Genomic DNA, 72,089 nt, shown 5'->3' with positions numbered 1-72,089 from the left:
GGATATACAGAGAGGAGAGACAGAGAGGAAGATCTTCCGTCCGATGATTCACTCCCCAAGTGAGCGCAACAGTCGATGCTATGCCGATCCGAAGCCAGGAGCCTCTTCCGGGTCTCCCACGCGGGTACAGGGTCCCAAAGCTTTGGGCCGTCCTCGACTGCTTTCCCAGGCCACAGGCAGGGAGCTGGAAGGGAAGCGGGGCTGCCGGGATTAGAACCAGGGCCCATATGGGATCCCGGGCGTGCAAGGCGAGGACCTTAACCACTTGCACCACCGCACCAGGCCCCGTGATATAGTTTTAATATTAATGTTATAAACAGTAAAAAGGAAAGCGCATATGGGGAATTAGATAATGTGAAGGGTTAAACAGGGACTTGGTAAGGACTGAAGAGTGGGTGATTGCATTCTCAGCCTACTAGTTCAGTCTGGTGGCCCTCAGCCATCTTGGATCTTAAACAGTGGAGAACCTGGAAGGAAGCAGAGAAGGCTGAGTGAGATGGGGGACCTTGTCGGAAACCATGATTTAAGGGTTGGATGGCAGAAGAGGCATGCCCTATCCAGGGAATCTGAGAACTACCGAATCATTAAACACACTGGAGAATAGAGCAGCTGAACTTAAGGAAAGAAGTAAGTTCTTGACCCTTTGTCCTACAAAATGCGCAAGTGGGACCAGTCACTATTCAATATTGCCCAGATTGTCAGGAGTAGAGAGCTGTACAGGGTGAGGCTGGGGAATACATGTTTGCTTCAAGTTCCTCTGCCTGGATGGGACTACATTGCAGTAGAGAGCATAGGCCTTGTCACACATGGAGCCTGTTCTCAGCTCCATATGAGTGGATGCTGTGTAAGCCTTTCAAATTTGTTTGTCACTCACTAACTCACTTGTGCATTAAAATTCTATTGGAAGGAAATTTTACAATTATTAATGGGAAGATAGGTTTTATAATAGTGTATACTGTATGATATCAGATTGTGTAACTGATTATGTGGATGTATGTGTGCATATGCATCTTAATAAAAAGAACTTCAAAAACTTAAAAAAAAAAAAGATAAAGACAACAAAGACTTAGAACCTTATCCCAAGATGGTTTAGTGAATTGATGCGGGGCAGAACACTGTCAGTTGAAGACTGATACATATGATGAGCTGTTGGGGTTACTTTTCCAGGAAGTTTTTTTTTTTTTTTTAAGAGGAAGAGAGTAGATAATGGAGAACTGGAGACACAGGGAGGTGGTGATTGTTAAAATTGGTTTGCTTCATGGTAATATGAGATAGACACCCAACAATGTAGGGTTGGGAAGTGGTGAGTGCGTGAATGGTTCTCAGTGCAGGATGACTGAGTTGTCGGGCTACCCTTGTCCTTGTAAGATAACTAACTTTGTAAAGAGAAGATGTTTATTTAGCCCATAGTTTTTTGTGCTCAGGTTCATGATTGAACAGCCCTATGGATTTGGCCCCTGATGAGGGTGGTGGATGGCAAAGGCAGAGTACATACAGAGGTAGGTCACTTTGCAAGCCAGAAAGCAAAGCCCAGCTTCAGACTCAGGGTCAGACACTGTCTTGTGAGAAATCCATTCTGACAGCATGCCTGCTCCCCAGTCTCATCAATGGACCTCCCACTAGGTCATCCTCTCAACGCCATAATTAGATTATGTTAGATTATGTTATGGTGTCTTAGTACTTCTTAACTTACGGCTTTGAGGTTTAAAGTTCAGCATGAATTCAGATTCCAAATGAAATAAAGTTTTTACAAAGTCCCCATCGCAGAGATTTTTTTGGGGGGGTGGGGGACAGTGGAGTTTTGATGGTTTAGGGACAGTTTAAAGATGGTTTCAGAAATTAGATCTTTCTTCTGTTTACTATGCTTCGGAGTTACATACTAAAGCAGGAAATGTAGCAAATTATTTTTGTTACCTTTATTTGTTTTATTTATTTGTTTAAAGTTTCTTTCTATTTGAATCTCAAAGAGAGAAAGTAAGAGAGCAAAAACAAGTGCCTCCATCTGCTGGTTCATTCCCCCTATGCCTGTAGCAGTCAGGCAGGACCAGGCTGAAACCAGGAGCCAGAGACTCAGTTTATGTCTTCCACCTGGGTGATAAGAATCCAAGGTCTTGAGGCCTGCCCTACTGCCTCCTGGGGTGTGCATGAGCAGGACACTGGAATTGGGAAAAGACCTAGAACTCAAACTAGGTATTCCCATATGGGATCCAGGCACTTCAGCAAAATGCCCATCCTGCTTCTCTTATTGCTGCTAGGCCTCATGGAAAATCCCTGGTCCCATGTTTCGTTGCTTTCCCCTTTCTCTGCTTCTTTGCCTTCTGGTGTTAAATGTTAGACTTGTAGGTCTACAACTTAAGGGTGTTGCTTGGGATGGTTGTTCTCATTTATTTTGTGACTGTTGGAAGGATTCCAGCCTGTCCAGAATGACCCTTCATCATGGTGTTTGAGGGCGGTGGGTGAGCACTGAGGTGGGAACCTGGTTTCTCCCCCTCCCTTCCGCCTCAAGGTATTTGCTTTGTTTTAAAAGTCAGAATGCATTCTCATATTCTTTCTACCTTGTGTGTTTTCACTGACACATTTCTAGCAACACATTGTCAGGTTGTATTTAATATTACTTCTATTCTCTCACATAATATAAAGTATTTACTTTTACTTTCCATATTGCTTTCCTTTTGAGATCAGTCTGTTTTCCATTGGGTGGGCAGTCATTTGGTAAGATCCCTTGCCTGGTGTCTTTTTACTCTGATTCTACTCAGAACCCCTCCCTGGTAACATTTTGCCTGTCTCCTCTCTCTCTCTTGCCTTACTACCTTTATTTATTTATTTTTAAAAGATTCATTTATTTATGTTGGAGGGCAGATTCACAGAGAAGGAGAGAGAAAGATCTTCCATCCTCTGATTCACTCCCTAACTGGCTGCAACAGCCAGAGCTGAGTCAATCCGAAGCCAGGAGCCTGGAGCCTCTTTCGGGTCTCCCACATGGGTGCAGGGTCCTAAGGCTTTGGGCCATCTTCGACTGTTTTCCCAGACCACATGCAGGGAGCTGGATGGGAAGTGGGGCAGCCAGGATTAGAACCAGTGCCCATATGGGATCCTGGTGCATGCAAGACAAGGACGTCATCCACTAGGTGACTGCACCAGGCCCCTAAGTTTTTTTTAGTATTGTGAGCATCCATTCAGTCAATTGTTTAATGAAGAAATTTTTATCACTTACTGTGCTCCTGCCTATATGCTGGGTGTTGTGATTTCCAGGTGAATTGAAATAAACTAGGTTCTTTTCTTTGGTGTGGACTTTTAAATTATTTTTATTACTATAAAGAGAACAAGTTTCGTGTTTCAAATGTACAGATTTAATAGCATGACAGGTCTCACCTGCCCCCCACCCAACTTTCTTACATTTTTCTTTTAATTTTTACAGAGATGTACTTCCAATTTTGGGGTTACTTGGGAGTGAACCTGTTGTGCACTGACCCTGGTACAGGACTCCTTTTCTTTCTCATGATTGTATTTATACTTTTGATGGATATATTTAAATGAACAGCTGTGTGTTTGTTGAGTCATGCTACAATTATCTGACTCTGCTTTAGCTGCTCGACTTGCAAAAGCATATTTCCAGATAAATTGTTGGAGAATTCCATTAATCATATTCTAGTAGGGAAGGGGAGAGGAGAAATATCACTAAGCAAAGTCTTTCTGAAGATCAGTGCTAATTAATGATCTATTACTTAGAGTAGGTTGACCTGGTTGCCGTGAAATGTGTCACTTGAAGAAACCTTGTGATGGTGTAAATAATTATAAAGGGTTTAATATCAGCCTTGTAGGCAAAATTCCCTGGAATAACTGATGTGAAAATAAAGTTACTTGCTGGTACTTGGTTATTTAAATAGAAAAGGAGTCTTTTAAAGAATGTCTTTCCATGAAGACCAGGGTTTGTGACTCACATTCTTTGAATTCATTAGCTTAAGCCTGTTGGACAGATAGTGCTCAATACAGAAGATGCTACAATTTCCCCCCTCTTTTTTTTTCCCTTGCTTCCCTCCTCCCCATTTAATCATTGCCCAACTATAGCCTCTGATTGATTCCTTGGCTTGGGTTTTCCTCCCCTTCTTTAGAGTTCTTTCTGTAGGATATTAGTAGATGTGGAAGCATGGTTTTCCAAACTGTCAGTAACTGTGGGAAGACCCTGGAGGAGGTAATATGTCCATTTCTGACTTGGAGTAGATGTATTTGCTAGCTGCAGAGCTGTCTCATAGGTCGCTGAGGATGGCTTGGAGCATGTCAGCTGGTGTCTGCAATCAGAGATCCCAGCCGTCCTTTCCAAATTGGATATTGTCCACCAGGGATTTGTCTGATACACCATGTCTGCCAGCCGTCTTTTTGTTTGGCTGCGTCTCTTGGATGACACCCTTGAAAACTGGACTCCAAGTTAGAGATGATTTCTTTTAATTTATGTCAAATACCCGGTTGATCCTATATGAAATTCAGTATAGGAAGCCCCCCTTGGCCAGTCATTTCCTTTCTATGCTGACTCCCCACCCAGACAAAAGCAGTGTGTAGGCTAATAAGTTCATGTGTACAAATTTGTGTTGAATGTCTGGGAGGGGCCAGAGCCATGATAAACCTGGTAGGGTTCTGGCTGTCGTTCTGCTTACATTTGGGAGTGTGGAAAAGAAACACAGGGATTGGAGAGGGTAAAACAGTAGACATAATAGGAATAAATGATGAATTCCAGCCATGTTGCGTGCAAAGAAGATGTATCAGCTTCATACAATCTGTGAGATTGGTGTTGTAAATCTGTGGGAGAAGAGTGAGTTAGAGTTTGGGGTGAGCCGGTAGGCTTGAATATAAAGGGTGGTTTTCTATGCTGTAGCATCTTTCATCAGAAGAAGAAAAAGGGAGGAAGTGGTAAGGAGAGGGAGGAAGAGAAAGAGAATGAGAGAGAATGTGCTTTTCTGTCTTAGGTGTGCCTTTAATGTTATCACCCCATGTCAGACTATTAGTTTGATCACGTTTTCCTTGGAATGGAGGCAGTTTCATCAAATGGTTGATGCCTGAAACACACTTTCCCGTTTTTTTTTTTTTCTCCTTTAACAAGGAGTGACAGAGGAAGAAGACAAAAACACCACACACACACACACACACACACACACACACACACCTTCCGTCAGCTGGTTTATTTCTGAAATAGCTACACAATAGGGCTGGGCAGGCTGAAGTCAGAAGCCAGGAGCATTATCCAGGTCTCACATGTGGCGACAGGGGGCCAAGGAAGCATCATCTACTGCTGCTTTCGCAGGTGCATTACTAGGAAGCTGGATTGGAAGTGGAATAATTAGGACTCAAACCAGGGCTATGGAAGGGGATGCCAGCATCTTAGGAAACTTCACCCTCTGCGCCCCAACACTGGCCCACCCCCACAATTCCTTCTGCGTTGCAATCAAAAAGAGGGAAAGGTTTATACTGTTGGGTTATTAGAGAAATATCAGATCAGGAATGAGACCAAGAGCTGAGCCTGTGTCTAAGATGATTAAGCCTAGGGAGGAAGTGGGATTTCAAATGTGCTCTTAGGGAAGGGACAGCAGAGTTCTTCCGGGCAGCTGCCTGTGTGCAGGCTGGAGGGAGCAGGAGTGGCCTCTGAGCTATTTCAGAGCAAGTAACAAACTACTGATCCTATCAGTTGAAACAGACCAGGAGATGCTTGGGTGTTTGCTACATGGTGAATGAGGTGGAAAATGAGGGACATGCCCTTTGGAGTCAGAAATGAAACCTGCTTTTGAGGTGCTGGGTAGGGCATTTAGTGTATGATCAAAACGCTGATTCTAAGAGGCTCATTGTAATTATTACTTGTAAAGCTAGTAGGGTACTGGCATTACTGAGTCCATTCTTAATGCATTTTAAATACCTTTATTGGGAAATCTGTTTCTTTCGTGATACCCTAAGCTAACTCTTTGACTGGTTTTCATCCACTTGTATTCTATCTTGCTACTGTCTTTTTACAGATTGTATTGCTTCCTTCCTCTCTTCTCCAGACTCTGCCCTGGGTCCATCTGTGACAGCTGGAGTGTATATAGTGTGACTCTTTCTGTCAGAGCCTGTTTTTTTTTTTTTTTTTTTTCCTGAAATGGTCTATAATTATTTCCTCTAACCACAGGATGAGCAGATCCAGGGGCTGGTTTTCGGTACCATAGGACTTGTCCAAGAAGCTATTTGTATTCATCCATCGTGAGAGATCAAATTACATGCTAATATTCTGAAAGTAACATACCAGCCAAAACTCTCCATTAGCGGCAGAGTCTATATAAAACCAAACCCTGGAAACTTGCACGTCACCAGTTCAGACAGAGTGTGGTGTCACAAATATGGAACAGATCACTGTGAACGGCAGTGAAGACCCTGCCTTAGCTTAAGGTGGGAGGTTACTTCATGCTAGCCTTTCTTTGCAGCTACTCCTGACAGCTTGTGTCATTTACGCCATTCCAAAGGTCCAGGTAGTTTGAAAAAAGCTGGCCTTGGGTTAACTCTGCTTGTTAAACATGGAAGAGATTTAGCTGTTCTCATATTATCTAAGCAGCTAAAATGGCTCATTTTCAGCCTACATGAAGGTAACTAACTTCCTTTAAAATTTCGTGTCTAGAATTTGTTTGCCGTACATAACTTTGTCTCTAGAATACCTTAATACCAGTTTTTGTTTTTTAATTTATTTATTTTGAAGAGAACCTAAGAGTGAGAAGGGGGAGGGAGAAGAAACCTTAACTTGGACTAACGAGGTGACTTGCTTTTTCACGGACACCAAGATTTTTCTGGGAGGTACGGAGATGGGAGGAGATTCATTGTGCATGAAATTAATTTTGAAGTTAGGTAAATGAAATGAGGGCATGATTGAAAGGTGGTCCAATCAATCATGAGTAAAAATTGTTCTCTAATGAGTTGAAGCTTGATAAAGTGTTACGGTTGACAAAACCAGGTTGCTGAACTCTACTTGGCTAGATCGATCAAAGTTGTGTAGAGTCACAGTTGAGTGAGGTTTGAACTCTTAAAAAAAAAAAAAAAAAAAAGAAGGGTTTGAACTCTTGTCCGTGGTCTTAGAATTTAGTCGTGTTCTTGGGTAAGTTATTTCTATCAGTTCTTCTCTGTAAAGGAAGACAAACATGAGCATCTTAAATGTGGCGGAGAGATTGAATGAAGTAATGCAGCTTGGTCCCCAGCCCAGTGCTTAGCTCTTTAGTTAAGTGCTGCTTCTCTTTTGGTGACACTGAGTAATGTTGACAGATGACTAAAAGGAAACAGAATTACTCTAAATCTTTCCCTGCTTTGCCTCTACTTAATATATTAAAGGAGATGATTTTTTTTTCCCCCATCATGGAAGGCTAGCACAGGCTGCATAAGGAGCTAGAAGGAAAACCTGTTTTGCAGTATTAGCAAGAACACTTACCAAAAGAGAGCAAGCGTAAGTGAAAGATTGACTTCAGTGTGGAAGTTATTCAGAAGAGGGATATATGGCCAGAGGAATTATCTGTCAGCATTCTTTCTAACTCAGACGTTGTTAGAAATCAAATGGAGAAAAGTAGCTAGAAAGTCCTCATTGAGCAAGAAGGAATGCAGTCAATTATTTTTGAATGAATAGACAAACCAAATGAGGTTGGGCTGCTGGGCCAGACAAAGGAATAGTTTTAGTTTTTCAACTTAAGAGTCTTAGAGTTCATTTTTCAACTTTCCTCTTAATCCCGAGCTTTGTGCTGCTTACATATAATGTGTATTAAACCCTTGATTATTCTGTGACTGATATCAAAAGTATTTTCTTGGTGGTATATTGCAGTGTGTCTGACTTTATCCAGCTGTAAAATTGTGATGAGCAGAAGTGCCAAACTTGGTATCAGGCCCACACATGTTAGAAATTGAGCTAAACGCTAGCTACTCAGCTGGATATCGGTCTGATCTATAAATGGAGTTTGAAAAGTACCATGGGATTTGGAAAGCCGTTCTCTTCTGCCAGGGTAATGTGTCTGTTTTTAGTAGAGTGCCACAGGAATGCTCTGTCTCCCAGGAGGTAAGCCTGAGACCCGAGTAAGAGGCGACAGTGAATTCAAGAAGTTACACTGCTTAAGGCAGGAAGTCTTTGTTTTCAGAATCGGTATTTTCTCTGTGAAGAAAGTATCAAGACCATTTCCTAGGATATAGGATTTTATCTGAAGGATGAGAGTGTATACACCTCTCAAATAACATTTCGTAGTCTGTAGTAGTTGGGGGGGTTTGCAATTGGATTCTAAAAATACCGAACACTTTCTTCCTTTACTGTTATGCCTGTTGACTTCCTTGGGGTAAGAGTGGCTGGTGAGATTTCTAAAACTGTAAACGTTACTAAAAAGTAGTATCTTTGGCAGGTGTAAGTTTTGGGTAAGTGTTCACTATAGAGGTACCATCTTGTCATGTGTTATGTTCAGGGAGTAAAGCAGTAGTTCTTTAAGCGTGGTCCCGAGAACCTCTGGATTTCTAACTTTCTTGTGGATTCTGTATGTTCTTCCGTCCTCCCCTTTAATGTTTGTGTGCAGCGTAACTTCTGCATGTGCAAGTTGAGTATCTCTTTTCTGAAATATTTGGGAGCTAAAGTATTTCAGATTTCAGGTTTTGTTCCCAGGCCTTGGGATATTTGCATATGCATAATTAGGTATCTTAGAGGTGGATCCTAAACTTAACCACAATTTTTGGTTTCATTTATGCATTATACACATAAACTGAAGAATATTTTGTGTAGGATTTTCAGTAATTTTATGTGTGAAACAGTGGTACATGGTGTGAGATTTTTCACTTGTTGGCATCATGTTGGAACTCAAAACGTTTCAGATTTTAGAACACTTCGCATTTTTAAATTTTCAGATTAGGGATGCTCAATTTCAACTTCATTCAATATAATGACGTCGAATATAGAGTCATATGAAAATCTGGCTGTTTTTCACTAAATCAAACATGATAGATTGCAAAGATGCAAAAAAATGATGCCTTTCTTACTCTGTTTTACCAAAAACTACCAAGTTTCAAGAAACTTTTTGACTATATTTTTAAAATGCTGTTTTAATTTCTAATATGGCAAGTAATAGTTGATACAGCCACATAGACAAACTCTTCGAGTACTTCTGAAGAATAAAATGAGATCCTGAGACCAAAAAGTTTGAAAAATCCGTGCATAGGGAGCCTCTGAACGATTGAAATAGTTCCACTCCAGCTTTCCATTGTTGGTCTCTTCTTGCCAGGTCTCGTCTGAAACTTCACTAGCTGAAATACTTGAGAGGCAGGAAGTTTTGAAAGCTTACTTTTCAAAACAACATTTACTTTTTATTGTGTTTTAAAAATAGATCTGTGGGAGTTCAGGTTGAGACCTTAGGGTATGGGTATGTTTCTTATGATTAAAACATGATCAGAAAATTCTGTAGCGTTCCCCTTTTGTTTCCCCCCTTCTCTTTTGGGAGTTCTGCCTTTGTAGCTGTGTTAACTGGTCAGCAGAAGCACTGCAAACCCCAAAGTGATAGCCAGTAAGTGATGTTGACTTTTTTCCCAGTAGTATTTTGAGCTGTCTTGAAAGACTGGATTAGCTTAAGAACTGAATTTGTAATTCTTTTTTCTATCTTCTTTTTATGAGCCTAAATTAGTGCTTTAGTTTTGCTTACACAGTGATAAATTGTTCCTAGGTATTTCAGGAGCATGAGGTTTTGTTGTTTTGTTTTTGAAAATAAAAATATGCCAATGGTGATTTTTCTTACATATGTTTTTTTTAAAACAGCGAAAATATTCTTAATTTTGAAACTTGATGAGTTTTATTATTACCTGAGCTCTTAAAATTATAGAAGTGATATATATATTTTTTAAATTATTCTTTTGTAAGGGTGTGTGGTGGGGGAAAGCAGTTTTCTAGTTCTTTATGATTTAAAATAAAATAGAGCTGATTAATTCAGGGGAAGTTTTCATTAAACAGATACTAAATGTTATCTGCTTGATTCTGCTGCTGCTGACCGGGAGGTACTATACATTTTACAAACATGGCACTTGCAGACTAGTAAGAGTCAGACAAAATTACATACTTGTAGGAATGAGTAATTATTATGCTCTGTATGAGTGAGCTTAATAACAAAGAGGGTGTTTGAGTGTTCAGGTGAGCTTCTACAGAGGAGTGACGTTTACCTGGACTTGAAGGCTCTGTGGGGATCAACCAGGTTCAACTACGATAGATGATCCAAACCTCAGGGGGCATCATGAACACAGTGACCAGACATGGGCAGGAAGTAGCTAGTTGGAGTGCGTGCAAGAGGTGAGTGGTGGGAGTTTAGAAAACTAAGAGCATGGATGTTGGCATTGAGGATAGAGAGAAGAGTAGAGGGCTTAGAGAGCTTCTTTTTAAAAAATATTTATTTTGATTGGAAAGTCAGATATTCAGAGAAGAGGAGAGACAGAGAGGAAGATCTTCCATCTGATGATTCACTCCCCAAGTGACTGCAACGGCTGGTGCTGTGCCGATCCAAAGCTAGGAGCCAGGAACCTCCTCCAGGTCTCCCACTTGAGTACAGGGTCTCAAGGTTTTGGGCCTTCCTCCGCTGCTTTCCCAGGCCACAAACAGGGAGCTGGATTGGAAGTGGAGCTACTGGGATTAGAACCAGTGCCCGTGTGGGATCCCAGCACATTCAAAGCGAGGACTTCAGCTGCTAGGCCATCACACTGGGCCCTAGAGAGCTTCTTTATCTTGCTTCTGTCCCTTGCCTTCACGGTCAGCCTTCTTGCTTTTCACCTGCTTCTTAGAACTCTTCCAGACTCTCTCTGTGTTATGACCATTTTGGTATTCCTTTTTGTGCTGAAGCATGCCTTAATCTGTCAGGATACAGTGTGCTTGCCTGGGCCATGGAGCCTGTAGACATTGCCTTTCAAAAAAAATATTTCCCTGTCCTTGTCTTTGTCCATGTTTTTGCCCAAACCCTCAGCACTCACTCTTCCTTTCTCTCAGTGCTATTGACTTATCTCTGGTTCCTCACCCCTCTTCAGATGTAGCCTCCAACTGGAAACTCTTCCACCTTCCAAAAAAATTAAAAATCTCAGGGTGTTTTGTTGGTTATGTTATTTTATATTTCCCTAATACTTAATACAGTGTTTAATTGGACATTCTCTTGGATGATAATTAGATTACTGTGACAGACTCAGATCTTATAAGATCCATAGTCACACAGACCGATTTGCACATCTTTATTGAGATTTCTAATGTGCATAGACACTCTCAAAATTTTTGAAAGGCTAAATGACTATATAAAGTACTAAGAATGCAAAGAAGAGAAATAGCTTAGTAGTTTCCAGTAGTATCAATATGTGCTACGTATTTTTAAAAATAAAATGTGTGTGTTTTTGAGCACATAAAATGGAACATTAAAAATGTTAGATGAATGACTTAATGTTTTGTTAATGATGATAGCATCATATGATTAATGAAAATCTTAAGACAGAGTAAAGCTTATTATATGACAGTAGATGCAAGCCTAGTCTTGAAGTAGTTTTGTGTTTGAGTTTGGGAGACTGTTCTCTCAGAACTGAATATTATTAGTTTTCTGTAGTCGGATTAGGAAGTATCTCTAGGAATATGGGATGGTAGGCTACCATGTTCTTAGTTTCTCTGGTGCTTTCATTCCTAATATATTCAATTTTTAGTTTCTTTCTAAATCTTCACTGATTTTTTTAACTTAAAATTTAAGTTTATTTTTATTTTATTTGAAAAACATAATTTACGGAGATGGAGAGACAGATGACCACAAAAGATGAATCTGAGCTGATCTGAAACTAGGATCTAGGAGCCTCCTCCTTGTCCTGCACATACGTGTAGGGACCTAAAATGCTGAGCCAAGCAGGAAACTGGACCTTAGAGTGGTGAAGCTGGGACTTAAACCAGTGTCCATATGGGGTACCAGAGCCTCAGGCTGAGGATCAGCCTGTTACTCCATTGCGCTGGTCCCAACGTATTTTATATTTGTTTGAAAAGAGAAAGTACATAAACCTATCTACTGATTCATCCCCCAAGTGCTCACAGTGGCTGGGAATGGGCACCATCACAGTTGGCAGCCCTTCATTATCCAAGTCTCTCTTGTGGGTGGCAGACTCAGTTACTTGAGCTGTCATTGCTGCTTCCCATGGAATGCTGAACTTGGAACCTGGGGTCATGAGCTGGACCTGGGAACAGATTCAAGTATCCCTGAATGCTATTGCAAGCCTCTTAATTGAGGAGCTTACTCAGACAAATGCCTACCCAAATCTATAGTTTATAATGGTTTCAGAACACTCACTGTTTGTGGAGGTTGCATTTTATTATAAGATCCAGTATAATCTATAATTCCAATTAAATGGGCCTTCAGACTATTTTTAAGAAAATGATGTCCTCCTCTTCAGTTACATAATTCCTACTCTTTCTGAAGGATATCTGTTCTACTAGATGTAGTCTTGGAAAATTAACATGGAGGACAAATAAATCTTTGGATATTTACTATTTTATTAAAGCTTTTTTTTTTTCTTTTTTTTTGGTGAAAAATGGAGTTCACTGCTTTCATTCACAGCTTAAGGAGTTCTCTTGTGTGACCCTTGGCTGCATGTACCTGGTTTTGAGGATACGTGGGCTAGTGCTAAAGACTGCTGCAAACAGAATAATATTAGCAGTGCTAAGAGCTGAAGTCAGTGCTGGTGGAGAAGGCTCTCAGCAAGGGATTGCCTTTGTGCTAGACCGTGAGTGACAGGAATGGGGGAGGAGTTCATGCAGTGGGAAGCAAGTATGAAGTTGAAGTGCAGAGGCACAGAGAGGAGGTGGTAGAGAAGTCAGATTTTGACTTTGAGGGGACAGGATGACGGATTTTTGTGATACAAACATCCCTGTGACATAGAAACAGCAACAGCAGCAGTAGTAAAATGTCATTTTCATATGCTCAAGTTTTATTTGATTTTAAAGATGTAAACATACATTAGAAACCATTTATCTGTTGCTTTCCTTGCTCTTAGAGAAGGTGTAGTCTGAAATATAATCATGGTAAGGAAGAGAAAGAAGTTCAGCTCAGTGAGGTGGGGTAAGACAGGATGGGAATGTGGGGAATGAATAAGCAGACTACCACCAGAAATTGTCATTGTCAGAGTGTGGGTCATGGCTGTCCACTGCCAGCAGGTTGGATAGCAGTGAGTGCTAGCTCCTTGATGTGAGGCTGTCAGATTGGAATCACACACTGACCTGTGCAGAGAAGCACTTTACCAGTTTCTTCTTTATTTTACCACTGGGAACTGCAGGTAACCAAACTCCTACTATGTTCCTGATAGTTTACATGAATTATTCAAATGGAAAAGTCTTTGTTAAGAGTCCTTAAACTCATAAAATTGAGCTTCTGCTAAATAGTTTAGACCAACATCAAATTTGAAATGTATATCATGTATCTTCTCTCTCTCAGTTAATTCTTTTTTCTATTACTGATTTACATGATTTCTTATTTTAAAGGTGTGCCCCTTTTGGGTTATAGATATTCTTTGTAAAATTTAAGGTCATGTAGAAATGCTTTGCTTTGTCATAGACAGTTTGTAAGTTTTATTTAATTTGTTTTTCCAGTTTTGGGATGTATGGTATTGCAGATGACACCTGTAGATCATTAAGGAAAAAGTGATGTTCCATTGTAGTAATTTGGCTTAGATTATATCATTGCTTAATCTTTAGTTTTAGATTAGAATGGTGCATTCACATGTCTCAGAGTGTTATTTAATTCCAACTTTATATTAAATGGGATAAGGTAATTCAAATGTAAAAGCCTTGGGAACTAGTTTACCTTGTAGGTAAACATTTTTATTCCTTACTGAGTCCATGTTAGAAGAGTAGGCTCAGTGAGAGCAGCCTTGAAGTGATCCGTTTGATGACTTCTTTAGGATGATGGGTTTACATTCATGTAAAGAAGTATAGCTAACGTCCTCACTTTGCATGCCCCGGGATCCCATATGGGTGCTGGTTCATATTGCAGTTGCTCCACTTCCCATCCAGCTCCCTGCCAGTGGCTTGGGAAAGCAGTAGGGTACGGCTCCAAAAGTTGGGACACAACACCCAAGTGGGAGAACGGGAAGAAGCTCCTGGCTGCTGGCTTCAGATTGGCCTCAGCTCTGGCTATTGGGGCCACCGAGGAGTGCATCAGTGGATGGAAGAGCTTTCTGTCTCTCCTTCTCTTTGTAAATCTGACTTTCTTTCTTTTTTCTTTTTTTTTTCTTTTTCCTGTGTAGCTTTGCTATTGTCTAGTGCCGATTTGAGTCTGTTGTCTATGGGTTATCAGATTTGATCCTGATAGGCTATGTTTCACATCTTCCACTCACTTGTTAGGGAGATGGAGGAGTTCTCTGCATTCCCTCCCCATTATGGAGTAACATAAGGTATTAAGAGTGTTTTAGGTTTTACAGATCTTTGATGTAGATCTTAAGCATTCTGACTCACATTAATTGTTGTATTATAGGTTACAATGCATTGTCTTATTGCATTGGATACATGTTGTCAGAGGTTGCAATAATGTTACAATGTATTGATATTATTTTCCAGATTAACAACTTTTCGTCTCAGATTAAGGCAAACATGTGGTATTTAATCTTTTGGGATTGGTTCATTTCTCTTAGCATAATGGATTCCAGTTGGGCCCATTTGGCCACAAAGAACTGTATTTCTTTTTTTTTTTTTTTTGATAGCTGAGTAGTATTCCATGGAGTATATGAACCATAACTTTCCTATCCAGTCCTCTGCTGATGGGCATTTCGGTTGCTTCCAGGTTTTTGCAATTACGTATTGTGCTGCTATAAATATAGGGGTGCATGTTGGTTTCTCATAAAACAGGTGTTTTGGATAAATTCCTAAGAGTGCTATTGCTGGATTGTATGGTATGCTGATTTTCAATTGATTTAGTATCCTCCATGCTGATTTCCATAGAGGCTGTACAAGTTTGCAGTCCCACCAACCGTGGAGTAGGTTTCCCTTTTCCCTACATCTGACTTTCTAATTTAAAGAGTCTTTTAAATAAAGAAGTTATGTTTAAATATACCAAGAAATAAAGCGGTTTATATGAGGAGGTCTTGAAGGCAGGGCCTGAATGCATTGTGAAGACAGTACACTTAGTTTGATTTGTCATTCCATACTGAGAAGTTTGGTTTTACTTACCATTTCATCTTTTCCCTCCCTAGTTGGACAATGGTAGATGGAGTGATGATTCTGCCTGTGCTAATGATGATTGCATTCCCTTTGCCAAGCATGGAAGGTAAGTGACTCACAGTTAAGATAAGTATAGTATGTATTATTTTGCTTGCTGCAAGATCTACCCATTTAAAAATACCTATTTGAGAGTCAGAGAAAGAGAGTGGAGTGTGGGGAAAAAGGGAGCGAGGGAGTGAGAGAGTAATGTTTTCTTCCATTTGCTGGTTTAACTTCTCAAACCCAAGCAACAGCTGGGGTTGGACCAAGCTGAAACCAGAAGTGAAGAAATCAGCCCAGGTCTCTCAAGGATGCAGCTTCCCAAGCCAACATCTGATGCTTCCTAAGATGTGTACCAGCAGGAAGCCAGAACTGGAAGTGAAGCTACAACATGGTCCTAGGCATTCCAGTATTGGATGCTGGTGACCTGAGTAGTGACTTAACTCTCCATGTAGTGCTAGGTCCAGGCCACCCTTCTCATAATACATGTTTAGTAATTGCTCTTGACTATGTTGAAATGAGATTTTTATCTTGTTTGAAATTAAATTTTGTCTTAATTTTTATATATATCTGAGTTTTAAAAATTCAAGATAATGGCCTAAAATAAATGTAAAGGAGAAATAGAGAATTTATCATTAAGAGTAAAATAATATGTTTTAACATAAAATTGTTGGATAATTGTATATTAACACACTAAAAGACATAAGGAAGAAGTGCATGCTTGTGCTTAACATATAATAGTTTTTGACATCGTTGAAAATAGGTGTTGGCGTATATTATTGTGATTTAGATAGTCTTAATTTAAAGGATTGAATTTTATGAATGAGTAGAAAAAAAATTCTTTTAAATTTGTTTTAAAGGCGGAGCTGAACCAGGCTCCAGCTGGGAGCTTCATCCTACTTCATCCTAGGTCTCACGTACGGGTAGCAGGGGCCTAGCGCTTGTGCTGTCTTCCACCACTCTCTCATGTGCATTAAGAGGGAGCTGGGTTGGAGGGGGAGCTAGGACTTGAACTGGTACCTTTATGGAGTACTGGTGCTGCAGACATCAGATTAACTTCTTCTACCGCAATGCCTGTTTCATATAGAACAAATTTTAGTAGATCCTCAACAAAATAGAAAACTGTTGATTCTTGGCTTATGCAGTAATTTTATTTTTAGAAAAATTATTATACCTTTACAAGATATGAGACATATTTGTGTTTCTGTGTATCACAGGTTTAGATATTAGGTTCAATTAATAAAGATTACTCATTTTTAAATGAATGCTCAATGGTATAGTCAAAACTTGTGAGGGTACATGCTATGTGTATTTGAATTCTTATAACAAAAATACGGATAAACTTGGCGGATTATAACAAACATTAATTTCTCATACTTCTGGTGGCTAAAAAGCCAAGTTCAAAGTGTTTTGGATTCAGTGCCCTCATATGAGTATGTCAAAGTGGAAGGATTAACTGGTTCTCTGAGTTTCTTTCATAAGGGTCCTGTTCCCAGTCGTGAGGGGACCTGTCATTCAGAGCCAATCATCCAAAAGCTTTACTTCTTACTTTCATTACTTTGGGAGTGAGGATATCAAGGTGAGCATTCACTTCGATCAATGAATATTCCGACCAAAGCAGGCCATTTCTTCGTGTGTTATATACCCTCTTAGCGTCCAAGGATTTTGGCCTTCATGGGCCTTGTTATTTTCGCATCTCACCCCTACTCTCTTGTTTCTAGAAGGTGCCTGAGGGATGTTGAAAATGACACATTAGATAAGAAAGATAATGAAAGTTATTCATAAGTCCCTGCACTTAACATGCAGTTGCTTTTAGCATGTTGCATCTCTCTGGAACTAGGACACATAACTAACACAGTCTGATGTGTTGTGCATTCCTACATGAAGAGTAGTACTTACTCTTCATGTGTGAGCGTCAGTACTCAGCAGTGTGATCACACGGCACGGGAGGACTGGTGCTTTGTTACAGGATTTTTGGAGTATGGGTATATCAGTTCACTTTATATAATTAATGAGTCTCCAAGGGGGCATTTAATTTGGCAAGTTTTTGTAGCCAATGAAAGAAAAAAAAATAATGGGTAAAATAGTAGAAATCTGATTGATTATATACAAGTATCAGGCTTAGCAGGATTCGGGCTGATCTTATCTCCTGCATGTATCCATTGACATATTAATATAATCTCCCATGCTCTGTGATTACATGCTGCTAATCACATACCGTTTGAAATGGGAATAATGGAAGTTGAAATATGCTATAAACATCAATACAAACTGGATTTTGAAGATGATAAGAATAATTGTCACATGTTTCTTTTCATTATTTTGAAATGCTTTAGAATTACAAATGGTGGTCCACATTCTGTTTCTGTTTGATAGCACTATGATAGACCAATTCAGAAATTCGTAGTCTAGAGTCTACATAACTTAGTTAAAGATATTCCAGTAATCTGGCAGTTGTGCCAATTAGTGTTGAGAATATATGGATAAAGGATCCTGTGAAACCAAGTTGAAGGAATTAATAAGAAGAAATGGGGTTCTGTTAAGGCTGGAAAGATTTGATGTAGTAACAGTGGTTTCCAATGGCGGGTGATTTTACACTTCAGGGAACACTTGACAGTTTCTGGGGACATTTTCAATGGGCAAATTTTTAGGATTCTTATCCTCTTCTCAACTACTAAACAATGTTATTGTTATGAAAATATGTAAGAAATGTTAGGGACTAAAATCTCTCTAAATTCTACACCTTTGCATAAGCGACATCTCAGCTCTGTATGGTATTTAAGCAGTTCCTTTGGGTTTCAGTTGATATCACAGATGGACCAGTGGTACAGGCCTGATAGGAGAAAAGCAAGCAGAAGAGAAAATGAGGTTTAAATATAGTTTGCAGGCAGAAAAGGTGGAGTAAGAATGGTGACCGGGGGAGAGAAAAGCCATTTATGAAACAGTGTTAGCAATGGTGCTGTTGGTTGTTTTGTCCTGCTTTCCAGCTCTTAAGCTGTCTGGAGAATTCAGCACATGACCTCTTAATGCTACAATGAAGATAAGTAATGAAACCAATTAGTCTGGACTGAAATGGAAATGGATTGTCACTAAGGTTTTGCTGTTTAATATACCACCACCTCTAGGATGGGTGCCAAATATGGTAAAGAGTATGAGAAAGAACATTTCTTCCCTTTGCTAGAGTTGCTATTTTTTAAATATGCAGGGAATGCTACCTCCAAATAGTGATAATGGTTGCCTTAGTGGTGGCTTTTTCTGTGACAGCCCTCTCTGCTAACTCTCAATAATATATTCTGTGAAAGGAATCTTTGTTTATACCTGTTTACTGGGAATGAAAACACTAAAAACTGTATTTGTAATATCAGGATGCTTCACAAAATTTGTGGGAAAATGGAATTGTAAGAATATAAATTTTCCATGAACTTTTTGAAGCCCTACTGTACTCTGATGTATTTACTGTGATTTATAAAGCATGTTTAGTGCAGAATACCTAATCAAGAGAGGTAAATAACAAGACAGATAAGGAAAATCTTTGTAGTGGCAGTGTGGCTTGTGTGTCACCAACCTTTATCAACTACCCAATTTGCAAGGAAGTAGACACATATTTAGGGTTTATAAAGCAGTTAAGTAAAGTTATTAGTTGTACATTAGTAGAGCACAGGATATTTTTGACATGTATAAGAGATGTAGAGACTTTCTTACAATATATTTTGTTGAGTAGTTTTATTTTTTAAAAAGAAGTTTGTTAGTAGGTGCTGACAAATTAGAGAAGTCATTTTGTTAGCATATTATATAATATATATTTATAGTATAACTATGAATGTTGATAATTCATTATGCATTTCAGAAAGGGTCAAAGAATGGATTTTAAATGTTTTCACCATAAAAAAGTGGTAATGTTTGAGGAGGCAGATATACCTACCCCAATGTATTTTGTCTTGAGTATTTATGTATGAAGCATCACATGTGCAATTTATCATTGTAAGTTTGCCCAGTTTTTATGCCAGACTTTTATTCCTTTGCAGTGTTTCTTGAATATTGATGAGGAATAGTGATAGCACTTCACATAATAGGTTGAGAACAGTTTTTCTGGTTGAGTTTCTACCACAGAAAATGTCTCAAGTTTCTGTGGAACCTTAAATGCCTACTGTACTACCTCTTTGATTATTAAAGCTAGAGTTTGTTTAATGTGTAGTATGTTCCAACTGTTGGGCTACTTGCTTTTGATGGGTCATTTTCCATAATCATCAGAATTACTGTAACAAGACAGTGCACTTTTCAGTGATAAAAGCTCCTGCTTAACATTACCAGCAACAGGGATGGTGTGCAACAGTTTTGGTCCTTACTCATCCTCTTCAAAGTTTTGCATTTTGCGGGGTGTCCTCAGTGGCCTGTGTCTGTCTAGTTCATGCTAAAATCCATCTGAGTCCAACCTGCATAGGAGGGTAAGAAATGATGAGGCCCCCTCATTTGTGATTTTTGCTTCTCATCTCCCCTATCAGGATGATGTTTCATGCAAGAAGAGCTATATTTGACCTTACAGAGGAGAGCACTTGAGTCCTAATTACCTATATGTTCTTTCCTTTCCTTCCCATTGATAAGACTAATTATGTTTTAAGTCTATCATGCAATCAGACAGAAGGCAGAGTTTCTGTACTTCCTTTTCTTTTGTCTTATGTGGTGAAGACCCTGGCACAAATACTTCAAATGGAGTACTGCTTCATCCAAAATTTAAGACAACACTTATTTTACAGAATTTGCATGCCACAGTTGGCTTTATTGTAGCAAGGGAGGTTGGACTTCTGTAGAATTCTGCTTCAAGAGATTTTGGCTGATCCTACAGAAGATTGTTAGATCCTTAGCTGTTTTCTGCATTGACTTGGTTTTAGTATTTCCAAAGCTATCACAACTCAGACTTTCCAGCCCAATGAGGAAAAAAAAAAGGGAGAAAATTTCAATGGACTTTTTGTTAGGGTCTACAAAGGTGCTCCTTTTTGCCACTGGGGAAAAATAGAATAAGCCTTTCTTTGAATTTCTCATTATTGAGAATTCAGGAAGTTCTTGGAGGGGTGAACGGATATAGGAGAAATGTCATTATTAAATTTCTTGTCCTCTTTTATCATCAGAATTTATCTCCTTTGTCAAATTAAAATCTTTTTTTTTTTGACACATTATCACAGGAGTGACACAGAGTGTGGAGTGGGTGATATTTACTAAGCTATTCAATCTGTAAGGATGTAAAATGTACATATCCAATGACATGTCTTAATATTTAGTTTAAATAAGAGCTTTACATTTATTTGAAAGGCTGAGTGAATGAGGAAGAAGGAAAAGAGAGAGAGAGAAGCTAGGATTTAAATTAGCATTTCTGATATGCCAGCTTTTTAAGTGGTCACTGAAACCATTGCATTGCAACAGAAGTCCCAAAACTTCACAGTTTTAAGATACTGCATCTGTATTGTTATATTTTCTTAAGTAGCAAGGTAATTTTTTATTAGTTGGTACAAGATGCACTGTGAGACAACTTCCTTTTATCCATTTATTTTTAGGAAACATTTATTTTAGCCGTGCATAGAGTCCCATCCAGTTTTGTTTGTTTGCTTTCTTTTATTTAAGTACACTGTAAGTGGTGGTGGATGGGTTGCAGTAGAGTGTAGGAGGACTTTAAAATTCCAATCAAAGTGTTGAACGGATGGAAAAACAAAGTCCAATAACCAAGTTCATGGAGTTGTTTCCTTGTGGTCAGCAATGAGTGCATAGTGCAATAACTTTAAGTAGTAGGTCTCAAGAATGAGAGGGTGGGTGCCACCTCTTGATTCAGAACTTTGTAAAACAGGAAATTTGCAGAAGTGTCATAGATGCAAAGAAAAAGGAAAATAAAACACATGGAAAAAATAATTTGTATCTCTGCAAATATGGCTAACTTTTCCAGAACATCCCTGTCTAGGCCAGGATGACCTCAGGCAAGTTTCCATAGATAATGATTATTTGTAGCCGTCATAATTACTCAGGACTCATGTCATTCCACGGTGGCGTAAGACACTGGGCAGAGTGACTTTCCAGCTTCTAACTGTGACTCATAGCAAGAGCCTTTTTGGAGTAGGACCCAGTGCAGATATAGGACACACACATCTGGAGTGACAACTTCATGAAATAGTAGTTACTCCTGCTCTGCTTAATATGTCCCTATTTCCCCCCCTCTCTTTTAGTTTGTTCAGTTTAATTTCACTTAAAAAGGCAGAAAGAAATGTGCCTGGAACCTCTAAACCGATCTTACTTGCCATAACTGGGGCATACATGTATTTGAAAAAAAGACATTGTTAGCCTGTTCCAAAGAGTTCACTACCTAGAATTTCCTGTGGCCTGCAGGTGGAAGCTCCATCAGATGCCTGGAGGTCTGCTGAAACACTCTCCATCCAGGCTTCCCTAGAACCATTTAGCTTTCTACGAGTTTGTGTAGCCCTAGCCCGACCGTCCTCACCCTGCACACCAGTGATTTGACAGGAAGAGGGAAGTTTACATTCGCGCCTTCTCAGCCTTGGTCATAACACTGGAACAGCTGCTGTCTGATTGTAATCAGCTGAGTCAGAGCTCTGAGAGCAGGGTGTTTCCCTGAGCCAGAGTTAATGCTGCATCTAATTCTTGGTTATGGGTTATAGCATCTAATTCTTTGTTATGGACTTTCTGAGGATATTTATATTTTGGAGATGTGGGAAGAGGAGGAATAAGAAGAATGAGAAATTCCCTTTGGGAGAAGTAGTGGTGAAAATCAACTTAAAGCGCAATTTTGCCTTTTTTTTTAAAAGATTTATTTTATTTTTATTGGAAAGGCGGATATACAGAGAGGAGAGACAGAGAGGAAGATCTTCCGTCCAATGATTCACTCCCCAGGTGGCTGCAATGGCTGGAGCTGAGCCAATTCGAAGCCAGGAGCCTCTTCCGGGTCTCCCGCGTGGGTGCAGGGTCCCAAAGCTTTGGGCCATCCTGGACTGCTTTCCTGGGTTACAGGCAGGGAGCTGGATGGGAAGCAGGGCTGCCGGGATTAGAACCAGGGCCCATATGGGATCCCGGGCGTGCAAGGCAAGGAGGACCTTAACCACTGCGCTATCGTGCTGGGCCCAATTTTGCCTTTTTTTAAAAAAAATTGAATGATGATTTTTGGAGGAGGTTGGATGAGATAGCCTTTTTGTTTTATTCCATTTTTTTCTGTTAATATTGTCTCCTGAATTTTGGCACCTATGATAAAGCAATTGTTCATAAGTAAATAAACAGCCAAACCAAACAAACAAAATCAGAGAACCCAGAGATTATTTCAGAAAAGTTGTAAAGAATACATGGAAAAAACCTTCCCACAGTCCAGTGTAAACGTTGGCACCTGTGGTTTGCATGCTGCTGTAGATTGCTACAGGGAGCTCACAGTTGTGATTTCTTTGATTACCCAGCCTTGTTCATAGGCTTCACAATTTTGATTTTACAAAGGATTAGCATAATTTTTTTGTTTTACAAAAATCTAACTTACATATCTATTTATGGTGTTGAATGTGTAATTTTGATTTGTGTGTATATCATGTAATGATCAGAACTGGGTGATTAGGCCTTCTGTCACCTTGTGCATTTAGCCTTTTTCTTGGGAATACTTAAGTCACCGCCTTCCAGCTATTTTGAAATATCTAATGTATGCGATAAGCATATATATATATATATATAGTGGATACAGTGCATCTTCAGATGCTTATATCCCCAGTGGGAACCTGGTTTCCCTGTCTCTGCTTCTGAGTCGGATTCTTGCTGTTGAGCAAGCTGGGAGTAGAAGATCCAGGTGGAGTTCTGCAGTGTTGTCTCAGCTTCGGCTATTGGGGGCCACGTGTGGAGTGAACCAGCAAATGAGAAATACCCGTTTCTGTCTCGCTCTCCTTAGTTCTCTGTCAAGTTATTAGTTAAGTAAATAGATTTGAATTTTAAAAAATAGGCAAAAGGGGCTGGTGCTGTGATGTTAAGCATCTACCTATGGTGCCGACATCCCACATGGGTGCTGATTCAAGTCATGTTGTCCACTTCTGACCCAATTTGTTGTTAACCTGCCTGAGAAAACAGTGGAAGATGATTCAGTTCCTTAGGCCTCTGCACCCATGTGTGCGTCTCAGAGGAAGTCCCTGGCTCCTGGCATTGTACCAGCCCAGCTCTCGCCATTTGGGGAGTGAACTAATGGATGAAAGATCTCTCTCTCTGTGAAACTGTACCTTTCAAGTAAAAAACAGAATCCTCAAACAAATGCAACAAAATAAATGCAGCAAATAATTGGCAATTGTATGTATTGTGCTATGCAGCACAAACTTGATCAACCTACCTAACTGTATATTTTGAATGTTACCTAACTCTTCTTCCACTTTTTCCAGTTTGGAATGTTAAAAAAAAATATTTACTGCCTTGAGAAAGAGCAAGACCAAGTGTGTTCCTATCTGTTGCTGTACTCCTCGAATTCCTGCAGTGGAGCCAGGCAGGGGTTGGGGGTGGGCAAAGCTGTGCGATAAGGATTGAATCCAGGTTTCCAGGAGAGGTGGCAGGAACCTAATCCCTTTAGCCATCACTGTTGCCTCCCAGATTCCACCTTAGCAGGAATGTGGATATCTTCGCTGGTATCTTATCCAGTGGGCTCAACACTTGCCCCAGGCTAGGATAGGTTTTGATAGTTAGACATTGCTATTCAGAGTAAAAAATTGTCTGCGGAAGACAAGGCTGTAGGCTATCCATTGGAATCACCTCTCTCAGGAAAGATACAGAGCCAGACACCAATGTCAGCTATCTTCTTTTGCAGTGTGTCTGTGTGTTACTTTGCCTTTCTGAGCTTCGACTGCACCATGTGATGGAGACAATACCGGCTCTCCGTTTGTGGGGCCCTGAGGAACACAGGTGGCATGTTGGTAGGAGCAGAGACTTAGAATGTGAGGGACCAGGAATTGATAATGCTATTTGTGTTATTCTGAGCAACCAAGGAAGCACATAGTGTGTGGTCAGCACTCAGTAGATACTTGACAAATAATGTTGTTGGTTACACAAACAATAGTGCATGAGACAGTGGGACTGATCTGGGCTGAGAAAAAAAAAATAGATACACCTTTCAAACAGTTTGTTCCGAGTTTGAGAAAAGAGGATCATTTTAAAGAATATCTCACATTCCTTCCCATTCTTACAAGCATCCATTTCTGTGAGTACCACGTGCTCACATTGGTAGGTATTGGCCATGCAATGAAGATTGGGCATTGAGAGTGTGTTCTGCTACCTTAATGAGATACCTGAGGTTCGGTGACTTGATAAGAGAAAGAGGTTTATTTTTACATGTTTTGGAGGCTGAAAGTTCATAATGAAGCGGTCTTGTGTGTTCCGCCCCTGATAAGGGACTAGTGATCCACAGCAGGTGTGAAAGGGGAGAGCTCATCTTGAAACAGGAAGCCAGAGTTCAGCTCAAGGATCAGATTTGCTCTTAGAGAAACTTGTGCTTTGAAGAGACCGTGGGTCCCACAAGAATGACCTTAATCTCTCCGATGGGCAGTTCCCCACTGTTAGAGTTCTGACCATTGCAACAGAGTTACAGTGAGGACTGACTGAAGGATGCATAGCCTCCTTTCGGGAAAGGTCTTTGTCTCACAGGCCTGCGACTAGTGATGGAAATCCAGAGAGCCAAGTTCTGGAGGATGAAAAGGCGTTAGGGCAGCAAAGAAAGGACTGAGATGTTTTATGCAGGAGAAGGGTGGAGCTCAAAGACATGAGACGATGGGGACATCAACTTAGGAGAAGGGAGTAGTTTTAAAAGATCTATAATTATGGCTAAGCCTGTGCCTGGGGTGTTTTCCTTGTACCCTAAAAGCCTTGGAGAGCTGTGAGTGATGACTTAGAGATGCTTCCTATATTTTGAAAGAGTGGTAGAGTGGAAGCGGATCCTATGTTATGCTAAGATTTGAATGAAAAGGGCTGAGAATACTAGTCTTTCTGTGTATCCACAGGCGGCTTGACTGTAGCAGCTAACCAGTGACGTGTAAAGCCAAAACAAAACCTTAGTTCCAGAAGTAAAATTTTATTACAGGTAGTTCCACAGATAACGATAGCTAATAGAGTGGCAATAATCTAGTAGGAGTGTTCCACCGCTAATTTTTTTTTTTAAATGGAAACAGAAATCTGAGCTACTGATTTTTTTTTCTAGCAACTTTTGCAAGATATTTAAATCCTTCTAGCTGGCCCTTTGTTCCTGTGTTGCCATGGAGTGTCAATAAGCCCAGCTCAGAATAACCCAGGCAATGAAATGAGAGGTACAGCTTGCTCACTGGCGTGTTGGCTGGCCAGGTTACACTGCTTTCATTACTCCCGTCTTGGGAGGAGCACAAGGCAGCTGGTTGTTCTGGCAGCTGTGCAAGGTGTATGTCTCTTGGCTGCCTAGAATTTGAAATGTAACCAAAACTTGTCTGCCTGTTGAGCATGTGTAGCTCCCGATGGCGCTGATAGCCACTGAAAATAGCCCTCTGAGCACCTGTCTCCTGTGCACCAGCCCCTGGCCAACTGGCCTTCGGGACAGCATGGACTCAGTGGGCAAGAAAACCGTTGAGCAGATTTTAATGGCTCTTAGGAAGATACTGGGAATTATAGCCCTTTTTCTTAAAAAGGAGGGAGTGAACAAAACCAACTGGTTCTGAGCTATTATTTATGGAATGCTGTGGCAAGTAAGCGGCAACAGTGCCTTGGTATCCACAACATGTGGCTAAGGACCCCATAGCACACTTTTTTCAACCTGAAGAGGTGTGAATTTTCTCTAAGATGGAAAGGCTTTCCCTTAAAAAAAAATTCTGCTGGATATAGCCAGTCATGGTTTATGCTGCCACAGCTTTTGGACGGGGAGGTGATGAGTTACATGGCTCTCAGCTCCTCAGTGCTTTTCAGTCATTCCTTCCTATAGGGTACCTCTTTGATACATCATTATTTCCCAGTGATCCAGCTGTGGGTACTTGAAGAGTCACAGGGTAGAATCCCAGCATGGTGGCAGGTATTTGTTCTCCACTGGGACTCCCTCCATTTTCCTGTGGGCTTTCATCTCTTTAGTGGGCTTGCCGTTGCTGGCTTGGATTGGCATGTTAGTGTCGATGGAAGCAGCTTCTGGAAGGAAATGCTTCTGAAATGACTGGTGGCATTAAAGCTACTATTTAAAAGTGACCCTTCGTAGATCCTTGGGTTATCTTTAGGCCGTCAGTGATCTGCAGCTACAGGAGCCAAGGGGATTCTGTGGAAACTTTGGCCTCTTGCTCCTGCCCGGGTTTGTGTTTAGATTTTCTTGTTCTCCAGCCAGTGGCCTTGTGACACATCCCTGCTTTAGCTAGCTTCTCCTGCCAAGGTCCAAGATTATGGTAGATGTTGGGAGTGGTAGAGATTGAGAGGAATGGTTGTGTGTTTGTTTCTGCCTGAGGTGTAGGTACTTGCAGCTTTTTTTTTTTTGCTTTGGCCCAGGCTTACCAATGTCATGGAGCCTGTAGCCCACCATCGTAAATGTGCCAAGTTTGGCAGTGAATGAACTGTTTTCGGCCATAGTATTTAGACAGATAGGAGAAAGAGTATGTGAAACCAATATTTGAATTGTACAGGCTGGCATGCAGATATGCAAGATGCATGTCCATGGGATTGAAGACATAGAGCTCTTATTCACATTGAGTGTCTCATGGAGATCTGGATTTGATAGAGTCTTGGGGGAATCAAGACATTGAGAGGTTGGGATGTATTAATATCGGAGGCTTGCATTCTACCCCAAATTCCTACCCATTTAATTTTTTAACAAACTTTTTGACTTCTTTGAGGATGAAAGAAATATACAAGATCCTTCTAGATTACTTCTATAAAGGAAGTAGCTTCCTTTTATACAAGAATTTCACTGGACTAGGGTAGGATTGGGAGTTAGAGAAGGGGGATTTAACAATTTGAGGTTGCTTTTCACCTCAGGCTTTGAGTGCCTTAACACCCAGAGGCCACTTTCCAAGACCATTGTTAAACAAACTGAGTCCTGCCCAACTTTTGAAAGGTTTATCTCTGTGGTTTGAAACTTCTGAAGATGCCCCAGGGCTAAGATGGAGAAAGGTTTTTTTTTTCCCCCTTCACTGTTTTATTTAACACAGAGCTGATTGCTTACAATTTCCTATAAAACTGAACATTTTTAGTTTGGAGTTCAGTTAGGAAATTCTCAATGGAATTGCCCGTACTTCTTTGTTATCCCAAGGGAATGGGAGACGAGCAGAAGTGAGTCATCAGAGTTAACACACTTCTGCCTGTACCATGGGGAGAGCTTCCAGCCTGAGACTATCAGTACCTGGACCTGCATCCCTGCTGTTCGCCTAGCAATGGCTCACCTCTGACGTGTTTGTAATTCATTCCAACTGGCTGCTTCCCCTCTCCGTCTATCAGTAGGACTTGCTGTTTCTCACACTGTACCTGGACATTCATTTAAATATGGACCTTACATATATGGAGAGGAGAGTATATTTTTTAGTCTATAAAAGCATTCCTCTGTAGGTAATTCCTATTGGGCTTTGTAATAATTTGTTTCTTTGAAGCACAAATCCAAAAAGTTTGGAGGCAGAATGAAGAAAGAGGTCATTATTTTCTCCTCATATTAAGGAGTTGCTTCACAGACACTGTGTGTTAAAGCCAAGTTTTTGCTGCCTTCAGGGAGTCATAAGAAGTGTGGAAAAGACAGTCCAATATTGTCTTAGGTCATTACCTCACAATATTCTCTAATTTGTTAGTCACTTGAACAGAGTTTTTGGCTTAGGAATAGAAGGAGTGGCTGCTGCAATAGGCTTAATTTACAGGGATTATTTCAGAGACAAGGAGTCAGCCCAGACACAAAATAAACAGATGGCACTTTTTTCCTCCTTCTCAGCTTCAGCAATTCAACGCAGGCTGACTTAGGAATCCTTATCACCTTCAGCAAAGCAAGAGGGGAAAATGATGTAATTTCACTGTTCCCCTGCTCCCTGCCGAAAGCACCATTATTTCACTGATTAGGGGAAAGAAGACGGCTACGACCCAGGCATCTTATTCTCTACTTGACAGCTAACATCAGTGACTGATGTTGGAGGTCCTTGGTACACTTTGATGGTTTTGGTCACCAGGTTTTGTAGTTTCCCAAATCCTCAACACAGTGATCCGAGGAATGCCCACCCATAGAAGTCCAGACATTCCTTAGTGCCTTGCACACTTCCTAATTTTAGGAGCTCTTCTAGTTTCCCTGTTTTCCAACACTCAAAACAAAAACAATCCCCCATCCCCCCCAAAACACAAAAACCAAAAAACCAAAACCCTACTGTAGCACCCAAAGCAATACGTTTCTACACTTGTGAGCTGAGTGGGTGAGTAGCTGTGAAGGTATGGCGAGCTCATCTCGGAAGAAGTGGTTTGCACAGACATGCCGCCTGGTGACTAAGCCTTGCCTTAAGATCTCTGCTGACATTTAAAGACTTTATGGGCTCAGTCTGCTCTGAAAGCTAGCATCAGGTCTCTTCCCACCTCTAAATCCTTTTTTTGTGAAGAGAAAATTCATGGCACAGCAAATATTCATCAGGATTGTACCCCGGCCAGGTTTTGCGGCCATTGTGGGACGGTAACCATGAACATAGTGCCTGCTATTGGAAGACAGTACTTCAGATTAGACAGCCTTACAGACACAGGTGTATGAGCATTTAAAAGGGGACTTTGTACTTTAAATATTGAGTGTTAACAGTGTTTCTTGTGAGGAAAGAACACAGAAAGTAAAATATGTATGGCAGATAGCACCTACTTAGCGGGGTGTTGGTTAGTGGGGAGGTTAAATGTTCATTGTGAAGGCAAGTCTCCTCCGGGAGAAGCCTTCTGAGAGCTTCCACAGCTTTGGGAAGAGCCCAAGGACCCCATCAACCAGGACACATAGGCCAGATGACCTAATGGAAACCAGAGAGAAATAGATTTGTGCCTGTGAAAGAGTGAGGAGGCCATTGGTTAAGAGATCCTTGAGAAAGAACACATTTGGAGGATAGAAAGTCACAAATGGAATGTCTTGTGGATTTTCATTGTTGTTCTGGTTTAGTGGGATCTCTTGAATGCCTCTGGTTTTTCTCATAACTTCTATGATACATTTTCTTCTTGGCTTTACGACTGTACTAAGTATCAATCTCTCTGATCCCCCCACCCCCCAAAAATGTGATTTGTGTTTGCTCAGTGACGATGTGTGTTTGTATAGTGAGAGTGTATTCAGGCACTTGGTGTGTTTCATCCCTCAGCCTGTAGGTTGCCTTCTTGCCAGGGGATCAGATGCCCTTCGCTGGGTATTCCGGATGGACCTTTGTGCTTCTGTCTTAGGCTTGCTGGCAGTGAAGCCCGGCATTGCAAAATCCTTTGTTAAGCCTTTGTTTAATGCCAGAGATCTCAAATGCTTGTAGATTCTGGAGAGATGCCAAACTGTGCCTCCCGGATTAGAGCCGACGGAAAGACTGCCCTAATCTATAAACTTGATATAAGCTGCCGTTTCAGATGAGCAAAGCATTTTGGCTGCTGGAAGGAGTCCAGGGATGTTTGGAGTTCCTTTTTCAGCCTATACAAATTCCGAGCTCTCGGACGTTTATAATTAGTCTAATTACTGCATTATTATTGGTGCTATCTTGAGGTACGCCTGGAAAAAATTCAGCATGTCCCTTTTGCTGACTCCTAGACTGCATGGGAGCTACAGTCTGGTTTCCTTGTAGCAGTTTCTGGTTTCTCTTTTCTGTCACAGACAGTAGTGTGGGAAGCGGTGGTGTTTATACACCGTTGAGGATGAGCACTGGTTTAAACGCCATCATGTGTTTCAGAGTGCTTGTCTGGGCTGGTTGGGAATAGTCACGTCCATGCTGTTTTGCGCCTAGTTTGTCAAAGCACCCTCTTTACATAAATAGCAAGACTTTTCGGTATGAAATATAAGATCATCCCCAACTACAAACAGTCATCGAGAGTCTGCCCTGCTCCTTGCTCTGCCTTTTTCCTCTGCCAGCCTAGGATTAGACTCCAAGTAGGTGTGTCCAGATGGTGAGCGCCTTATCACTCAGAAGAAGAAAATCTTAAAGATGTGGCCCTGCCGACGGCCTGAGATTTCTTAGCCAGCATGTCTGGGTGGTGGAGCCAGCCCAGAGCCTTGGAGTAGGGCAGGGGGTGGGGGTGCCAGTGTGCTGGAGGCAGCCTCCGTTTGTGTCAGAACCCCACTCTGTTCCCAGCCAGTACAGGCTGCGTTTTCACACAGCCCAGGTTCTGGTGACACAAAGGGCAGACTGTGGCAGCCATAACACTGAGTAATGCCGGAAAGTGCCTTGTGCGACAAACTATGTGGGTGAGCATTGAAGAGAGGTATTCACCTTGAGCCTGACATTTAAATGACTGAATGAGTTAAATGAGTGCCAATTAAGGGAAGTAGACTGGTTGCTTCTAGCAGGGCACTTGCTGATTATTTGCACAAGCAGGTGTAAAATGCTCACATCAGATACAGTGCTTCCTGTCTGTGCTGTTAAAAAGCAAGCATAGGACGTGATTATCTGTTCATTGGTTACTTTTTGTCACTCTGTGGGACTCAGGGGCTACAGTCCCCTCCCTGTGGTCTTTTGGTAATCTTTCTCCACCCTAGCCACCATGCCCACCCCAAATAGACAGTCACAGAGCCATCATATAAGGGTTATTCCTAAGTTTGACAGGACTGAAAAAGTGACTCGTGGACATTTTGAAGCCTGCTGTATTGCTGAGAATTGTGGATATGAAGATCTGAGAATGCTACTGACATGTCTGTCTTTTAACTTTCTTTGTTGAGGTAGTAATCCGAGCTCAGAAAAATCCTGTTGGCATCTCTGAACTAATCCACTCTGTCTGATTGAAATCGCCAAAGTGGCATTTAATCAATGTAACTGTGTTTATGTGTGGCAACTCTTCCTTTTTATGAATTTAGGCTCTTTGTCTAGAGTGTATGTAAAAATAAATATGTGAACGAGTCTGCTAATTGGTTTTATGGGAATACACAGACTGAAGATATTAAGTGGTGGGTGAGGAGAAAATAGGAAAAAGAAGTTGCAGAACATTTGGTTCATTTTTATTATCGGAATGCTGGACTCCGCTCACAATTCTTTCATATCAGCGATTGAGTTAATTATTACAATCACTAACAACAGTTCTCTGCCTGTTTGCCTTTTCCTGATTGTGGAGGGTAGAAAATGAAAACCCTGGTGTTTGACGTCTTTACTGAAGAGTATTAGCAACGTAGAGTTGGTTAGCCCTGATCACCTGGATGCATCCCCACAAAGTATACAGAAGGTACAGGAGGAGGGCGGGGTGAAGGCCGAATCCTTTTGACTCAGAGTAGCATTCAGTCCTGCTGTAAATCGGTACTGCTTTAAGCCCCTGTATCCTGTAGAACTGGGCATAAGGGAGTTGAATTTCCCTGAAGTAAATGATTACTTGAGGCAGCTCATTTCTGTCAGTCAGGAATCTTTAGGTTACCGTCCGCAGCTCTGTCAGCCTGTGTGTGTGCATTTGTCAAAATGAGAGGCCTTGGGAAAGCAGTGTCCCTCCTTGCATCTCTGAATTTTGAGAATATGGGGTTGGAGCTTTAAAAACAGATTTCACACTGAAAGCGAACTAGAGGAATTATTTTGCATTTTAAATATCTGACATCTTTCCCTAGAGCCACAAAATATCCGTTCTCTGGTGCTTGGACCGTCTATTTCTACAGGATCGGTGGTGAGGGTAGGCTTTGTCGCCGTTGCTGCTAGTGGGCTTGAGGTGCAGCAGGTTGATGGACTCCCCACTCCATCCGTTGTCAGGCCCTGAACAGCTGCTCTCTCAGTTTATTTTCCTTCTGCCCCCTTTATCCCAACACTGACCCCCCTTCAGTCCCAACTCAGCACCAAAATATGCACATATCCTTGCATGTGATCGATGTATATTTCTTGGATATCCATGGCCTTTAAAAAATATTAAGAATCTCAGAACCCATGTTTGTGCTTCAAATGTAAGCTGCCTTATTTTAGTTTTAAAATATAGTGTTTTTAATTGCCTGCTCTAGATCACAGCTAAATCACCATGGCACCATTGGCACCGTCACCCCTGTCCCTCGCCCTCGTCATCGATTTCCTTGCAAAGATCATCACCTGTTGGGCAGCATAGTTGGCAGCCCTCAGCACAGCTTGGTGCCGGTTCAAGAGTGACAAGCATGTCTAGACTCCCTAGAAATATTATCTTTCAACTCTCTTTTGGCAAGTGTAAACTTTTTTGCTGGATTATGTCAGCAGATATATGTGTGTCTTCCCCTCATAGAAATAGATTAGTGCTAGAATTTCTCTTGGATTTCTCTCGGTGGGGAAAATAAAAATGATCTCTTTGCTCATTAAAATTTTTGGTCATTAAAAATGTCTGCGGGCTCTCAATTTCCCAGGGGCGAGGCTGATGACACACATAGCACGGTCAGTGGCTATTTTGGATTTTCTGCTTTCAGGCCCGTCTTTACTTTTGGACGAGCCCCTTGTGGTTTTCAAAAGAGCTAGCGAGTCAATTATAAATAGAAGGCTTGTGTCTCTGTGTCTGCATGCACTGACTGTGGGACGAAGCACCCACTTAACAGTGGGCAGTGGACTATTTTTCCTCTTCTTTGAAGAGAGAAGGAGAAAGATTAAGAATGCGTTTCTCTTTTTGAGATAACCCACATCTCCACATATGCCCACACAAATCTGTGTAAATGAATTTGACATTTTCAAACACTGTACCTTAAGGTCTTCCCTTGAAAGCACAGGCACCTGACCTGTTATTTTAAGAACGGAGCAGTTATCGTGCAGACCCACCAGTGAGGGTTCAAGGATTAGCAGGCCGCCTCTCTGTGCCATAGCCTTCAGAGGAAGCTGAATTCCCTGAGATGAACAGGGCTGCTATGAACACAGCCTCAGCTAACTCATCAGGGGCCTCCAAGACTTGGCTGTTTACATTCTGTTTTCACTTTCCTTCCCCACTACTGGAAACTGTTGGGGCCAGCAAGTCTGAATGAATCATTTCAACAAGGGAAAGGGGAAAAGAATGATGTGACAAATGGAACTGCATATAAGTGCTTTGAGAAAGAAAATTAGGTGGTCTGAGTGAGTACACTTCTCTGATGACATCTCTCTTTCCATTGCACCTTGCACCCATCAGGTGTGAGCGCTCCCTTTGGTCCTGTTATGTATTGTTCAAGCATTGTTCTTTTCTCTTTGACTCTTTGTACCGTCACTGTGGATAGCTAGTGCCAAATCTTTTCCTGCCAATTAAAAATTTTCTAAGAAGCTATTCATTCTCAATATGGTCAACATAAAAACTTCATTGTTCCCACTGTTGGAAAGTCAGTCTAGGTGTATAGTGGGAAAAATTCAGAAACATAGGTGTGTGATTATAGATCATGCATCTCTATGTGAGCTCTTACTGTACTAATGTATTTCTGAAGCAGGAGCATCAGCATTCCCTGTTTCACTAGTTGATGCAGATTTGTACAGAGCTAGCAGGAAGTGGTATCAGCAGCTGCTGCGTATTTAGGAGCCATCTTTTGCTATAAAGTAGAAATAATGAATGTAATATTTCAACAGAGTGGTTTCCTTTGATGCAAGCATTGGGCTGTAAGAACCCGTTAAGTCAAAGGTAGCATGGAAACCACAGTAGAGCAGCTCAGTTTTAGAAGTCTGTGAATCAACAACAGTAAGTCTTTGTCCTGCATTGTTCTAAAAGTAAAAGAGGGTGCGTAGCCCTCATAAACACATTCATCGAGGAGTGGCTGTTATTTAGAAGCTGGTCAAATGACAGGGTCGCAGAATGTGGATCTCACAGTCACTGGTGATGACTTTCTGTTCAGTGAATGTGTTGGGAATGGTCCTGGAGATACTCTTACTTGCTCAGTGGGGGTGAAACCCATAGAATGATTATTTTACCTTTGCTTTTTTGCAGATGAGAAGCCCAAGGTCAACCACAAACTTTACATGTGTGTGTGTGAAGGGCTGTCCTGTGGGAATGAGGACCACTGTGAAGGTCAACAGTGCTTTTCCTCATTAAGTATCAACGATGGCTTCCACGTCTACCAGAAAGGCTGCTTCCAGGTCTACGAGCAGGGCAAGATGACCTGTAAGACGCCGCCGTCACCTGGCCAGGCTGTGGAGTGCTGCCAAGGGGACTGGTGTAACAGGAACATCACAGCCCAGCTGCCCACTAAAGGTTCCTGTGGACTTTTCATTCTAGATCATGGGGTTTTGTTAGTGTTGCCCAGAGTCTGTGTGTGTTAAAGATATAAGTGGCCCCACAACTTCCTGCTCTTTGAGCTGGGGGTGATGAGAGAGAAAAAAGATGAGGAAGAGAAAGACCTGTTTATTGGCAACTAACAGGATGGACCTGTAGGGAAAGATGGCCAGGTAATGTCCACTTTGTGGAAAACTTGGCTGACCAGTTCTCTAGGTTGGACTGTGGTTTTGTTCTTAACTTAAAAAAAAAAAAAAACCCATGCATTTATTTTTATTGGAAAGGCAGCTTTACAGAGAGTCAGGCAAATATATTCCATCCTCTGGTTCACTCCCCAAGGAGCTGCAACAGTTGGAGCTGAGCTGAGTTGATCAGCAGCCAGGAGCCTCTTTCAGGTCTCCTACATGAGCACAGGGTCCCAAGGCTTTGGGCCGTCCTCGACTGGTTTCCCAGGCCACAAGCAGAGAGCTGGATGGGAAGTAGGGGCATCTAGGACACAAACCAGCATCTGTATGGGATCCTGGCATTTGCAAGATGAAGTTTTAGCCACTGGGCCATAGGACCACGGCCTTGTCCTTAATTTTTGACATAATTCTTGCGTAGAAAAAAATTCATCGCTAAGTCACTGTGATGGGGAAAAATGGCGTACTAAGCTGCTGGCTGCTTCCTGGAGAGCCTTTCCTACTTTATGGGGAAGGAGCCACTCAGAGGCTTGCCTCTTTGGGCAGATCTAATTCCCAGTCTTCTGTGGTTTAACCTGCAAGCTGGTTCACATCTGGCGTGAATCCGTAGTTCATGTGAATTTTTCTCTCTATCATGGATTCCATTTTGTGTGGAAATCAGTCCTCCTCTGAAACACTTTCCCGCTAAAATGAACCCTAACTTGCTGGCCTAAAGTTCCTGCAAGTGTTGTATAAACTTTTTTCAAGTATAATTGGTACTATTAACTATTCTAGGGGGTTCTTAGGAAGTTCATGGAAAATGTATATTATGACAAAACAATGCTTGGATTTCAAATTTTTGGTACCCAAATAAATGCACTTCTAATTTCATTTTCTGCAAACTTCCTGAAATATAGTGTCATTTAATTTTGTACACAGATGAAGAAAGACACCAAAAATGTGAATAGGGGAGGCAACTGGGAACATTCTTTCCCGAGAATGTCAGGAGAAGAGGGGAAACAGGAAGCTGATACAAGACTCCATTATACCGATTCTGAAATTTGATGTAGACTTTTCGGTGTAGAGAGTAGGTTAAATTTTTAAAAAGCAAATAGATTTGCATTGTTAAAGTTTAGAAAAGAGAAAGTATTTAAATGTTGGAACTGAAGGGCATTATTGAAATAAACTTGACTCATGCTTGGTGAGTGGAATTTTTAGTAGTTGAGTGAATGGATGTGAAGAAGTATCTTTTCATATTACAAATTATGTTGTCAATAATACAATTTTCTCAATTTGCAGAAAGTTGCCGTGCCTTACATTTTAATAGGAAATTAATTTTCTTTATTCAAGGAATTTCTAGTCTCACTAGATGTCCTATATTTATCATTTAATGTCATATTTGATTTGTTTACACTTAAGCTTAAAATGACATTGATCATAACATTTCAAGAGTACCAGGTAATTGTGTTGGGAAGTCCAAAAAATGCATAAAGTTGAGCTCTTAGAATTTGAGTGCTGAGGGGCCAGGAACATTGAAACAAGTAAGGCCTTTCGTAGGGAGTGCTTAAGGAAATGATGTTGTGCAAGAGTCTGAAATTCAGAGATAATATTGTCTTGGGACCCTTTGGTTGTGAGCCTTAATTAACTGACTAAGGAACTTTGACTCCACTCTCCAGGCAGGTAAAACGACTGAATATGCGCTCCAGTGATGTGTGAAGTCTTCAGCTGAATGCATCAGTGTTTGAATGGATGATGTCTTAATGTTTGAGTGAGAGAATGAATGGGTATTTGAATCAATTTACAGATGAATAAGTAGGTTCCTAGACAAAAAGCATGATGTAGAATGCCCAATGAGAATTCAGTGATAGTCGTCCAAGACATATTGAAGAGAAAGGCCACAGATGGAGTAATTTGGTTTTAGCTCAGCACTTTTTCTTGAAGATATTATGTTGTGCCTTTCTGTAAGGGTTTGGTGATAAAAATCTTTACATATCAAATTCAAGTTAGGAAGAGTAAAATCAGAGATTTGTACATTACTTTGTATTTTAAAAAAAAACCACTTTTGCATGCAAGTTATTCTTGGTAGAGTTGTTTCCAATTCTAGTTGTGTCTAATTGAATGATGGCTGAAATGGCTGAGCCATTGCCCCGTATTAGTAAATATTTTAGTTTTAGCACCATGCAGCTTTTGAGACTGCCCAGTTAGTTTCGGGAGCTAATTGGTAGGGTCATTTGTTATGCCAGATAATGGCGATCTTTACAGCCAGTTAACTTTTCTTTCCCCTCTTCTCCAGGGAAGTCCTTCTCTGGAACACAGAATTTCCACTTGGAGGTTGGCCTTATCATTTTGTCTGTAGTGTTCGCAGTATGCCTTGTAGCTTGCCTACTGGGAGTTGCACTCCGAAAATTTAAAAGGCGCAACCAAGAACGCCTCAATCCCCGAGATGTGGAGTATGGCACCATCGAAGGACTCATCACCACTAATGTTGGAGACAGCACCTTAGCAGTGAGTTTAACCCTGTACAAATGGCTGTAGACACTTTGCTTCTATCATGGAACGCCAATTTTCCCGGAAGGCTCTTGACCATGCACACGTGTGATTGTTCACTTATGTCCTCGTCGTACATAGGTGGACACATGTTTAGTCATCCTTGGATGAGAACAGCTATTTAACTGAAGGAGAGGATTTACTGTCTTGGATTCTTGGTGCCTTCTGGAGTAAGGGAAGAGGGAGGTTGATTCAACTGTGGAGGAGCTTGAGTTTGTGGCATTTAATTTCTATGTTTAGCAAAATGGAGTACTTTTAAATAAGGTGCATCTTGCTTGATCTTAAAAATTTATTTCCTGTCCAGATTATTTAACAGTTTGTAATTTAAGATTTATAAAAAGTGTAGCCATTATTTTTCATGCTCCTGTGCTGCCCCCTGGTGGAATATTTTCTCTTGGCTAAACCACTGTCATGCAGTAGAAATGTGTGCACACATCTGTAGTTGTAAATTTTCAAGTAACCACTTTTAAAAAGATGCTACAAAAAGAAAAAGGATGGAATTAGTTTTAATGCTTAGAATTTTAATGTTTAAACCTATAGTACATAAGAAATTACTAAATTTTTGCATTCTTTGAACTAGATTTTCAAATCTTGCATGCGTGTTTTACATTTAACCATGTATCAGTTCACACTCTCCAGAGCTCCCTTATTCAGTGGCAGCGTGTTGCCAGTGACTACCCTGTTGAGCAAATCACTGTATTTTACATTTCTAAAATTGCTCTTCTGCATATTTTATGATAATTAATACATATTAAAAAGTGATTGTTTACTCTTTAAAAAGATGATTGGTAACTGTTTAAATTTCTATTTAAAAAAGATTTTTTTTTTTGTTTTGTTTGAAAGACAGACTGGTAGAGAGAGACATAAAGAGAGAGTCTATCCACTGGTTTCCTCCCCAGATGGCTGAAATAACAGGAACTGGGCCAGTGAGAATCCAGGAGCTTTTTTGAGTCTCCCACATGGGAGGGCCCCAAGCACTTCATCCTCCTCTGCTCTTGTTAGCCATAGCAGGAGGCTGGATTTGAAGTGGAGCAACTGGGACTAGAACCAGCACCCACATGGGATTTTGGCACTGCATGTTGAGGTTTAACTTGCTATACCATGGTGCTGGCCTCTCAACTTTTAATTTTAAAGAAACTTTTGGAAGTATATGGATCTTGGTGTAAATAGAAAGTTTACCATAGCGCTTAAAAGAAAAAAAATACTATTCTACATGTATCCAAAATTGAATCTGATATCTACACTGAAAAAAAGCAAAGGGTTGTGGTTGAAACAGAGCTGTGAAAGATAGGCCAGTACCACATCTGGAATCTAGTCATGACGTAACCTGGTGAGTTTAAACACAAGCAAGTTAACAATGTCCTTTACTGTTATTTAATGCTATGTCCCTATATCTTCCCAAATCATCTTATTCTGCTAGGTGATGAATTTACTGGGTCCTGGTAGTTCTTTAGATGTATTTGACCTGCAACTTCCTTATGGTTGAAGAAGACACCTCTCTCAGTGGTGGCTGTCTATGCACTCAGGTGATAGAGCTGAGTAACCTCTCTTACTGAGTTGTCAGGACATTGGGTCGTAGCTGATGCATGCTGGGAAGCAGTCCAGCCTAACACCCTGCTACCTGCCCCATCTCTGGGCCAGCCACCTGTCAAGTATACTTTTTGGTGTGCAAAGTGGGAAGTAAGCTTGCGTGGCTTCCTTTCTCACCAAGCTGCTTGTATATGGGACTGGGGCTAGAGAGGAATAAGGATATTTTATTTGAAAAACTAAGAAATACACTCTTTTCTTTGTTATAAACACATTTTGCAACCTATTTCAAGCTTTAAGGGAACATAAATGAGGTTATTGTGTTAGTAGCAAGATGTGTGAATGAATCCTGACAAAGCTTCAACAAAGTACAATTTGAAAATAGATTATTCAGAACTTCTTTCTTAGAGCGGCTAAGATAACTAATTACTGAGGGCAATAATTGAAATATTTAGTGTAAATTGCTGTTTAAATAGCTTCTAGAGAAATGCAAGCATATGACAGAATGGTCCTCTAAACCCTGTCAGAGGGCCTGGCATCATGACACAGTACCTGAAGAAAGAATGCAACTTGAAAAGAAAAGGGGCCTCATTACTGGTCTAGGTACTTATTTAAGTGATGCACTCAAGTACATGATTCAATCAAACAGGCTCTGACTAAACCACTTGCCTACCTTGAAAGAAGCAGCCTTGGAATCCGATAGTTGAGGTTTTAAATGTTTGCTGTATTTCAACTCAGTTCCTTGCCTTAGAACCATGAGCTGAGTTTAGAATCAGAATCCACTAGTTCAGTTTTCAGAATTATTCATTTTCTTAAACAATTTTTGGTGAATAAGGAAAAAAAGAACGGCGAATGAGAATGGTTAGGGGGATAGCTGAAGCTCTGTTTCATCTACACTCGTATTCTTGTTGATTATGCCTTTTGTGGTTTTTAAGGGCTCTAAATTTCTTCCGTTGGATGTTCAGCTTTTGGTAATTTTGCTGTTCAACAGTACTTCACAGTGGTGCTCAGAGGAAGTGAGAGCAGATGAAATTCACACAAATCAATGCATTGCTTTAATTGGCCAGCTAGAATGTTTGGGAAAGGAAGAGCTTTGGGGAACGTTAGCTCAGCATTACTGCACCCTTCCCGCCATCTCCAGGGGCACAGCGTTGTTTATTACAGATAATGCATGCCAGAAGACAGGAGGCTGCTGCCTGGCTTGCATGAGAGTAAGAAGGAAAGCTTTATGAATGAACTCACTACTCTCTTTTTTGGGCAACCTGTTGATTAACAAGTCTTCGTGGGCCTCTGTATTTATGTTTTCAATGGAAGTGTAATATTTTTCCTCTCTGATTTGTGAGTGAGTTACAGTGAAAAGTGACAAGTAGGCAGGTGTTTTTATAGTACCCACCTGAAGACACCCTCCACCTGTGCATCTCTGAGTTCACCAGGTAAAAGATCGTCAAAGTTCTTGGCATCTTTCCATTTATAGACATTACAATTGTTTGTTCCTTACTCCTAATTAGAATCCCTTAGTTGGTATGGCAACTAACGTGGATCATTTGACGGACACTGAACATAGTTGAATATGGTGAATTATGTCCAGCTCTCGCAGTTAAATTCCGCCCCACCTTCTCTGTGTCTCACTGCCTGTTTTTTCTACTGCTTCCTCTTGTGCTCAAACCCTGCCTGGACTTGGTGATCTGCATCTTTGATCGTGCTTGGCTTCTTTCTTTATGTATCTTGTTGTAGCGTTCTGAGGTTAAGACAGGACTGGTTATCTGTCAGGAGTACCCTTCTCACGCTAGGGAAAGAGTGAGACTCCAGTTTTCTTAGGAAGCAAAACCAATCCTTTCCATGGAGCTTTCGGGGTTCACGTGTCAAGGACAGCTGCCTTCCATGTACATTACAACAATATACATACTGATACGCTGTATGGAGTGGTTGCTCATCAGCTGCCTTTTCTCCTTGTCTTTAAACTTACAGGATTTACTGGATCACCCATGTACGTCAGGAAGTGGCTCTGGTCTTCCTTTTCTGGTACAAAGAACAGTGGCTCGCCAGATTACACTGTTGGAGTGTGTTGGTAATTCCTTTTTTTCTCTTCCATTTCTTTCATTTTGAGTATTATGCATTGTTAGCTATTTTTCAGGAAGTGGGGCTGGAGCTTACAAAATCTGCTTTTTGTTTCCTGTTGCTTCCTGACTAACCCTGGGAGATATGAGATAACCATGGCATAGAATTTATTAAACTTAACAGCTGGGATGTGGTCACAGAGTCTGTCTTTGAGCAACCCAAACTTGTTGAAATTCTTGCCGAAGTAGTTCATAGTAGTTCATCACTAATTACCAGAGAGAATGCCTTGTCAAAAGCATTTTAGTTGTATGTGGACCCTATGGGATACGGAGAATACTTGAAAAATGAATGGTTCCTGACAATAGATGTTGAATGAGCCAATAGAAGCAGGCTGTGGGACAATAGCAGTATTTATTGCAGTTTTTTTTACTTCAACTCTTCCCTTTCTTTTAAGTATAAATTATATATGTATGTATGTATGTATGTATGCATGTATGCATGTATACATATATGCATATATATTTGTCAAAGTTACTTTTATTACTACTTTATTCTAATAAGACTTTCATTTTTTTTGGCACCTTGTATTTATATGTACAGGTAGTTGTGGTATGTAATATATCATTTGTGTCTTTTTAAGTTTTAAACATCGCACATTTCCATTTTAAAAAGTCACAAGTATTTAGAAAGATTCTGTGATAATGTGTTGAATGCTAGTTGAATAATATCTGAGAAGGATTTTGCACACATTGCTTCATTTGGGCATTTTTTAATGGTTTGTATTATAAAATGATAAATGGCTTCTTTGAAGAATGATAGAAGACTTTTCTTAAATTTACAATTTATTTGAAGGGCAAAGTGATGAGAGAGATGGAGAAACTGGGATAGAGAGAGGTCTTGTATCTATTGGTTTACTCTCCAACTGCCTTCACCAGGCAGGGCTGGACTGGGTCAAACTGGTCAGGAGCCAGTAACCCAGTCTGGATCTTTCTTGTGGGTCGCAGGAACTCAAGTATGTACCTGTGCTAAACCTTGCTACCTCCCAGAGTATGTGTTAACAAGAACCTGGAATCGAACGCAAGAAGCAGGGTTTAAGCCCAGGCTCTCCTGCATGGGATGCAGGTGTCCCAAGTGGTATCGTACCAGCTGTGACAAATGCCTGGTTTGGTTTCTTGATTCCACGGAAAAAGGGATGGACAGAGGTAGGAAGAGCAGTGACTGCTGAACCAAGACACGTGAGTGCCTAGCAGAAGGTGCGTTGTCGTTTATTTAGTTCTGCAGCCACTATGAATATTTCCCGCTCTGCAACAGATTGTGAATAGAGAAGGTATAGATGGAGACATCCCAAGTGTGCTCATTGTATACAGTCAGTTGTCCTTTGCCATCTAGTAGCACATTTGACTATGCCCAAGGGTGTCTGGTGGTGGTGGATGACAGTGAAGAGGAACATAGTGTCTGTCTCACTTGTCTTCTAACCTCCTGGCCTGTGGCCAGACCCATCCCAAGGCTGTACCATATCTCAGGGTCAGCTTGGTGATTGGCCCAAGAGTTCAAAGAGCAGAATTAATTCTACATCTTTAAAAAATGTGTTCTGTTTCTGGTTCTATAGTTACTCTTTACCATTTCTGGAAACAATGCAAATTCAATCGTTCATTGTATTTTCTTCATTAGCATCACAGACTTCAATAAAAGTTTTTTAGTTCCTTTTTATTAGCAATTGGTACAGCTTCAAATATAAACATGCACATGGTAAGCTGCACAAATGATGTGTTGTCATAGTTGTTCAGAAACATAGGATGCTGCACTAGGTCTGTCATTTCCATGTGTTATTCGGGGAGACCCTCAATTTCAGGTACCTTTGGGATCTTCTTTCTAAGCGTGTTTGGCCAGGGCTTTGGGACATTTCTGCTTTTGTTTTGGGGACTTGTGCATGAGGATTTGTATTTATAAGAAACATTTGAAAATCATAAAATGCATTTCTTTTAATTCTGCCTGCCTTACCATTCATCTGATTTTTTTAAAAAGATTTATTTATTTTTATTACAAAGTCAGATACACGGAGAGGAGGAGAGACAGAGAGGAAGATCTTCCATCCGATGATTGACTCCCCAAGTGAGCGCAACGCCTGGTGCTGTGCTGATCCGAAGCCGGGAACCAGGAACCTCTTCCTGGTCTCCCATGCCGGTGCAGGGTCCCAAAGCTTTGGGCCGTCCTTGACTGCTTTCCCAAGCCACAAGCAGGAAGCTGGATGGGAAGTGGAGCTGCTGGGACTAGAACTGGCACTCGTATGGGATCCTGGCGCGTTCAAGGCCAGGACTTTAGCCACTAGGTCACGCCACCAGGCCTTCAGCTGCTTTCTTAAAAAATTTTTAAAAACAATCCCATGTCCACCATTTCCTACAATATTTTTCTCTCCTCTCCGATAAGAAATTGAAGGGAAAGTAAGAAAAAAGTAAGATGCAAAATGGAACGAAGGCACGAAGTGATTACTGCGTCATTTTTTTCTAGTAGTGTTACATTAGCTATCATCTTGAGGTGGGCAAATACTGTGACTTTTTTACGTGAATCCCGTGTAACCTGACGATGCCACACAGTGCACGCTTACGGATTGTGTTTAACATGTGCTTGGAGTTCTTTGGTTTTTAATGAGTCCATTATTTCCTGCCAGAGAATTTAGAGTTGGGTTTTGGGTACGTAGCCTGGCCAAACCTGCTTTTCTCCATGTTTTGGTTCTTAGAGGCTTCGTTTTCTAGCAAAGGGCCATTTGCCTGCAAATGTTGGTTGGCGTTGCAGCTGCGTTTTAAAGCCATGTGATCCCAGCAGCCTCTTGCCTGGGTAGACAGCCCTGCTGCCCGGCAAGTTGTATCCCTGCTGTGTCGTTATCCAGGCTCATTACACCCCTCGCTGATCCCCACAGTCTAGTGGTAATTACCACCTCCTCTCTACCCATAATTAAAGAGAAGAATGGAAGAGAGAGCATGTGGTTGACAAGATGACAAGTGTGTTGCTGCTGCAGGAGGGTACCCTGCTCCACAGGGATCAGTGTGGAGCTGAGGTCACTGCATTCTTCAGCATGTGGCCTTTTTGGTGTGGCCCACTTGTGGCATCACAGGGTTGTCTCACAAAGGAATACCCATGACCAATGTTAGAAATCAGAACTGCTCTGGGATTATGTATTTAAGACTTTGCAAATCCTCTTTTGAAATGTATCCTCTGCCAAGAAATCCTTTAGGGATAGCCGTGGCTGCTTGTCAGTCTTCCACACAGCATTGTGTTCAGGCTTTTGTGTTTGTTTTGTTTTAATCCTCAGAACACATCACAAACTTAATAGTCTCCTTTGTGGAAAAAGAAATACATAATGTAAATTCACACATTTGGCTGCTCAGAAAATGTCTGTGCTGGTCTTGTGTGGAGGGGAAGAGACAAGGGAGCCACTCAATTTGGTTATAGTCATTTAGTTTTTAGTACAATGTTGAAATCAAATAATTGGTGCCATTCTCTAAGTCTTGCTAACTTTCATGTGTTATTTAGAGGCATGTGTACTTTGTATCTTTCTTCTTTAAATTATTTTTGTTATTTTCCATAATACAGTTTTGTAGATATGAGGATTTCCCCCGTGGCCCTCCTCTTTCTCCCTCCCCATTTTCCTCCACCACCGTCTCCTTCGGGATTATTACAGTTATATTGTTCTTCAGTTTAACATGTTTAACATTCTGCTATTTAAGTATGTCGAATTGTAGCTGTAGACAAAGATAGAAGATCTAATATCATATTGTCTAGATATATTTAACTTTCACTGGGAGTCCTCTTTTTATTTGAGAGTTACATATCTTCATTTCTTGGTATGCTAGTCTTCATTACACCTTTCAAAAAAGGAATTTTGAGGTGAATGGAGCAGTTGGTTGCTGATAATGCATTGGTTATATTCAAGATGTTTTTTTTTAAAGGAATATATTTTACTTGAAAAGCAGAGTTTAGAGAAAGATGAAATAATTCATTTGCTGGTTTATTTCCTAAATGGCCGTAGTGTCTAAAAGTGAGCTGGTCCAAACCTGGGAGCCAGGAGTTTCTTTTGGATCCCCAATGTGGGTACATGGTCCTATGCCCTTGGGCCACCTTCCTCTGCTTTCCTAGGTTATTATCAGGGGGCTAATGGGAATGGAGCAGTTGCAACTTAAGCCAGCACTGCAGGTAGTGATTTAACCCGTTACTATACACACTGGTCTCATGCAGATATTTTATTACCACAATTGGGTTGGGTGAGAGGGACAGATCCTACCTGGATTTGTTTTTTTGTCTTTCATGGCAAATGGTTGGAGTATTTATATCCCCAAATTGAATTTTTCTGGTAAACAGAAGGACGTGAGGAGTTGTAGGACCCATGCTTATTGACTTTTCTGTAATGAACCCACGGGCTGGCTGCCTCTTGTGTGTCCCTGCTCAACATGTCACCTCTGTTTGCTTTCCCTAGGGAAAGGCAGGTACGGTGAGGTGTGGAGGGGCAGCTGGCAAGGGGAAAATGTCGCCGTGAAGATCTTCTCCTCCCGGGATGAGAAGTCGTGGTTCAGGGAAACAGAGTTGTATAACACTGTGATGCTGAGGCATGAAAATATTTTAGGTAAGTCCGGTGACAATCCTACATTCATTGTGTCGAGAAAGAATTGCCCATGCCTGGCCTTCTGTGTCGGTAAATGTGAATTTTGAGTTTCCTCTGCAAAGCCATGCAGGAATCCTCAATGTTTATGTACTGTTTAGTTTCAGCATGAATTTCTTGTTGAAGTCTGCAAATAAGTTTTAAGATTCTCTGGATGACGAAAAGGAAATCCGTTATTGCTCATTCTTATTCCTGCATCTGCAGATCGTTATTTAAACAACAGAAATTTGCCCCTTATCATTCACTTCAAGCCTTCTTGGGTTGCTCTACTAACTCCAACCCTTTTTGAATATTTATTACTTGAATCAAACTAAGAAAGATCTTTGGACTCTTTCCTAGAGATTCACAGCTCCCAGGGACATTGTAATTAAATGCACATTCCTTCAAACTAGGCATCGTTTTTAAAGACCAGATTTATAGAGGGATTCAACATACATTTTAATTTGGAAACTACAGCTTAGCAATATTTGTAAAATTTAGAAAGCACCCATGAAATGCTGCAGCGGCATTGTAAAGGGGTGAGCCTATACCTTGGGCCTGTCGGCTTCTGTGTTTTTAAAGATGATTCCCTAAATGTGCTTACACTAATAGTGTATGGCAGATGCTGCCTGCACTGCTGCTTTAGTAGTAGACAGAAAATTTGTAGTGAATTGAACTCTGCATAGAATTGTGCTGGCCACTTCCCGGCTATTGGATTAGGTCCGGTTTATAGGAAGGCCATTGCCAGAATTTTTTTCTATTTCAGTATTGCCAATTTAGTTTTAAATCTGAGTCAAGTTGTCTGCAAATAATGACTTGACAGTTGTCCAAAACTTTGCTTCAATGGTCTGCTGGGGATATTTCGCCTCAGAATTGGGCTGATGCTGTTAGCTTCCTGCTTTTTCTTTGCCTTGTCTCATGGGTCCTAGTCTTAAAGTTAACATTCCTCACTTGCTTTGTTGCCATCAGCCTTCCTCCTCTAAACCATCTCTCCACACTGAGTTGCCTTTCATTTTGGAGCAGATAATTCTGCTTCAGAATGTCTTTTGCTGGCTCTCAAATTGCTTGTAACATTTATGGCTTGTAGGCCTGACATTCCAGGTCCTGTACTTTGGGAATCTCTTAAGTTTTATCTACAGATATGCCCACATTAAGCGGCTGTCAATATCTGCTGTTCCTTGGAATTGCCACAGCATTTAGATCCCTTTGTTTTTGTACTTGTTGTGCTTGAGCATCCATTATCCTGTTCCTACTCACCAACTACCTCTTCCTCCTTCAAAACTTCTCAGTTTCCATCCTGTTGGTCCCAGTGGAGTTACTTGTGCTTCTCTACACTGCCTTGCTTTGTACCTCCTTTGTCAGTCTTACCACACATTGACTTTTTTTTTTAATCTTTATTTTCATTGGAAAGTTGTATTTACAGAGAGGAAGAAAGACAAAGATTTCCTATCTGTTGTTTCACTCCCCAAGTGGGCCAGGAGACTCTTCTGGGTCTCCCATGTGAGTAGAGGGTCCCAAGGCTTTGGACTATCCTGTACTGCTTTCCCAGGCCACCAGCCGGGAGCTGGATGGGAAATGGAGCAGCTGGGACACGAACCAGGGTCCATATGGGATCCCGGTGCGTGCAAGTTGAGGATTTAGCCACTAGGCCACTGTGCCATGGCTGCATTGACTTGTGTTTTAAGAACATGCTTATGGGTGACAACAGTGACAGTATTAACAATAAAAGTAACAGCAGATGGTTACTGTGCAGTAAACGCTGCCTTAAGCATATCTCTCTTCATCTTCACTATGAGCAAAAGAGGTTTGCTGTTGTTACTCTCCCAGTTTGACCTGATGAAGTAATTAATACCCAGAGAAATTAAATAGCACTGGGCATCACACTGGACAGCCCAACTCTTAACCACAAGCTTGTGCTCTGCCCTGTAGGGTGCCAGATGGTCATATAGCGGTGAGGTTTTCTCTTAGATTCCAGAGTGAGTGTATGAGGTTGACATTTACCTGTAGTTAGAGTTATCTAAAAGATCTCAGTGTCCCTCTGACACTGGAATGGGCTAAGATCGAGCAACAAATCTAGACTTGTTTGTATTAGAAGCCGTGCTGTACAAAGAATCACTCAATAGTACAATTGTCCTTGGTGGGCACATGCTTTATATTGTCTTACTATTGGCACATATTCTTGGGAAGTGTGAGAAGTGCTGAGGCACATTCAAGGAAAGTCACATTCATGCATTGCTTTTAATATAAAGTTTAAAGACTCATTGAGCAAAATTCTGCAGGTATTGCTATGCTACATGGTTAGTCTCTGTCCATGCACTCAAGTTTAATGACCTATGATACCACCCCGTTGTACACCAAGGGCAAAAGTCATTTAGATTGTTTTTGCATTCACACCCACTGCTGAGTTCAATATCTTTACAAGGTTGCACTCAGTAAATATTTATTAAATTGGGCCGACAAGAAGTATTTGAAAGGCACCTTGCCACATGGTTCATATGTGGGAAGTTAGATTCCCTTTATTTGATCACAGAGGCTGAAGTAGTATCCATTTTTATTATTTGATGATCTGTAAAAATTCTGAATTCCCGAGGTTTTTTTTTTTTAAGAATTATTTATTTTTATTGGAAAGGCAGATATACAGAGAGGAGAAGAGACAGAGAAGAGGATCTTCCATCTGTTGATTCACTCTCCTTGAGGCTGGCCACAACGACCAGAGCTGCACTGATCCAAAATGTGCAGTGCCCCATGGGCTCTTTTTACCCCCATCATAATCTTAGCTGTGTGCTTTGGTCTTACTGTGTCAGTAGAGAAAGCTCATCTAAATGTCCACCCTGTTGTGTTAAACTTTTTCTTCATGCTTTATTATCTGGGAGTACAGAGTTCATTTTATTTTCTATTACGAAGCATATTGTGCTTGAATTGTCAGTCATGATTCCCCTGACTCAGGAGAGTTGTGAAGGCAGCCTTCTCCAAGACATAATTAAATTACATACCCAACCAGTGGTTCTGTTAGCACATTGAGGATATTAGTTTCATTAGGTTGCATTTAGTGATCTTCCTTGGATGGATTATCCATTATGGATCCATGCATGGAAGAACCATGCTAATTTTGCATATAAAATACAATTTCCTTTTTTTTTTTTAGCTTAACCACTTCAGACTTCTACACATGTGTACAAACTCCTGGCCCCTCTTTGTTGAGCATTCTAATTTAACCTATTAAAAACTAGTCCTTCAAATGGACAAGTTTGAATTTCAACTCTTCCTTCTGGTGTGCCTGGTGTGGAAATTAACAAATATGCAATTGATTCATGCTACTCTGTGTCATGTGATGGCAAGAACATTAGCATGGGAGCTTGGGAAATGGGATGCAAATTTCAGTGCAAGTAAAAGACCCCGCTGTCACTTTTTGTCAGAGTTATATTTTTATCAACCTTCCTTTTCTCATTACTAAAACTGAGGAGGTTGAGTTAATATGGGAGATTTATTATGAAATATTGTTCTCAACTATTTAGAAGTCTACATAAGCATAAAATTTGCCATGTTGACAATATTTAACATATAGTTTAATGGAGTTCAGTACATGTTATACAACCATTGTCAGCATTTATACTTCCAGAACTATCATATGCTCTTGAAAGTTGCTGCATAGCTGTTGAATTAAATTTTTGACATCAGTAAGTAAAGGATTCTACCCCAAAATGGTATGATACTAAATTACAAATATTTTTCATTTGTTTTAGCTGAATTATTTATTAAAAACCTCAATCAGCAATTATTCTTGAACACTTATTAGTGGTTGGTCATCATACCAAGCACCTTGGCATGAAGTAATTTTTTTTTTTATTTTTACAAACATGTTGATATTATTCTTTTCTTGGAAATGAGGGCACTGAGGAGGACATTTTATGTGATTTGGGCAAAATGACCTAACCCTGAGGTGGTGGAGTATGCAAATCTAGTGTTACAGCTGTGAGGCCACACAACCATGCTGTCCTATGTGGTGGACTCACACCTTGACTGTGAAACCTGCCCGGAAGCTAACTCATTCCTAGGAGCACTGCCAGTGAGGGCTTACAAGGGTACTGATGACCTTGTACTGACGACCTTGTACTGCTGTACTTACATATGGTTTGGGATTTTGTTTAACCTCTTAAGGAGCCTAGGGGGATGAATGGCTGCTAAATAAAAGGCTTTTGCTCTAATCACTTTCTCTCCCTATTGTGAACACATCCATTGGCTATGTCAGAATTCAAATCTAAGGCATCTGCTTAACCTCAGCTTACAGTAAAGTACTGTTTTATGTATTATTATTATTATTATTATTATTATTATTTTGAGAGACAGAGAAAGAGGGACGGGGGGGGTGGGGAGAGAGAGAGAGAGATGGTGAGGTGGGAAACAAGCACTCTAAGAGCACGTAGTGACCTAAGCTAGGCTGAATCTGGAGCCAGGAGCTCAGAGCACAATCCAGGTTACCTCCACGAATGGCAGCAGCCCAGTTGCTTGAGCTATTACTGCTCAAGTAGTCCAGGGTCTGCAGTAGCAGGAGGCATGCCAGACAGGCTACAATCAGGAACTGGATGTCGGGTGTGAGCATCTGAACTACTGGGCTCGGTGCTCACTCCCATCAAAATGCTTTAACTCCAGACACACTCATCCCACAAATGTGCTCTGGCATTGTGAAACATTGGATGTTTATAATTCATTCTTGAGTGATAAACTGCTGAAGAAATTTCTGCTTCTTTAAACACCATTTTTCCTGAAAGCAGGCCATTGTGAAGGATATGTAGAATGGCTGGAGAACATCCAAGTGGTGGTCAGGACCAGCCTTTTAGATGAAGTTGGTTTTGAACTAAGACTTGCCGAAGGTCTGGGAATCTGCCCTGCTCCCAGGGAAAGGGTGTTCCCTGCAGAAGGAACTGTTAGCACATAAGCTTGCCAGACATGTTGGAAAGCATAATTGGACGATTAAAAAGATAAAGCCATTGTTCATGAAAGTCTGTAGCATAATTAACAGACAAATCCTTTAAAATTCATGATTTTTAGGGAAGGTGAGAAAATAAAAATTTGTTAATTTGCTGACTCAGAGGCTGCTTGTCCTTTGGGGAAGAGGTCAGTAGAGGCCACATAAATACACAGTAGCGATTTAATCTCTTGTGAGTGCTGCTTTTATAGTTTGTATTTATTTTTGAGAAAGTCATTAAAGATTAAGAGTTCCTAAAGGAAATATCAAGTACCCCCTCAGAATGTCTGGGAAAAAAAAAATCATTCTGTGTTGGCCATGTATGTCAATATCTGATTTCTCTTGAGGCGAGACTGGTTCATTTGATGCTTGTTGATGGCAGGTCTGAATTACTAAGATTTGCCTCTCCAGCCTCATGTTGCTCTTTGCACACGTGTATTATACAGAATTGTGCCTATATTCCCTCTTTATATATGCCTGTCTGTTCTTTCTAGCCACCAAACATGATCATCTTTGCTTTTCTGTGTAGCTGAAAAATAACATCATAAGTGTGTTTTGTGTTTAATTCTTTGTTTCTTTGATGAATCTGTCATTTGATATAAGCTCTACTCTTTATGTTATGCCCACATAGAAGTAACCAGGGATTGTTTAAGCTGCCCAATATTTATAGGTTACAGATAGAGTCTGAAGTGGAATCTAAGCATCAGTGGTGCAGGCTTCCTGTTTTGTATGTGATAGGTGAATGATGTGTGCTTGGAAGATTAGTGCGGTTAAGAGTTTGTGCCACCCTTATGGCTGAGCATAAAGATTCTATTCCAGTTTGAATCATACTGCAAGGTGAAATGGTTTTTAAAAATGACCACTTAGAATGGAAAGGAATGTGAAAGTTTCCTGTTCATTAGCAGTTTCCCATCTAAGGAATAAATGTCATTTTTTTCCTGTTGATCCATCTGTACACGTTCTGTCATGGAAATTGGTCAGTCTTTTTTATTTTTAAACAACTAACATCTTGAGTGCATAGCATTATTTGCAGACACTAAAGGTGACGGGGTGGACTTCTCACTGTTTCTTTCTTCTTGCTCTCTGCAGGTTTCATTGCTTCAGACATGACATCAAGACACTCCAGCACTCAGTTGTGGTTAATTACACACTATCATGAGATGGGATCCTTGTACGACTATCTTCAGCTCACTACTCTGGATACAGTCAGCTGCCTTCGAATAGTGCTGTCCATAGCTAGTGGTCTTGCACATTTGCACATAGAGATATTTGGGACCCAAGGGAAACCAGCTATAGCCCACCGGGATTTAAAAAGCAAAAACATTCTAGTGAAGAAAAATGGACAGTGCTGCATAGCAGATTTGGGTAAATTTCTTAAAGTGTTTTTTAGTTACTTTTTCGGTTTTAATGCATTCCAATGCTTAATCAGATTAAACTTGCTTCTGCTGACATGTTATTGTAAAAAATTTCAAGCATGCATAAAAATTGAAACAACTTTATCACAAGCAACCATATATGTGCCGCCTCCCATTACAAATAGGTATTCTTAAGCTTTATTGCTTATCTGGCCATCTATTCACCTTGTGTGTGTCAATTCTCCTTAATCTCTGGTACATTGCAAAGTGAGTTAAGGATGAAAGAACTCTTCTCAAACAACTTCAGTATGTTCATTGTTGTATCTTGAGCGAGGGTATTTTTTTTTCTTTTTTTCCTTCCAGGTAAATTTAAATACCATGAAATTACACAAATCTTTAGTACTTTCTCAGGGTTTTGACAATTACTATATAAAGCTCAAATCCCTTTTGAGCTGTAGACCCTCCCGTTACTCCAGAAAGTCACATCCAGTCAATCCCATCCTTTTCCATCCTCAGACGCAGCTAGCACTGTTGTGTTCTGATTTTAATAACAATTACACAAAGTAAGTGCGTAATTAAATAGTCCGTGAATGAGCTCCTTTTAGAAATGGTTTTCTGTGACTAAGGCAGAATTGTCCATTTGAGAAAGAGAGCACTCCCCAAATAATTGCCTCCTGATCTTGTTTAGGGTCTGTCATTCTTAGGGTGTTTGGGTAATTTTCACTATCATATTAATTACAGTGTAAACAAGGTTATTTTCGTTTATAGTGACTTATAAATAAAGTTTTTGTTTTTATTTAAAAGGCAAATTTTATTCCTCAAATGACTATAATGGCTAGAGCTGGGCCAGCCTGAGGCCAGGAGCCAGGTACGTGGGTGCAGGGGCACAAGGACTTGAGCCATCCTCTGCTGCTTTCCCATGCGGTAAGCAGGGAACTGGATGGGTCCAAAGTAGATCAGTTGGAACTGGTGCCCATATGGGATGCTGGTATCACTAGCAGAGGCTTGTCTGGCAAAGCCGTGGGGCCAGCCCCATGGTGATTTTTTTACCATATGAATTCGTATTCATCCTAGAATATTGACTGCTAATCAGAACTGAATTATAGTGTCGGTTATTCGTTATATTGGACTCTTGAATGCTTTTACTCTGCCAGATTAAAAAAAGTGGTTTACATTCATATCATTGCATCTATTGTTAGACTGATCAAGGTTTAGACAAAATTAACTTTAATTGTAAAACTATTATAGATAATTCATAAATAATGCAGTTTGCTTTTTGTTTTTAAACACAAGATATTTAATATATTAGGCAAATATACTTCCCTTGACTCATTTTTTTTAAAGATTTTTATTTTTATTATTTTTTTATTGGAAAGGCAGATATACAGAGAGGAAAGACAGAGAGGAAGATCTTCCATCCCATGATTCACTCCCCAAGTGAGCACAACGGCCGATGCTATGCCGGTCCAAAGCCAGGAGCCTCTTCCGGGTATCACACGCGGGTGCAGGGTCCCAAAGCTTTGGGCCGTGTTAGACTGCTTTCCCGGGCCACAGGCAGGGAGCTGGAAGGGAAGCGGGGCTGCCGGGATAGAACCGGCGCTCATATGGGATCCCGGGCATGCAAGGCGAGGACCTTAATCACTGTGCCACCACGCCGGGCCCCCCTTGACTCATTTTTAAGTTTTTGTTTTTAAGTTTTGTTTTCACATGAAGAAAATACAATGTTTTCCAAGTATGAGAAGAAAAATATATAGAACAAGCATTGAAGGAATGAGGCCTTAAACCATTGGTTTTGGTTGTTGTATAATATACTCTATTTATTCCATGGCTGTTAGAGCCCGAGTGTTTTGGGTCTGAACTCTGACTTTCCTGTTAGTTACTCTGTTTTTGTACAAGTGTCTTTACCTATCTACCTGGCCCCAGTGCTGACCATGTCCCCTGAGTGACAGAGGCAGGTGAAATTAGCGAGAGGACTCCAGTATTTGATTCACTCACTTTACTTCTGCCGTGTTTGAAATTTTCATAATAGTGTGCTCATGTATTACGCATAGAACTGGACTAATCTCAGATAATTCTGATAAGATTGGAAGATTATTATAAATGCCTGGCAAATAATAAGGATTCAAATGGTAGCTGCTGTTATAATCCATGGATCTGGGAAGGATGGCAGATTGAGGCAGCTCTTGTCTTTGGTTTGCCTTAGCAGGGAGGGGCAGGAGAGATTTGCAGCTAATTAATGCACCAGCTACATTGCTTTGGGCTGGCAGCCTTCCAGTTAGATACATGGGCTGGTATGACAATCTGTGTAAAGGAGGCATGAATCGGGGTAGATGATATAGTACAGGAAAAGCTCCTGTAAGACTGTATATAACATTTTACATTAACACCCAGAACTTGGGAACTACTCATTAAAAAAAGACCAGCATTGTAGTTACTTTTCTCACTTCTTATTAAAAAATCTGAAGTACCAGAAAGATTAAAAGAATATTAGAATGATTACTTAAATTCTCAGAACCTAAGTTCAGAAATTGTTAAAATTTGCCATTGCCTTATATCTCTGTGGCGGTGTGTTTAATGTATTGGTCTACCACTTGGGCACATTTCTTTGCTCGCAGAAGTTTGTGTATTATCCTAGTAGCCTCAGAATGTTTCTGGCCTGAGTCCTTTTCCTGCTGTCAGTCCACAAGTTATCACCAAGGGCATTCCAGGGTTTATTAAGAAACCGACCATGTAAATCTGCAAGAAGGTTTTGGTTTTTTGTTTGTTTGTTTGTTTTGTTTTGTTTTTCTATTTTTTTTTTTCTGTTTCTTCTCCTTGTAACTGGGGGAGAGAAGGACACAATGGGAGAGACCACATCCTGCCTGCCCAGTACCCGATGTCATCCCAGGGTCCCCATTGTGGAACATGTTCTGAGGGGTTCTGTTCAATGGTTTCTATAGTTCTGAGATGCTGTTCATATCACTGCTCCAAGGATGAGGAAATCCCCAAGGTTAGTTGACATGACATAGCTCACCTCGGAGTCTCCGTTCACCCAGAAGTTTGCTGTCAAGTTTCGCTAGAGTAGTTGATCAGTTTGCTCTGCCCTTCTTCCTCTGCAAACCAGTGAGTGCTGTGGCCCAGCCTAACCCTATCCACCACACACTCAGCCCTTACGTACCCCAGGGGGAGCTGCAGCCCAGTCAGAGTGACCCCAAAAATCCTCACTGGACCAGCTCCCAGCTCTGGTACCTTTGCCTGCCAGCATGTGCATTGGACTGATCCCGTCTGTCCCACAGCCCATTCAGTTCTCATATACATCATTGGGCACTGAAACCTAATTCAGCCCAACTGACTCCACCCTCTAGTCCATACTCGTGCCATTGGGTGCCACTGCCTTTCCAGCCAGGCCTGCCTCTAGTCTTGGTTCTCATGCTTACTAGTGGGAGTTGCAGCCCATCAGAGAGATGCCCACAATCTCCCCAGTGGGCCCACTCCCAGCCCCAGATCTCACACTCTCCAGGTGGTTTTGTGGTCTGGCTTGACAGGACTTGTCCCCAGTCCCAGCACTTTCCAGTTGATGCTGCGGCAAAGCATCAGGACTTTTTAATTGAGGTTGCTTTAAAATCCTTCAACAACCTCTGAGAAGGTATGAACTGATAACAAGTGTTGTTTTCTTCTTTTTTTCAGGCTTAGCAGTCATGCATTCCCAGAGCACCAATCAGCTTGATGTGGGAAATAACCCCCGGGTAGGCACCAAGCGCTACATGGCCCCTGAAGTTCTAGATGAAACCATCCAAGTGGATTGCTTTGATTCTTACAAGCGGGTTGATATTTGGGCCTTTGGCCTTGTTTTGTGGGAAGTGGCCAGGCGTATGCTGAGCAATGGTAAGTATCTGATTTGATACTATATATCCCCTTCCAAGTTTCTTGATACTGATATCTTTAAGGAAGCAAGAGAGAAGTCTGCATTGCTTCTGGAATCATACCTGTCTGGGGATAGGTACTTTTGTGTGAAAAGGCATTGTTAGCAGCCAAGGGAGGAAATGATGGATGAAAAGCAATAGTTTTGAAAGGTTTTAGTTATAAGTCATTCTATGAAACCAGATATGGCCTTAGCAGTTCAGAAAATATTTGTTAATTTTAAGATACATCTCTTGCAGTCCATACTCACTCTTGTCCTTTTTTTGCACCCAAATTAGCCACAAATACTTTGATGAACTTCAGTGCATTTTGTTTTTATAGCACTGTTAACTCAAACTGGGCAGCACTGTTAACTCAAACTGGGCATGCGTTGACTACTCGTAAAATAATTTTTAGAGCTCAGTCCTTTGAATCAGCTTGACAAACCTGTTCATAGCCTCATAACTGCAACTTTTATTTTGCTAAGCATGTATCCAAAGCTTGTCCAGGGAAAGAAGAAAGTGCCATATATTTAGATCAGTATTCATTTCCAAAAGATGTTTTACATTTTATCCTCCTGTGACCCATGGGAATTCTGGACTTGAAGAATTAAACAAATAAAACATGCTGGTCTTATCATCCTAACTTTCACTTGGAATTTCTTCATACTTAACATTTATGGGGCAGTGGTGATTTTCATGAATATCATAGGCAGAGATTAGGAGATTCTATGAGAAAAGTGAAATTTGAGTGATTTAATATAGTTTTAGTGTACAGTAATTAAAACTGGCATGCCTTCTTGGTAGCTTTTTTTGTAATAGCAGAATGTGTCTGCTTTGAAAAATCCTGAGGGTGTTAAAGCAAGTAGCAAGTGTTTCAGATTAAACATACAGGATAGTAACTTGACAGTTCTTTTAGAGTACTTGTTTTTTATGGACTCATGAACATTTTCCTAGTAATTGTTTCTCAATTCTGGAGAACTACAACCTTGCAATTTGTACCACTGAAGTGTCTTGAGAATTGTTTGCAAAAGAGAGATTGTTTTGCTGACTTATATGGTGCTGAACTTTGCCTGAAATTGCACATCAACTTCATTTCCTAACTCTCTGCCTGATCATTCCGGAGTGCCTTGGAACTGGGGGAAAAAAGGCAAAAGACCCAAATCCTAATTTGTTTACATTAATAGACCATTAGAGAAAGAACACTGTTGGAATAAACTGTTTGATGGAATTTACCCCAAATGAAGACAAGGTTGGCCTTCCACAGCCAGGACAGTAGCATTTCCAACTGTTGGATGTATTAGAACATAGCTAAGTAGGTCTGCTTGGAGACACGGGCTATCTGAGTTTTGTTAAGACCTCATGTTGCAAGCCCTCTCCCTGTGTCCCAGGCATAAATTGTAAAGGCTTTAAAAAGATCAACTGTGATTAATAGTAGTACATTTAAAATGAGAATTATTTGTGTAAAATTTAGCTCAACAAATGGTGGCCTCTTTGCTAGTTCTTGTATTCAGCAAACTTGGGGAAAAATACAGAAAGGGAAAATGCTTTGATGATTGTTTGATTTATTGATTTCCTCATCATGTAAGCTGTTAGGTAATCCTTACAATTTTGTGGGATGAGTTCTTCTTGTCTGTGGTGGGACTTGGTTTTTGAGGGGAATATAAGAGAATGCTATGTGTCATTTAATTTCAGCTACTGGTCTTGGAGAGTGACTAATTTGCTATTTTCCTTTTCTCTTTCTCTAATCTCTCTTCTATCAATACTGATGTGCACTTAAGCATACACAGCCACAAATCAGTAGATCTAAATTTAAACTTGCAAGTGTTTAATACTGCTTGCAAGTCTGTTTTACTAATATTAATATTTTTGAAATACTTTAAAAACATATTTGAAAGGCAGAAATAGACAGATGTATATTGTATCCACTGGTCTACTTCCCAAACGGCACAAGTGCTGAGACTGGGCAAGGTCAGAGCCAGGCTCCAGGAACTCCATCTGGCGCTTCCATTTGGCTGACTGGTGGCCAGCGATGTGGACCATTTTCTGCTGTTTCCCAGGCACATCAACAGGAAGCCGTATCAGAAATGGAAGCCAGAACTGAAAACCAGTGCTCACATGGGACACTGGTGTCCTGGCAGCAGCCCAAACCATTGCACCATAGTCCTGGCTACTAATAATATATTTTAATAATTCTTCCCAAGTAAGAAAACTTGCATAGAGAGTAAGCTAAGAAGAATTTTACTCTCATTTTTTTAAAAAAATTTTTATTTGTATAGAAAGTGACACTCTCAACATTTTTCTTTTGACTTATTTGCACATGTTTTAAATACTTAGTTGTAATCAAAATGCAGGTACGATTTTGTATCATTTGTGTTTTTAATGATAAGTAGTCTATTTCTTAATAATCACATGGTATTTTGTATATCCCGTCTCTTCCTTTTGCAGCCTATAGCAGTCATTTGGTGTATATATGTTCTGCATCTGGGGGACTCATTCTTAACTGGCGAAGAAGTAGACTTAAGAGGTCGAAGAGTGGGAATGTTTTTATGGCTTGACACATACTGCCAAATTGCTTTCCATGAAAGTTGTTTTAATTTATAATATTGCCCTCGCCCCAGGGTGTAATGTACCTATTTTACTTTCTTACTCGTTTTAGTAACTGTCATATATATACATATATTTTAAATCATTGCACATGAAATGTACCTCATTTAAATGTATGACTATCTTAAGAAGGTCATTATAATTATGCGTCTTTTGAGTTTCTGAGTCTGTTATAAAAATTGATGACCAGATAGTTCTCTTGGAGCAATATAGATCCTCAAGTGAATCATGAGCATAAAAAAATGTTGCAATTTGTATTTTTATTGGAATTTTATATTTATTTGCTGCTAATAATAAACCTGCTGCTGTTTCTGAATAGGAAATGAGAATTAAGTCCATTTTTACATCTGAACATTCTCAATAGTGTCTTTTGAAATTATTTCAGTGTTATAGTTTGACATTGAATTTGGAATTGATAGAAAATCGTTCTATCCCCCTTTGTGAATTTATTGTGCAGACTTAGGGCAGAGGTTTGCTTGGGGTTTGTAAATCCTCGATCTGGAGGGTGCATCAGACTAACCCACAGAACTAATTTAGACTTTAGTTTCCACCCTCCCCCCAGATTTCTAATTTATAGCTTCTAGGACTGAACATGTCAAGGTTCCTATCTGAGTATATGCAATTCTGATTGTAGAAGATTTGGAAGGACAGGGTATCTAGATTGTACAACCACATATATGCTGAAGATAAGGCAGCCCTGGTCCTGTAGGATGTGAAAAGGCCACACCCACCTGTGCTGTTCTCTGCCTAAGCTCACTGTGGGTGTCCCTGAGGCCTGTGTGATTGATACCTCCCAGGGCCGCGTGCTGCTTCTCTGGGCCCAGTGGAGGCAGTGCAAAGTAAGCAGCACACTGTAGCCTCTATGTTCTGGGTACCCTGGCCCTTCTCTCTGATCCATTCATTTCTATGTTTCATCATCAAATATAGAACATAGATCACTTAAATAAATAAAATACAATTTCACTTCAAGGGTTATGGTGATCAAGTGGGAAAAAGCAGGTGAGGTACCTTGTATGTGTCTGGTATATCATTGAGTTATTCGGTGTTAGTCTCCTTCCGTGGGAGATGTGTAATGAAGGCTGCCCGAGAGCTTGCAGGTCTCAATCATCTTTTCCTGCTTCTCATTATGCTACAGCACCTCCTGATTCCATATTTGTTTCCCCTCCCCATTGCCCACAGGAAGGCTCTGTGGATACACTTGTCTCATTGTTACTGACTTTGATCACTCTGTAATGGAATAGTGTCAAAATGTGTCAAAAGCTGTTTGTAATCTCATAGACAAATTCTTGTTAGCCAAGCTGCACCTTTTATGGTTTGGGGACTAGGAAATACTTGGTAGAATAAGTTTATGCTTGGCATGCATATTTTAGAAATACCTCTTGTAGTTAATCCTTGAGCTTGACAGGGAATTGTGTGTGCTTTTGTTCCTCAGGCACCATGGGCTGTGTACAGAAACCATGACAACCCTCATTTTATTCGCAACCTAATATCCAACGGTGTCTCATGATTGCAGTTCATCTCTTTGCTGTATTAAGATTTGAACAAAATGATGAATCACATTTAGGAAAAATTTCAGTGTTTATTAAAATAGTTGTGTTTTTTTTAAAAAGATTTTATATATTTTATTGCAAAGTCAGATATACAGAGAGGAGGAGACACAGAGAGGAAGATCTTCTGTCTGTTGATTCACTCCCCAAGTGACTGCAATGGCTGGTGCTGTGCCAATCCAAAGCCAGGAGCCAGGAACTTCCTCCAGGTCTCCCACGCAGGTGCAGGGTCCCAAAGCTTGGGGCCATCCTCAACTGCTTTCCCAGACCACAAGCAGGGAGCTGGATGGGAAGTGGAGCTGCTGGGATTAGAACTGGTGCCCATATGGGATCCTGGCATGTTGAAGTTGAGGACTTTAGCCACTAGGCCATCTCACCGGGCCAAGTTGTGGTTATGTGTTTAGGATAAGCTTCAGGTCAGTGGCTGGGCAGGATACAGATAGGGTAAGAGGGAAGGTTTTTTCTTTTCCACTCCATCATGTACTGGAATTTAGTGTCTGCGATCTGGAGCTGCAGAGTAGTAGAAGGCAACCAGCCAGCAGACTTCATGATGCAGTAACCTGTGCTAGCAGCACTTCACCGGATGCGATTGGCTTCCTACCACTCTTCGGCATCTTTAAGAGCAAAGTCAGTGTTGGCATTTTAAAGCTCGTGATAGCTACAGCATTCCATGATGGCACATTTTTCTCTTTATAGCCTACTAACATTTGAGATTCTTGGGGTGCTTCTTCCCCCCCTAGATTTGGGGAACGTACGCAGTCTATAATATCTTGTCACTTGTTTAACTCAGGCAGCCTCAAGCTTTTACCCCCTGCTCCGTGACTTGCAGTAATATTGGTGGATATTTTTAGTAGGAGTTGAGCACACAGTAATGTAAAAACCATTGACTTGTACTGGTGTGACATTAAGAAGAATGCAAGTAGTAGGAATTAATATCACAGTTTTAGCACAAAGAAGGTTTGAGTAACTTCTGTGGTTCCTCATGATCAGGAATTGCAGCTGTAGCTGTTATGTCATGTAGTTTATGTTTACCTGGCAGGAGCCAACACTGTCCTTCCAACTCTACTCTTGCTTTTATCACCCTCCGTTTTTTTTTTCAGAAAGTCCTCCTGGGAGCAGTGGGATATGCTGGAGTGTTGACAGGGGCAGACTTAAAACAGATATTTGCATCCACATGCAGCGGGCAAGGGGGAGACAAGGAATGGGTGGTCCAGGGCCAATGGACAAGATCTTAAGTAAGGACTCTTAAATCTAGAGTCTTGCATTGCCAAGAGGCTGCTCTGACATTTCTTGCTGTTAGATGTACATGTGCTATGCACATCAGCTTTGTGATGTGTGCTGTGAAAGTATTGGGAAGCTATTGCACAGTAGCTAAATGGTTAACCCAGAATCATGAAGCAGATGAATGGAAAAGATAGATATTGTTTGATTAAAAATAGGCTTGCTCCAAAGAAGAGAGAACTTTTGATTAGGGATGTGCCCAGGAAGAAAATGATTGTACAAATCAGACACCCAGGCAAAGGTTCTGTGGGGGAGTACATTATAAATAATTTCTGGTTTCTTCCCCCTGGCCCCTTTGAGTCATGGTGACCTTACATGGAAGGGCAAGGCCAGGTGCAGTTCTGCCCTTGACCGCTGTTCACGTACTCCTCTTCCCTAGCGTACTTGTGTCATTTGTTGTTTGTACCACTCATTTGGCACTTGGAGTACTTTTCATTTTTAGTCACTTCCCTGAATTCACGCTGTCCTCTTTGCCGGCTCACGATTTGGCAGTTGCTCATTGGATGCTGCCTTTATAGGACTTGGAGTTCAGTTTTTTTTGCTTGGATGTCCTGGTTGTCACTTTCTAACAGAAATGAGGAACAATTGTAGGTCAGTCACTGTCTGCCTTGGCAGTCAGGCCTCTCCCACCACCTCCCAGCCTTCCTCCCACACTGCCCATCACCACCTGCATGTGGCTTCTGCAGTAGGGAACTTTGCTGCCTCTCTACAACATGGGAGGATCGTGGTAACTCCCTGTGCTGGCACCACACCCTCTCCATCCCCACAGTGCTCCCTTTGCCTTCTTGTTTTCTCTCCCTGCTCTCTTCTCGACCCTGCCAGCTCCTTACCTTTCCGTATGAGCTATCACTCCAGGAACGCTCACAATCCCACACCTATCACGCCTATCTCCTTGCTCTTTCCTGTAATGCTGATTGTTAATCTTGTCTTTTGTTCTTCCCCATTATTCTGATCCTGATCGCCAATGCCAGATTGTTTTCATTTTTGTGTCACTGCTGTGAAGCACAGCCCCTGTCACACAAAGTTTCAGCGATCAAAATGGTTTTGTATCAATTTATGGGGCCAACATATAAAAATGTAGTGAGAACTTCTAATCTGCTATTGGATATGTAAAGGTGGAAAATAGTGGGATGAAAAATGTTAAGGTTCTTTTTGACAAGATTTCTATCATTTTAAAAAGAATAAAGGGACTTGTCTTCTTCTAATTTCCTTGAGAAATGTGAACATGTATTATATTTTTATCACCACTAGGATTTTAAATGTTCTCCACACACTATAGGTGTGTAGTGTGGTTTTGACTGACTGAAATGATTGTTTCCTTTCAGCAGGGGAAGTTCCAAATGACTGTTACAGTTTAATCCCAGGTTACTTTTATGCTGGAGAAACCTATCCAGTGTGATAACATCAGCCATAGGCCAGTGTGAAAAAAAGAGGTGTGATCATCTATGAGATGGTCTTAATTTATAAACTTGATTCATTTTGTTAAAAATGGAAGCAGGGCCTGGCACAGTAGCCTAGTGGCCTAAAGTCCTTGCCTTGCATGCATCAGGATCCCACATGGCTGCATCTTTCCATCCAGCTGCCTGCTTATGGCCTGGGAAGACAGTTGCGGATGGCTCAAAGCCTTGGGACCCTGCTCCCACGTGGGAGACCCAGAGGAGGTTCCTGCCTCTTGGCATCAGATCAGCTCAGCTGTCGCCATTGTGGCCATTTCAGGAGTGAACCAGTGAATCAAAGATCTTTCTGTCTCTCCTTCTTCTCTCTATAAAGCTTGACTTTCCAATAAAAAATAAATCTTTAAAAAAAAATGGAGACATTTAGTAAGAATAAAATGTGGGAAACAGACATACCAGGGAAAACTTACAGGACATTCATTGTTGATTATTGCCGTGTAGACCCATGCTATTTATTTTCTCTTGCATTTGTGGAAGACTGTATATGTTATGCTTCCTTGCACATAAACCTTCCAGTGCTGACAGAGAAATTTCCCCCAATTACCTGGCTTTTATGTTGGGGAAATGTATTCTGTTTCAGAAAATGGAGAGTTGGTGAGGGCATAGCTCTTCCTGTGTCTTTTAAATGTGTAAAGCCCTGGAAAAGGTGTAAGTTGCCTTTCCAGGCCCATGCATGGTCCTATTTCGGGTGTTTGTCAGTACTGAAAGGAATCAAGATAGTTTGGTTTGACTGCATCCTAAGGATCCTTAAAAGTAGGTCAGACCACTAAGATGAGATGTTCTAAGTCTTTTGAAAGTAGCAGCTTATGCTCAATTTGAGCCATTTATGATTTCCTAGGAAGAATTTAATCCATTGACTGATACACATTACACATGCAGTTAGGCAATGTGGAGAGGTTATTTTAGAATTTAGAAAGTGTATCTACTAGAATTTTTTTAAAATATGATTTAGACTACTTTCCATTTTTAAGATGAACTCTTATTTCGTTGACTTTATGAGATTTTAAAAAACCTGTAGTATTTCTTGAACAGATGCTCTTTATCATAGCTAATCTTTGACATAAGCGGTTTGTATTTATATGGGATTTGTGAGGGTGGTTTGTCACTGGTGGGTGATAAATGAGCAGGAGATTGAAGCTTTTCATGTAGCTTGCAGGAACTGGAGAACCTAATTATAACTTGCCTCCCAGAGACCCTCTGCTTCCCCAGCAAGTTCTTATCTACAAGGGGAGTTGTAAAAATTCATGAAAAAATGGAAATAAAGTAAGTTTATTTTAGGGCAGAATTGAAAATCATGCATCCTTTTTTTATATATTTCTCACATCTTTTATTTTTTAAGATTTATTTATTTTTATTGAAAAGGCAGAGTTACATAGAAAGAGGAAAAGAGAGAGGGAGAGGAAGATCTTCCATCTGTTGATTCACTTCCAAAGTGGCTGCAGTGGCTGGAGTTGAGCCAATCCAAAACCAGGAGCCAGGAGCTGTTTCCAGGTCCCCCACATGGATGCAGGTTCCCAAGGCTTTGGGCCATCCTCGACTGCTTTGCCAGGCTACAAGCAGGGAGCTGAATGGGAAGTGGAGCAGCTAGGACACAAACTGGTGGCCATATGAGATGGTGATACTTCCAGACAGAGGATTAGCCAGTAGAGCCATCACACCTGCCCTTCACCCGCTCCAGTGTCTGCTCCTTCAAGACCCTTCTCCCTTGGAATTGAAGACAATAACACAGAGGAAGGGAATTGGGAAACAATTCAGTGGCCCCACTGCTAGGTCTTTGATGGAGGCAAGGAAATAGCATATACTCATTTCTAAGGACAAGTGTGGGGATGCCCATGGCTTGTGGCCCGAATGAGTATGATGAGCCCATTTGGCCTGGTTCTAACAAAGTGACCACAGGGGGCACTCCAAATTAAAAAAAAAAAAACAAATTAGCATGCTAAATTTTAAGTTGACAGTCAGTAAATGATGTCTTAAAAATCCAGTGGTCTTTGGCAGAAAAGAATTTCACCTATTCTTTAGGAGAAAGAATCCATTTTACAGTTTAAAAAGACAAATTGTTAAATGTTTTTATTTGTGAAATTACTGTTCTTTGTGAAAAATGTATGTTTGACATTAAGTGGGTGGAAAAAGTTTCTAAACTGTTGGAAATCATTGAATGAGTGAAACAGAAAGCAGCTACTTTTGTATTTGTTTAGGTTTAAAAGAAGAGTTCATACTCTTTGCTTTGTCCTCTGCCTTTACGTAAGACTTCCCTGTCTGCATTTTGTTTTATGCCTGCAACACGAGAGTAAATAAGATGGCTCTCAAGCATAGAACTGTGCTTATCCTTTACTTTAGGCATCTTATCTCTTTCTGACCCCCTGATAATTTTGTCCTAGACCTGTTGTGCTTTATTGGGCGTATCAGAGCTGATATAAGCAATTTTTTCAATAACTGTGATGACAAGAGAAGTGGTCACGTATTTTCTTCCGTTAGTTACTCTTTTCTTCATTCCCTTCAGGGTAAATATGCATTGTCTTGTTCCCCAGTTACTTTAGAATCTACCTGTAGTATCTTGAGTTACCTTGGAGGAAGGCCTTTAGGTCTATCCCCAGTTCCATTACACCCTGTGGTAATGCTGATGGATTGCTGGGGGATTCTCTCCTCCCTTGCTAACCCAACACCATTCTTGTCCTGTGTGTAGGTATAGTGGAGGACTATAAGCCTCCATTCTACGATGTGGTTCCCAATGACCCAAGTTTTGAAGATATGAGGAAGGTAGTCTGTGTTGATCAACAGAGGCCAAACATACCCAACAGATGGTTCTCAGACCCGGTAAGAGTCTTAATTTTAGAGCTGTCCTCAACTATTTGCTAACTCTGGAGTTTGATCTGGCAAAGTGTCCAGGTTACCTGCCCAGTGTATCTGTTGCTCTCTCTTCCCCTCTTTTGTATCAGACTCTTGCTACATAGATTCAGGAAAACTGCCTATAGATCTTGTTGGTGAATGACTCTATGTGCAAGAACCTAAGTGTCTAACTCTTTAGGAATTAGGACATTCGTTTCTACTGCCATTAGCCCTAGGACTGCAATTTCATGGGTAAACCATGAGATTTTGAGTGATGCTTTTAATCCCCTTCAATCTCAACATACCTGCAATTCTAAGTATAAGCGCTTTAGTGCTGAAGATCCTGTAATCCTAAATACTAAAGGACTCCAAAAATTCATGGAAAAATGGAATTAAATGATGCTTGTTTGCATGCTTGTGGAAGAAGATCTAAGACACTGAGAAATTACCCGTTTCTAAATTTCAGTACTCTTTGTATTACTGCCTTCAGTGCCCATAAGTGTGTCAAGGGGTGTAACCTCGCCTGTGTAATCTGCCTGATAAAGTAAGCTGCTAGTCCAAAGGTCAGAGTCCATGTAACTCCTATGGGCAGCTTCTTTGTCAGTGGTTAAGCCTTTGATTATTTGCTTAAAGAAGATGGACAAATAATGGCACTTTAACTTCATAAGGTCTGACTTCAGAATAGTTGACATGACATCTGATCAACTTCCAGGGTCACTAATAAGCCAGTTTGTCATGGAATGTGTGTCCTTTCTCTCCATAGACGCTAACCTCTCTGGCCAAGCTGATGAAGGAATGTTGGTATCAAAATCCATCTGCAAGACTCACAGCTCTGCGTATCAAAAAGACTTTGACCAAAATTGATAATTCCCTAGACAAATTGAAAACTGACTGTTGACATTTTATCGATGTCACAAAGGAAGATTTGACGTTGTTGTTGTCCAGTTGGGACCTATTGATGGCCTGACTGGCTGTCAGAACAGAATTGCTCTGTCTCCCTTCCCAAATGACTGCTCTGACAAGGCAGATTACCTACCCAGCTGTGTGCTGGGGAGACACCAAAACCACCCTAACCTCGCTCAATGACTACGAACTGGGCATTTCACGAACTGTTCACACCACAGAGACTAATGGTGGGCTGACACTGCTGCAAAGGTAGGGAACTGGAGGAACACAGAGAAATCCTGAAAGAGATCTGGGCATTAAGACAGTGGCTTTGCATATCTTTCACAGGTCTCCTAGACACTCCCCACGGGAATCTCAAGGAGGTGGTGAATTTTAATCAGCAATATTGCCTGTGCTTCTCTTCTTTATTGCACTAGGAATTCTTTGCATTCCTTACTTGCACTGTTACTCTTAATTTTAAAGACCCAACCTGCCAAAACATTGGCTGCGTACTCCACTGGCCTGTCTTTGGATAATAGGAATTCAATTTGGCAAAACAAAATGTAATGTCAGACTTTGCTGCATTTTACACATGTGCTGATGTTTACAATGATGCCGAACATTAGGAATTGTTTATATACAACTTTGCAAATTATTTATTACTTGTGCACGTGGCAGTTTTTATAAAACTGCTGTGTGCAAATGTTAAAGCTTATTTTTATGTGGTCTTATGATTTTATTACCGAAATGTTTTTAACACTATACTCTGAAATGGACATTTTCTTTTTATTATCAGTTAAATTCACATTTTAAGTGCTTCACATTTGTATGTGTGTAGACTGTAATCTTCTTTCCGTTCATATGCAGAACGTATTTAGTCCAGTACCCATGTGACACCACCGAATATATTACTGATTTAGAAGCAAAGATTTCAGTAGAATTTTAGTCCTGAACGCTGTGGGGAAAATGCATTTTCTTCGGAATTATCCATTATGTGCATTTACACTCTGCCAGAAAAAAAATAACTATTTTGTTTTAATCTACTTTTTGTATTTAGTAGTTATTTGTATAAATTAAATAAACTGTTTTCAAGTCAAACAGTGAATTTGTTTTTCAGTGTGTAAGAAAGCTCTCTGTGACATGAAGTGTTTTCATATGGAAGCAATAGATACACAGAATTTGTAAACTGCATTTGCTTTTCATTGCTAGTATTGACCTTGGGGGATTATGCTGATATCTGAACAGCTTGGATTTAATATTAGAAAATTTCCTCTTTTTCTTTTGGCTGTGATGATTTTTTCCCCTTCGGTGTCACCCAGCTTTGACATCAGGATAACAGAAGTCTCTGGCCTGCCTTTCTCCCAAGGAGATTGTGAGTGCAAATGGAAGAAGGAAGTGAAAGCATTTTGTTTTGTAGTAGGTTCTTTGTGAGTGCAAAGGTGTCTTAGTTCTTCCCATTTCGCTGCATGGGAGAGTCCGTCCTTGGCATTTCTCACTTCTTCTGCGCGATATGATTCGAATGGTAGGGTTTAGAGCCGTCCAGTGAGGGAAGAGGTGAGAAAATCCTGGTGGTCCTGCAGAGGTAAGTTAAAGTCCTCGTTAGCATGTCTTCAATTGCAAAGGATCTATTCTAGTTATACTTAATGCCTCTTGAAATTAAAAATGAGAACTTTGTTCCATGTTATGTATAACACCTAAACTGTTTTTAACTGTACAGTTCAGTGGCATCATCTCATTCATATTGTTATTCTACTGCCTATATCATGCTTTCATAAAACTCTTCGTTTTGTAAAACTGACACTCAGTATCTGTTAATCAGTGACTGCTCATTCCCTCCCCCCGCCTCCTTTTGTTCCATTTTCTGTCTCTAGGAGTTTGACTGCTCGTAGGACCCCCGATGCTCTGTGTGAAATCGTGTAGTGCTTTTTTCTCTTGTGAGCCTGGCTTATTACCTTTAGCATGATGTCTTCAAGGTTTGCGTGTACCCAGATTTACTTCCTTTCTAAAATGTAATAATACTCCAGGTATGTATACATGCTGTTTTGTTTATCCATTTATCCGTTGCTTCATACTTGAATCGTTTCTCACCTTTTGCTCTTGTGAAGATTATTGTCACAAACATCATTATACAAATATGCCTTGAGTTCTTGGGGACAGTATAACCTCAAGTGGAATCGAGTTACCTTTGACTTCTGTTCAACTATTACATTCTTTTATAAAAGTACGCATATAAAAATGTACAGCAGATGAGGTTTTGTATTTCTTGGTAACTTGGTTGCTCCTGTGAAAATAACTCAGCTCAGGGACCAGAATACTGCTAGCACCTCAGAAATCCTCTTCTTGCTCATTTCTCCCCAGTCCCAAGAATATCTACTTTGTTGACTTCCACGGACATACAGCGTATCCGCTCCTTGCTGATCACTTTCTAATGGACTCATTCAGGATGTATGTATGCCTGAGTGGGATCATTAGATGATATATACTTTCAGCTTTGGTAGAGACTACCAAACTCTTCCTAAAAGGATTAACATGTATTCCCATCAGGTATAAATGAGAGCCGTGGTTTTTCTACATTTTTTAGCAGCACTTAGTAGTCTCTTCCTTTGCAGGTTAGTCATGTTGGTTGGTGTTATGCATGTGCAAAATGCGGGAACAAAGGGAATGAGTAAATGCCAGTCTGCTCAGGGATTATAGAACTCAAGTGAGAAGAGGTTCTCAGATATATCTGAGTGTGAATCAAATATTTCGTGATGCATATTGTTCAAGCTGGCCCTTGAAAAATCAGTCATGACTTTATCTGGTGCTTACCCATTGAGATTGTTTGTTCCAACCATAGAGAATAATTATTTCTAAGCAATTTTGAGCATTTCATTTTTTTAAGAGTTATTTACTTTTTTGATTAGAAAGTGGGATTCCAAGAGAGGAGAGACAAAGATCTTCTTTCTGCTGGTTCACTCCCCAACTGGCCACAACAGCCAGAACTGAGCCAATCCGAAGCCAGGAACCAGGACCCTCTTCCAGGTCTCCCATACTGGTGCAGGGTCCCAAGGCTTTGGGTGGTCCTCAGCTGCTTTCCCAGGCCAGAAGCAGGGAACTGGGGCAATTGGGACCCATATGGGATCCTATTACATGCAAGGCTAGAACTTTAGCCTTAAGTAAGCTACTGCGCTGGACCCTTAACCACATCTTGATATGGTCTCTTTTCATTGACTTTGAAAGCAATTCTGTCAAGATTTCTGTACTTTGGGTGTTGCGAAGATGGGTGAGATGAGAAGACAAAAATGTTATAGCTGCTCTAGACAGTCAGGCTTCTATGCTCTCCTACTATCTTGATCTCTGAAGAGGAAATTGAGGTCCAAGGAAGTTGACTGACGTTCCTGGACTAGACCTCTTGATTCTGTTCTAAGACTAGTGTCATCTCTCATAGGCAGCCGTCAAGGGCTGCCTCTTCTGCTTTCATTTACATTGGGTCATTCTCTGAGCTACACAATCACTAATGAAAGCTCAGCTGTGAGGACACAGTTGGTTGTGCTCAGTTCTTGAAAGCAGCCATCCAGTTTTTATACTCCTGGGCAGGAAATACCCTGTTTCTGAGGGTCTGGAAGACAAGATGGATTTGCTGGTATATTTCTCATGGGCTTTACACTGGATGTGCAGCTCCTGGCTGTCAGCCTAAATCCCACCTTTTCATACACTCCTTTTCCGTACTTGGGCTGTGACTCCACTGGTGTGGCTCTGCTATGGGGAACCTTAGAAGGAGCCTGTGAGGCAGGAGGAGAAAGGAAAGACTAGCTCCTTCTTGTCAGCATCACTCCACGCTTCCTTCTTTACCCTGACAGGGCACGCACTCCCAGGTGCAGCAGCTTCTCAGGCCACTTGGCAATTGCACTACTACTTGTAGAGGCAACTTTATTGTACCCTCAGCTCAGAGGTGCTGGCACCAACCCCTCAGAAGGAAGGTAGGATCCAGCTGTGTTGGATTCTGTCAACTTGGAAGCACCCATGTCAGCCCACGGCCCCAACTCTTGTACTCACCGGTGGGAGCTGCAGCCTAGTGGGGGAATAACTCACATTTGTAATACTAATAGTTAATACTCCCTGTGTATCTACTACATGCAGGGTCCTTTGCTCACTGTTGAACATTTACGTCTCATGGAAGCTCTAGCAGGTAAGAACTGTTAATATTTTCTTTTGACAGCTGGGGCCACTGAGGCTTGCAGAGGCTGTGATGGTTTATCCTACAACAGAAAGCAGTATTATGAATAGGAACATAGGTAGCTTGAGTCTAGAACCTGAGTTGTAATAAATACACTGTTGCTTATGAAAAGAGAGTTCATGTCGGCTTTCTTTTTCAAAAGAAAATGATGTCATTGCCTTCCTTCTTGGTGGTAGAATAAGCAGATTGAAGTGTGCTATTATAGTGAAAAGTTGGCTCTATTTTTCCCAACAAATGATCTTTTTCTCTTATTTAGTTTTAAAATTTTTAGAAATGAGTTCAGCATACACATTTGCATGCAGGTTTGAACTTGGTTGCTGAAAAAGTATTTGAGAGAAGCTCTCTCTCTGCTTATAACAATATATTCAGCATGATGCTCTTGGAGCAGTATTCTGCTTTTCTTGAGTGAGGCTGTATTTTTGAAATGTTGAAGAAATGACCAGTTTGTGCTGATTTTGGAGATCAGGTTGGTCTGCTAATTACTAAGTGACTTGGTTGGCTAAAATTATTTTAGTAAATTTATAATTTTATATTTTTCTAAGTTATACATGTCCTGTCTCTTCCCTGTATTCATTGTCTGGGTGGGCTAGGCATAGCTCTCATTGCCAAGAAAACAGCCATGAACAAAACCATTTCCTCCCTCATCAAACTTCCTAGAGTATAATTCTGAGCAAGTCACTGTCCACTATTCCTTTATCACCAAGTAACTGTTATTCACAGATGATTACAGTTCCTTTCCTGTAGAGCTTTTTGTTTTCCCCAAAGTCAGTGATTTTCTTTCATTCTTTGCTTCTGTTAGGCCATCATTTCTGGACCAAATACTATGTCAAAGTGTTACTCTGCTTCCAGTCCATTCACACAAGGTCACTGTGCGTCCCCAGAAGTCCTCCTCCTGCTGCCCTCTGTCCTCCTGCTGCAGGCTGGTCACCACTTGGTCTTGCAATTCCTGTCCCCTGGGGCAGCTATTGTATGAATTCTCCTGGCTCATGCCTGCCTGGGAATCCTTATTCTTGATCTGTTCTTTATCATTTCCACCCTTAATTTGCTAAGTATGTTTTTTAGTGAGTTTCTAAGTATGTATGGGAAGTAAATATTTTGAGACCTTTTTAGGTCTGAGAATTTTTTTTGTTTTACATTCGCATCTAATTAATAAGGGTTTTGGGATATAAAATTTGAGATTGTACTTTTTTCTTAGTATTTTGGATGTATTCATGCACTGTCCAGCATGCTCTTCTGATGCTGGAATCTCTTCATGCTTTAGCGCTATCACCCTTATAAATCACAGTGTTTTTCCTGACAGTTTTAGAATTTTCTCTTGGTTCCCATAGCTGTCTCTAAATTAAAATCTTATTATATATGGGTTGTTCCATCTGGATTGATCTCTAATTTCTAAACAAATAAAATTTAAAATATGTATTTAGGAGAAAGAGATCTTACCCACTGGTTTTTGCTCCTTAGATGCCCACAGTAACCACCATTTGTTTCAAGTGGTTTTCCCTTCAGCTTTGGGTTGTTTCCTCACGCACAAATTCTCTGATGAGTATCCAGCCAAATGCTGTTCATATGATTATAGGTCTTTGCCTGTAAAAGATCTCACTTCAGGCTTGGCGCAATAGCATAGTGACTGAATCCTCACCTTGCATGCTTTGGAATCCCATGTGGGTGTCAGTTCAT

The 72,089-nt window shown here is 40.8% G+C and overlaps 1 protein-coding gene across 2 annotated transcripts; it reads left to right on the top strand.

Annotated features, from left to right (window-relative positions):
* Positions 1 to 15,196: 15,196 nt before the first annotated feature.
* ACVR1 (activin A receptor type 1) lies at positions 15,197 to 67,297 on the top strand. Of its 2 annotated transcripts, XM_040971592.1 has the most exons (9): positions 15,197 to 15,275; positions 34,190 to 34,453; positions 36,929 to 37,140; positions 40,678 to 40,777; positions 45,239 to 45,385; positions 51,456 to 51,731; positions 55,388 to 55,585; positions 65,172 to 65,302; positions 66,078 to 67,297. In XM_040971592.1, the coding sequence occupies exons 1-9, from the start codon at positions 15,209 to 15,211 to the stop codon at positions 66,210 to 66,212; spliced, it is 1,530 nt and encodes a 509-aa protein (XP_040827526.1). In that variant the 5' UTR covers positions 15,197 to 15,208; the 3' UTR covers positions 66,213 to 67,297. The 2 variants fall into 2 exon arrangements, with proteins under 2 accessions (XP_040827526.1, XP_040827528.1); XM_040971594.1 differs by lacking the exon at positions 55,388 to 55,585 and having other exon boundaries at positions 15,206 to 15,275.
* The last annotated feature ends 4,792 nt before the right edge of the window (positions 67,298 to 72,089 follow it).

The sequence above is a fragment of the Ochotona curzoniae genome, unplaced genomic scaffold (assembly GCF_017591425.1).
Source record: "Ochotona curzoniae isolate NIBS_2020 unplaced genomic scaffold, NIBS_Ocur_1.0 contig_2210, whole genome shotgun sequence".
NCBI lineage: Eukaryota > Metazoa > Chordata > Mammalia > Lagomorpha > Ochotonidae > Ochotona > Ochotona curzoniae.
The sequence above is the reverse complement of the archived record's forward strand: the minus strand, read 5'-3'. Positions and strand labels throughout refer to the sequence as shown.

Bases quoted from the DNA above. Each gene is read 5' to 3' on its own strand.
- ACVR1 (XM_040971592.1), top strand. From the start codon at position 15,209: ATGGTAGATGGAGTGATGATTCTGCCTGTGCTAATGATGATTGCATTC. The intron at 34,454-36,928 runs GTTCCTGTGGAC...CCTCTTCTCCAG, and splicing joins AGCCCAGCTGCCCACTAAAG to GGAAGTCCTTCTCTGGAACA. The intron at 37,141-40,677 runs GTGAGTTTAACC...TTAAACTTACAG, and splicing joins TTGGAGACAGCACCTTAGCA to GATTTACTGGATCACCCATG.